At 41.1% G+C, this 72,089-nt stretch overlaps 2 protein-coding genes across 4 annotated transcripts in view; one reads left to right on the top strand and one right to left on the bottom strand.

Moving 5' to 3' along the window:
- The first annotated feature begins 18,442 nt into the window (after positions 1-18,442).
- LOC137885393 (glycine receptor subunit beta-like) lies at positions 18,443-59,100 on the top strand. 2 transcript variants are annotated; one of them, XM_068727641.1, is made up of 11 exons: positions 18,443-18,560; positions 24,079-24,202; positions 35,009-35,115; positions 37,445-37,512; positions 37,771-37,997; positions 38,650-38,732; positions 41,588-41,725; positions 42,176-42,328; positions 56,084-56,232; positions 57,516-57,674; positions 58,329-59,100. In XM_068727641.1, the coding sequence occupies exons 1-11, from the start codon at positions 18,542-18,544 to the stop codon at positions 58,620-58,622; spliced, it is 1,521 nt and encodes a 506-aa protein (XP_068583742.1). In that variant the 5' UTR covers positions 18,443-18,541; the 3' UTR covers positions 58,623-59,100. The 2 variants fall into 2 exon arrangements, with proteins under 2 accessions (XP_068583742.1, XP_068583743.1); XM_068727642.1 differs by lacking the exons at positions 18,443-18,560; positions 24,079-24,202 and adding an exon at positions 27,699-27,746.
- Positions 59,101-63,198: 4,098 nt separating this feature from the next.
- The window catches only part of si:dkey-117m1.4 (uncharacterized), a 19,587-nt gene continuing 10,696 nt past the window's right edge, over positions 63,199-72,089 (bottom strand). The window contains exons 5-9 of one of the 2 annotated variants that reach the window (XM_068726970.1): positions 71,980-72,054; positions 69,474-70,591; positions 67,520-68,349; positions 67,093-67,332; positions 63,199-63,460 (exon numbers count right to left, since the gene is read on the bottom strand). In XM_068726970.1, the coding sequence (XP_068583071.1) occupies positions 63,207-63,460; positions 67,093-67,332; positions 67,520-68,349; positions 69,474-70,591; positions 71,980-72,054 (2,517 nt within the window). In that variant the 3' untranslated portion in view covers positions 63,199-63,206. Of the gene's footprint in view, positions 63,461-67,077; positions 67,333-67,519; positions 68,350-69,473; positions 70,592-71,979; positions 72,055-72,089 lie in introns of both variants that reach the window. The other variant, XM_068726968.1, reaches the window with a different exon arrangement.

A 72,089-nucleotide genomic window follows, 5' to 3' on the forward strand; every position in this document is an offset into this window, starting at 1 on the left:
CAGCTCTTATAACAACTGATAAAGGCTCTCTATACACAGTTATACATTGATACAGTGAAACATTTATAAAATATAGAGCATATAAAATTAAAAAACTGATTAACTATTCCAATATTTGAATAAAAAAATATTTTTTAAATTCAAAAACACTCTATATCACTTCTATGTATCACTCCTGATGTTCAATGAATCAAAAGACAGAAGATTGGACCTTTTTTGAGTGTTTTAAGCTCTTTCTAAGCCCTTTTTAGTTGTTTAGTTTATGGTCACATACTGCTTCAGATTCAGCCCTTCTCTCTCTGCTTAGGGCTGTATCTCAGCCCCCCTCTCTCCGATTTTCACAATTGAGACCTCCCTCGAAGCGTAGGAGCCAATAGAATTGCCTGGAATTGAAAGCTAGATGATTGACAGCACTATTAGCCAATGGGAATGATAAATGTCCCATCTGATGGCAGATCTGAAATCTAATTTGCTGAGCTTCCAACCCTCCCAAGAAGCCGAGGAGTGTCGGAGAGACACGAATCGAACGGATTCACACGGAGCACATGCAGCTGGACATACCAAGCAGTGGAAGTACGGAGATATTTAATTTTTTCGCTGAAATTCGACCAAAAGTGAGTACAATATTCGATGAAAGCTGTGTGACTTTTTGTGTTCGAAGCTGAATATCTCTGCGATGGTTTACCGGAGAGAGAAATGGAAGATATGTCCGTAATCTCCGTCAGGCGGACATGCTTTTTCATGCTGCATGTTTGTAGGTAGCACGTTGCTAACGGAGTGTAGCAGCTGTTTTCTCCGGTCTTTTCCAGTCATATCGAGTATGATTTATGATATTTTGTTATTTGTTTGCTTGGCTGATGGGAGATGTGTTTGTCTCATGTAGAAGTGATCGAGTTCATGTTGTTCCCAGGACGCTGAGGTTTCTGCAGAACTATAACATCATTATATTCGTTCTTCGTGGGTTCTCTGCCAGTTACTTTTAACACAAAACTCTCTTAAGTTTTTATGTACTCTGCGTCCAAATGGGGGACCCTCGGGTTTATAAGGTTTTAAAGGAAAGCTTTGTGTAATATGTTATTACATTAAGAACAATTTTGTTCACAAACGTTTCGCTTTCACAGTTATGATTGATTTTGCTGACACATACAGTCACGTGAATACAACTCAGTGTAACTGTGACTGTACTGCAGGCTGTATATACAGTGAACAAATAGGAAGGAAGTTTACTGATTTTTGTAATCTAAGTAGTTCATTAGTGGACTGTTTTTGTTGTAGCAAATTAAAAAAATTAGTTGAGCAGTTAAAATGTTTTTATATTTATTGGATTTATTTGATTTGTTTTAAAATACAGTATCACATGTTTTGAATTGTTGGATTCATATAGTTGTAAAATAAAAAAGTTATACGTAATATGGCCGCAATTTAGTTTGGTGGACCAATTGTTCAGGGTACAAAACAAATGGAAATCAAAAATATCCAGCAAGTTTGGTGATGGTTGAACAAACTGTCATTGACGTAAGGCCAAATTTACGCCTGACCTTTGTACAATTTTGGAACCAGTGGGGCCTCCTATTGAGCAATTTCAGAATAGTTTCGCACACGTGGATACACATTATGAAACATCCTGCTAATTGTGTGAAGATTGGAGAAACAAGTTCTGATTTATAGTCTAATTTGTTTTTGTGTTCAAGAAGCATACTGCTCAGTTCATTAAACTGAGGGGGAAGAATGATGGCCTCTACACTGCGGCCAAAAATTCTGCCAATGTAGCTTGGAAGTAAAGGCATTAGCCTCTTGGGACTTCACTATGTGCTTGGAACCAGTGGCGATTTTAGCCTGAAATTTCTGGTGGGGCAATTTTGTATGACGTCATGTCACCATCACAAAAATAGAGGTAGCTGATTATTATAAGCAGTAGGCCTATATAGACCAGTAAGATATGCTATGGGCTGCATTTTGACTGCCAGCAGGGAGCAGAAATCCTATTTCAAATACATTTCACATGCTTCAGCACTCAGCGCGACACAAAGATGTTGCCTATAATACAGCATTAAAGTAAAATGATTGCAACAAGTAAAAACATTAGACAGACACATAGCTCAAATAACTTGCATAATTTATTAAGCTTGTGGCACACGTGTGGCATCCAATATGAAGCGAAAGGCACAACTGAAACAAATAACAGCAACAAAACATGCTGCTAAATGAACAAAACTTTGTAAAAAGACGATGTCCTTGCAGATTGCATTGATACATCCAACAGCTCCAAAAAAAAAAAAGGTTTGACTCACCAATGCAGATCACTTAAATAGGAAGTTGGCGCGGCGGTTCTTTGCTTGCGCAAACCTCTCGATGACTTTGCTGTTAAAATAGACAGTGCTTGTTTTGATGTGCTAGCAGTTAGCCATGTCTTTCTGCCATACCATTCCGTCTTGAAAGTTTGAGTCGCTTTCTCACCAGGCTGCAGCAAGATCAAGTCATCTGGTCTGTGTGGCCCCAAACGTTTAATTTCTAATTTCTCTTCCAACGACAATGTACTAAATTGCACCCTCAACAAATAGTCTACATTATTCATTGTAGGCTGAATTAAAACACTTCCAAAATACTCAAAAACTAGCAATAGCTAACTAGCAGTAACGGTACTGGCATTGATCTGTCTGATTATGATCTGACTATGTTTTTTTTTTTCTTGGTCACGGGGTACAGTTTTTGCGGTTTACGCAATATTTGAGTCGAGTTGCTAGGCAGATTTCGTGGGGCACATCTGAAAGTGCCCCATCTCCCAATGTAAACTTTGGCCTGTGTGGTTCACGTTCATTGGTGTTTCCATGGCAACACTCTTAAGCTTGCGCCGCTGCCTCACAGAGCAGAGAGGGACAGCGGAGAGCAGCATTTCACAGAGCAAGCACACAGACTGACAACAGACACAAATCAAATTACTCCAAAACAGGACTGTAATGCTTGTGAGTCAAGTTTATTCACACACTCATTCACGCTACTTTGCATATTAAATAAAATAAAATATATTTTGCCACAAAGCACAGATGTATTGAGCTTTCTGCACAACAGCGCCATCTGCATCTGGTGGGGCAGTGCCCCATGTGCCCCTAATGTAGAAATACCACTGGTTGGAACAAAGGGAGTTGAGAGATGGGCCTACATGGTAGTCAACAGCCTGATTTGGGTTAAATTCACACCAAACCCTGTGAGACGGTAAGTCTCACCTTATTGTGAATTTTTTTCAAACTCATCACTGGGGTCTCATTGGACGAGGACCCTAGACACCACAGGGATTCCCTGTGCTACGGCCTGACATCACAGAATCTATAAAAAATAGTGTCACTTTCAGCTTGCGGCCGTCCCGACCGACTCAAGCTAGTAAAAGAGGTGCACACAACGTTACTTTTGAAGATAATCCTAGGTCATAGTCTTATCTTTGCTGGATGAACAATAGTTTAGTAACAATCATTTTTTTGAATCCTGAAGGATACATTTTATGTCCTGTTTTCTCCCCGTTAACGTCGACACTTTGCTGGTCGTAAGGACGAGAATTCCCTGAACTTCCGAGGACCCCGAGTTTAACCAAGAAACTCAAAGGACCACATGCAAAGTCATCTCAGAATAAGAGGCTTGTGTCTGGGCAGAGAGAGTTAGGTCATAGTGTGTTTCGTTTAAGTTTACTGTATTGTTATAACGTGTTCTTGTTTAAACATTATTGATAATTCACAATTTTCTCAATGTGATTAGGACAATTTTGGAGAAGAATGGGTCTGTATGGAAGGTTGACTATTGCAAGCAACAACAAAAAAAAGGGACAACTTGAAGAAGTATGTGCATGAGTGTTACTACAAGTTAATAAACCATTTCTATTGACATTTATTTTGATACTGTCTTGTTTGATTTCTTCTGCCTTAGGATTGCAAGTATCCAGGGTCAGGACCCTGAGTGCTACAACTTGGCCGTGGTTTGACCTCACAGATGAGGTGTAGGGACAGAGGCCTTATATAACCCCCCCCCTGTCTTAAGTGCCTCCATCCCTGAGGGCACATCAGGGCCAAGTATAGCAGTGAGTGACCAGGAGGGGGAGGAGGAGAAAGAGAATAAATGAGCTGCTGGAGCTAATGAAGGAGGACATGAGGTTGCAGCAGAGGAGAGCAGGGAGAGGGTGGACAGGCTCTTTCCTCTACTAAAGAAATTGATGTATATAGATATCTTTATATATATATATATATATATATATATATATATATATATATATATATATATATATATATATATATATATATTAGTGCTGGGCAAGTTAACGCGTTATTAACGCATTGATTAATGCTGACAATTATTTTATCGCGCTTTAACGCAGTTTTAAAAAAAATGCAATACACACTGTTGATGCCAGCAAATCACCCAAACAAACAAACAGTGGAGGGAGGCTTCGGCAGACTACGTTGAATGCAGCGTGTGGGATATATATAGATAAACAAAAGCAAGACAAGCTAACAAATGCCACAGCGAAGTGGATAGCAACAAACTGCAGGCCGATTAGTATTGTGGAAGATGTCGGTTTGAGGAACGTTCTTAGGATCGTAACGAATGGCGGCACGTATGAGCCCCTCAAGACGCACTATCACAAGAAGAATACACCAGTTGTATGAAAAGGAGAGGACTACAAAAGCGACGGTGTTACACCGTGCACCAACTGTTGCTCTCACTGGAGACTATTGAACATTGCTGGGTAACCATAATTACCTCGGACTTACAGTGCATTATATTGATGAACAGTGGTGAACAAACCAAATTTGCACTTTTGTTCATATATCAGTACTTTTAAAATAAAAGTGCGCAGTACAGTACTTTTTAATTAATTATTGAACTTTGCGCATAACAATGTGATTAATCGCAAAAAATCATGCGATTAATTGTGATTACAAATTTCAATCGTTGCCCAGCACTAATATATATATATATTGTCACAACTTCAGCCAGGCTTTAGTTTTTCATGTGTCTGTCTCCTGTTTTGCCACACTAACTCTCATGTCATTTCAGAATCTGCCACTCCCTTCCGCTCTGCACTAATTGCTGATTTCATTTTCACCTGGCCTGCCCCACCTCCATACTCACCTGCTCCTCATCAGCAATCAGCCCCTCAGTGTATATGTACCGGTCCATTTCCCTCAGTTCTCTGCCAGATTGTCTAGTGTGTTTCCCTTGCTATCCAGCAACCTGTCATTCTGATTCTGATCCTGATTATTAGTGTATTGACCTGCCTTTTTGGACTTTGGACCTTCCCTTTTGCCTGCTCCCACTGGATTTGTTTGCCACGCGGGTTACTACCTGGTTTGACATCTGCTGGTTATTAAACCCGGTTTCTACACCTGAACTGTTTTCTGTGTTGTGCTATTGGGTTCTTGTCTGTCGTTTTGTGATACCTGACAGTACAATCTGGCCAAAAATGAACCCAGCCGATATTGAGAAAATAAGGCAGGAAATGGCAGCACAAGCTGTTGCCCTACACCATCATGAGAAGCAATTCACCGCTATGGCGACGGCTCTCCAGGAGACTTCTGCACGCCACAACCAACATTTGGAGGCTCTGAGCAATCAGCTTCAGCAGCTCATACAGCCCAGACAAATGCCAGCGGTTTCACCACCCACCAGTCCTTCTGTTCCCACTGTTCCGGGTCCAGAACCCCGCTTAAGTGCTCTGGAGCGCTTTTCTGGAGCTCCAGGTACCTGCCGCTCTTTTCTGACTTTGTGCAAATTGACTTTTGAACTTCAGCCTCTCACATATCCCACTGAGAGGTCAAGAGTGGCTTTCATGATCACCCAGCTTACTGGGCGGGCTCGGGACTGGGGCACCGCTGAGTGGGAGAAGCAGTCGGCTTTCTGTTCTTCTGTGACTGCCTTCTCTGAGGGTCTTCGGAAGGTGTTCGATCATGCTACCCCTGGTCGAGAGGCTGCTCGTGGACTGTTAAACCTGGTTCAAGGGAACCGGAGAGTGACTGATTATTCCATTGAGTTCCGGACACTTGCTGCGGAGAGTGACTGGAACGCTTCCTCCCTGACTGATGCTTTCTACAACGGCCTTTCTGATGGCATCAAGGATGAGCTGGCGGCTCGGGATCCTCCGACTGATTTGGACACGCTCGTCGCCACGGCCGTCCGCATCGACGGGCGTCTCCAAGAAAGGAGACGAGAGAGAGCGCTGATCAGTACTCCCCGGAGCCTTCCACGTCCTCCATCGTCGCCTCCCACTTCAATGTTTTCTCCTCCCACCGGTGCCTCTGGAGACCCGGTTGAACCCATGCAACTTGGCCGGACCAGGCTGTCAGCGGCTGAACGACAGCGGCGCCAAAGGGAGAACTGCTGCATGTACTGTGGGCAGGGAGGTCATTATGTGTCTTCCTGTCCAGTAAAAGACAGGGCTCACCAGGAATCCAGAGGGCGCTGGTGAGCCATATCATGAACTCTGAAATGCCCTCTCGTCCACTACTTCACGCCCAGCTCAACTGTAACGGACAATCACACGCTGTCTCTGTCCTCATTGACTCCGGGGCCGATGCCAACCTTCTGGATCGTGGTCTTGCCATGCAACTGGGTATTAACCAGGAACCCTTGGTCGAGCCTATCAAGGCTACTGCTCTGGATGGGCGCCTCCTCTGCACAGTAACCCACCGCACTGTTCCTCTTCATCTGGGCATATCGGGTAACCACACTGAATCACTTACCTTTCACCTGATAAATACTCCTCAGCACCCAATCATCCTGGGGTTTCCTTGGCTAATAAAACATAATCCACATATTGACTGGGGGACTGGTTCCATTCTACAATGGAGTGAACATTGTCATGCGGTCTGTCTGAAATCTACTTTGCTACCTGCCTTCAACACCTCTTCCTCTAATGAGCTCCCAGATCTCTCAGGTGTCCCATCCGAGTACTATGACTTAAGGGAGGTGTTCAACAAAGTACGGGCCACATCGCTTCCCCCACACCGCCCGTACGATTGTGCCATTGACCTCCTCCCTGGCTCATCACCGCCAAGGGGGAGACTCTTTTCTCTGTCAGCCCCTGAAACCAAGGCCATGGACGACTACATTAACAACTCACTGGCAGCAGGCATCATCCGTCCCTCTTCATCCCCTGCTGGAGCTGGATTTTTGTTTGTGGATAAGAAGGACAAATCCCTCCGACCCTGCATCGATTACCGCGGTCTGAATGATGTCACCATTAAAAACCGGTACACCCTCCCACTCATCTCTTCTGCATTTGAACTGTTACAAGGGTCTTCTGTGTTTACCAAGCTTGATCTCAGGAATGCCTATCACCTTGTTCGCATCCGGGAGGGGGATGAGTGGAACACCCCTAGAGGCCACTATGAGTACCTGGTTATGCCTTTCGGACTCACTAATGCTCCTGCAATATTCCAAGCCTTAGTGAACGATGTGCTCCGGGATTTTCTCAATGTGTTTGTGTTTGTATATCTTGACGATATCCTCATCCTCTCAAAGACTGAACGGGAACATGTGCAGCATGTCCGCAGCGTTCTCCAGAGACTCCTAGAGAACCAGCTGTTCGTGAAAGTGGAGAAGTCTGAGTTCCATGCTACTGAGGTGTCGTTCCTGGGATACATCATTTCAGTCGGACGTATTCATATGGATCCCACCAAGGTTAAAGCAGTGGCGGATTGGCCGGTTCCCACCACTCGGAAGAAGCTTCAACAGTTCCTTGGGTTTGCCAATTTCTATCATAGGTTTATCCGCAACTATAGTTCTGTGGCAGCTCCCCTGACAGCCCTCACCTCCCAGAAGATAGCCTTCCAATGGTCCCCTGCTGCAGAAAGGAGGTTCAAGGAGTTAAAATCACGGTTCTCTTCTGCTCCCATTCTCATCTTTCCAGATCCTGAACACCAGTTTGTTGTGGAAGTGGATGCGTCAGACTCCGGGGTGGGGGCAGTCCTGTCTCAGCGGTCAGCTGAGGACCAAAAGTTACACCCATGTGCCTTTTTCTCCCGCAAGTTGTCCCCAGCAGAAAGGAATTACGACGTCGGAAACCGGGAGGTACTGGCTGTCAAACTGGCTCTCGAGGAGTGGAGGCACTGGTTGGAGGGGGCAAAGCATCCGTTTGTGGTGTGGACAGACCACAAAAACCTGGAGTACATCCGGTCAGCCAAACGGTTGAACTCCCGTCAGGCCGGATGGGCATTATTCTTTAATCGTTTTGATTTTACCCTGTCTTATTGCCCAGGTACAAGGAACGTCAAACCAGATGCCCTGTCCCGTCAGTTCCAGTCAGACAACTGTCCCACACAGCCTGAGAGTATCCTCCCCACTAAGGTGGTCATCGGCGCAGTTACCTGGGACATTGTGGACAAGGTAAAACAGTCCCAGGCCGACCACCCGGCTCCCAGTGCCTGCCCTGATGATCGTCTGTATGTGCCTGTGAGTCTCCGCTCTCAGGTCCTCCAGTGGGGACATTCTTCTCGCCTTGCCTGTCACCCGGGGGTTAGGCGCACCCTAGCTCTGCTAAAGCAACGTTTCTGGTGGGCTTCCATTGAAGAGGACACCAAGGAGTTTATCGCCGCTTGCCAGATTTGTGCTCAGCACAAGACTGCTCGCCATGCCCCTTCTGGTCTTCTTCAGCCACTGCCTATTCCTCATCGTCCATGGTCCCATGTCTCACTTGACTTTGTCACCGGACTGCCTCCCTCAGAGGGTAACACCACCAGTCTGACTATTGTGGACAGATTTTCTAAGTCTGCTCAGTTTGTTCCGTTGCCTAAATTACCATCTGCCAAAGAAACAGCTGAACTTATGTTACATCATGTTTTCCGTCTGCACGGCCTCCCCTGTGATATTGTCTCAGACCGGGGGCCACAGTTCACTTCTCATTTCTGGACAGAGTTTTGCCAGCTGTTGGGGGCCACGGTCAGCCTATCCTCTGGTTTCCATCCTCAATCCAACGGACAGACGGAACGGATGAACCAGGAAATGGAGACTGCCTTGCGTTGCATTGCATCCCAGACACCGACCTCCTGGTCCAAACAGCTTCTGTGGGTGGAGTATGCTCACAATACGCTTCCAAGCTCGGCAACAGGGCTTTCTCCTTTCCAGTGTTCTCGGGGATATCAACCTCCAGTGTTCCCGGAGCAGGAGCGAGAGGCCAGGGTCCCATCTGTCCAGGCGTTCATCCAGCGCTGTCGGCGCACCTGGTGGCGGGCCCGTTCTGCTCTCCTGCGTTCGACCGCCGTCGGATCCCTGCACCCTGCTACACTCCTGGTCAGAAGGTTTGGCTGTCCACACATGACCTCCCACTCCGGGTAGAGTCTAGGAAGTTGGCCCCAAGGTTTGTGGGCCCGTTCTCCATCACTAAGGTCATCAACCCTGCTGCAGTCCGTCTCCGCCTTCCTCGCTCCATGAGAATTCATCCCACCTTTCATGTCTCCAAGATCAAACCCGTAAAGGAGAGCCAGCTCCAGACCCCCGCCACCCCCCCTGCTCATTGACGGGGGTCCTGCTTACTCTGTCCATCGTCTCATCAAGTCACGACCGCGGGGAAGGGGTTTTCAATACCTTGTCGATTGGGAGGGTTATGGCCCTGAGGAGCACTCATGGGTTCCAGCTCGTAACATCTTGGACCCTGACCTCATCTCAGCTTTCCATAGGGACCATCCTGACCAGCCCGGTGGGACGTCAGGAGCCGTCCCTAGAAGGGGGGGTTCTGTCACAACTTCAGCCAGGCTTTAGTTTTTCATGTGTCTGTCTCTTGTTTTGCCACACTAACTCTCATGTCATTTCAGAATCTGCCACTCCCTCCCGCTCTGCACTAATTGCTGATTTCATTTTCACCTGGCCTGCCCCACCTCCATACTCACCTGCTCCTCATCAGCAATCAGCCCCTCAGTGTATATGTACCGGTCCATTTCCCTCAGTTCTCTGCCAGATTGTCTAGTGTGTTTCCCTTGCTATCCAGCAACCTGTCATTCTGATTCTGATCCTGATTATTCGTGTATTGACCTGCCTTTTTGGACTTTGGACCTTCCCTTTTGCCTGCTCCCACTGGATTTGTTTGCCACGCGGGTTACTACCTGGTTTGACATCTGCTGGTTATTAAACCCGGTTTCTACACCTGAACAGTTTTCTGTGTCGTGCTATTGGGTTCTTGTCTGTCGTTTTGTGATACCTGATATATAGATATAGATATAGATATAGATAGATATAGATATAGAGATATAGATATAGATATATATATAGATATATATAAATATATATAAAATCTCATTTTATTGAATAAAATATATTTATTGTTAAATACATAGGGTTTTTTATTTATGAAGAAAGGAAAATTAGTTATTTAACATGGCAACTGATTAAATGATTAACTGCTTAATGGAAATGTATGATGTATTATCTTTAAAAAAAAAAAAATTAGATAATGAACTATGGAAAATGAACTTATTGAACATACAATTAACCAATTAAATAAATCATACAACAATAAAATATACAGTAAATGTTCAAACAAATATATATGATACATAAAAGCAGATAGAGTGGGCTGTGGAGGTTCACTCTGGAGTCATGGACTGACCCAGGCTAGACTGCCTCCAGGTCTTCAGGGATTTATGGGAAGTGGATGAATCAATGCAGTGGACATTGGATTGAGTCATGCCGGTGGTGCCGACAGTAAAGCATATCTTCCGAAATAAAAGAATAAAATTAGCATCTCTGGCTCCATTTGTATCACGTTAGTTAGCTTTCTTTTCAATGCTCTTTTATGTCAGCTGGTTGCTAGGCGACGGGAGCGGCAATGGGTAGGGTCTTTTTTCGGAGACCACTGGGTTCGGCCTTTGCTGTCTTCAAAGCAGGGACGGACTCGGGGAAAAAAGTGGCCCGGGAGTAACTGTCAGACCGGCCCACTCAATACACGGCGCGTTCCCCACTCAATGCATCGCACATATCGACCAGTCAGTGACCTACTTGGAATAATACCCATTTTATAAGATTTGGATCCACCAATTTGCCTGGATAGACACATGGAATAAAATGATGCTGGCTATTGTAACACTCCAAGTTTGCCAGATGAATATGCTTAACTCTGGGCTAGTATCAGATGGTTATACGTATAACTACAGAGCCTTAAGGAATGAATGTCAGCAGAGAAAGACCACACAATAAAGAAACTGGAATCAGAGGGTAGAATTAGTTTGAACTATATTGTAGAAATGAACAGAACAGAACATACGATGGGGTGTGAACATCAGTGGTATCAGTCAGTGACGTGCGGTGAGGTTCGTAGCTGGTGAGGCTCTGACTCGAGTCAGATTTACAAATATATGAACCCAATAGAGTAGCTTAAATCACCATTCAATTGGCAGCTTGCACATTGACTACTGGTTGTTTTTCATATTTCATATCAGCATTCTTTACACACATATAGGTAAAGTACATATTTGCCACCCGCGAAAATCGTGAGATCCCGCGATAATCTGTGTTTGTAATAATTCAGCTGAATGGATAGAGCTCCTTCCCCACGGATGGTTCGGAGGTCTAACAACAATGAATAGACAAAACAGAGTATATATACACATTATCTCCTCTCCCTTCACCCCCCCACTTGGCAGATGTCGTCGTCCTCCTCTATCTGCCGATGCACCCCCCAAGGCCATGTCCTCAGCCTTTTGGCGGGAAGAGGGTTAGGTGGTGAGATCAGGATGACACTATTGCAAGTCAGAAATACTAAAATACCTTTAGTGGTGACATCAGGATAACACTACAGAAAGAAAGAAATGCTAAAATACCTTTGACATGAGATCATTTAAATTAGTCTGGTTGGCCTCGTCTGCATTTCTGCAGGTTTTGAGCAATACAAGTTAACTAAGAGAACGGTATGATAAATTTCTCCAACAAAGAGCAACGGCAGAACAAGCATAAACCCGACCTGTGGGCTCTCGCACATCCCCTTCATTAAGGCAGAGGTAGTGTTTGCTTTTTCACTGCGGTTTAATGTCAGATCAGCAAGACTAAATACTATGTTCTACACATACATGAAATACAGTACCTATTCTATGTAAAGAAAGGACATATAATAAAAGTGTCAACAGATATTACAGTGGTGACAAACAATGACAAAGCAAAAGACATGCGCTCAACCCAGTTAGTAAGGGATTCACAATCTGAGATGAGGCACAGCTCGTAAAACAATAAGCTCCACCTTTAAAGGATTTACGTTTTGGTACCGGTGCCATGCTGCCGGCTCGCGCTAAAACGGCTTTGTCGGCGAACGAGTAACGCAAGTGTTGAGTAGGCTAGAGTGATTGACATTTAATAACACCTAAAATAAAGTTAGACTGACGGAAGAGATTAGATGAGTAAACAAGATGGAAACCATGAGTGTGAATACAGATCACGAGGAGTAGTATAAATATCAGTCAGTGATTATTACTTTAGGTATTAGAGTAAATTAAACGTGTTCTGTGAAGCATAGATTATAGTCGGGGCCGGCAATGTCAGAGGGAGGGCCGGTTGGTGATGGAGTTGGGCCGGTATTGGACCAGCCCAACCCCGTCGGCCTGGTATGGCCAGCCCACCCCTGCTTCAAAGGATGCGGCTGACGTAGCCCGCAAAGGCTGCGCCCTGGGAAGGACTTTGGATTGGGACACAGCTTTAGTTAGTCATTTCAGAGACTTGTAGTGTTGAAAGAAAATTGCATTGGATACAATAGAAGCCATGGACTACATAAGCTTAGGCTATGAAGTTTGAGACATTTGTTCCATGCCAGTGCATGGTAAAACAAAATATAAACTACATTTGAATTTGATATGTTAATTTGTAATAATAATGACACAAATAATGATAACGTGCAAATTTTGGTTTATTGTGGAAAAAAGAGAGAAAAAGAGAAGACAACACTCTTCTGTATTACCTATTTTCACGTCCGTGGAATTTTATTGTCTTTATTTATTTGTTTCTTACAGATTTGTTTTTGTGTGCATTTCATGAGGAAGAAGCATCCCCAAACAGTTGTTCTTTTTTTATGTCCTCCAACAATTGCTCCTTGGGAACAGGCTCTACTGAGGGGCAGTATACAATGTCCTTGTACTGGCTGTGTCTAGTCTCTGCTGTACTAACTGCCCTCATTTCTTACACGTGTCGTGCAGTACTTTGCGGGTCAGTTTGTGAAGGCCTGGAGCAGAAGCAGTGACCTGTGAGGTTACTGGAGCCTGCATCAGCTGAGGGCCCGAGGGTGAAGCAGCGAAGACCTGCCACTGCATCACAAGCTGCATGCCATTTGTATTGCTTTACAATCTGAATAATGCTGTCATATAAAAACATACAAATTATTTAGAATACAGAACATGAAAGAGACACCAACCTGGAATGAACCTGTTCAGGTGGCAGTGAAAGGAGTCCAGGGATGTGAAACCTTCTGACACAGTGGTACCTGGTCAGGACAACGCCCCTCTTGGTGATGGTTGTACCTACCTCCGTATACGACAGCACACCTGGAATGTCCTGGATGCACCTGATGTGGCGCTTCTGCACACACGAAATGTGATCCATGTGCACCTGGTCCACCCCCATGAGGTCTCTCACGTTTGCCCCGCCCCCCATTTCTGCAGCAGCCATTCGATGAGGTTGATGGCCTCCTTACCGCATGGCTAGTGGCTCAGCTCCTTCTTACTGATTCACGTGTCCACCAGACGATCAGTAAGGACCAGCGCACCCTCCTACCTGAGCTGCTCCCTCTCTTTGCCTGCTGCTGCAGCCTACACAAAGATGCACGCAGAGAGGCAGCCCGTAAAGGTTGGGTAGACAGGAGTAGCATTGGTGCAGCCTATGGCCAACCTCATGAAATTCCAGATGTCCAGTCATACGTGACTGGCCGCTCTGCAAACCTGGTCTGCAGCTTGCTCAACCCCTCAGTCATGCAGCAGCTTGAGTCAATGTAAGGCAGCACCAGGGTTGGAACAGATGCTCCATCACACCAAAGGCCATTGTGTCGGCCCCTCCAGAACTGTCAGTACACTGGTAAGGATCTGGCAGACCTTGTTGCCGATGGAGGTCATCCAGAGCACTGTCCCCCTTCTCAGGCCAGCCAGCTTCTTTGTGATCTGTGACAACCATGATCTTTAAAATTACACTTGTAGCAGTAAGGGTATGTAGATTTATTACACAGCACTCATTATATTAACTGCATATGTAATGTAATACGTTGTATGTGTACAGCAGAGTATATATATATATATATATATATATGTATAATGTACATGGAAATCTGTTACACAATCGTATTATTTATTACCTTTTGGGTTGAGTCCATCTTTAAGATGGACCCAAATGTGGAGGTGATAGGGTCCACAAGGGAGAGGAGCCAGCAATGGTGGGCATGTCGATGGGCTACGGGGGCTCCTGGCAGACCACTGGCGCGATCCACAAAGTCAGCACACTCCCCAAGGTAGTGTGCCAACTGGTTCAACCTTTCCTCCTCTGGCAGCCAAATGACACGGATGTCACAAGCATACCTGAAATGCAAATTTAATTTGATTTGTTTGTTTGTTTATTTAAAAAAGGGACAGTGTATTATAAATGCACTACACCAGATATAGCACTATTCTAATTCACACCTGTATGTAGTTATGAATACATTTGAGACATTTTTTAAATCATTGGGGTCCTGCTAGCCACTAAATTAAGCTCCAGAGAGAGACTGTGACCCACCAAAGCATGATTTAGTGACCTGAAAGGAGAACGCAAGTTCATTTTAAGATGCAACACATAAACAAAATAAGTCATACAAAACATTAATTACTAAGAAAATATTCACCATTGACAAACTCAGAGGTGGTTGCAGGACAGATTCACACACAGTGTACTACGTCTGATTGACATTATCTGCACAATCACATACATGCAATTTGCATACATGCATACTAATGACACTTATGAGTAATGGGTACATGTATTGTCTATTGCCTCTTCCAGAAGGCCAAATCCCAGAGCTGGCAAATGCCCTCAGCCTTGCCATTTACTCTTTGTCTCCCATGGCCTTGTGGCTCTTAGGTTTTGTGCTCTTCTAAAAATAACATGGAAATAATAACAATAGCTAAATCTATATATGCATAAACGTGTAGTACATCCTGATGAGTACAGTTACACAGTAACTGTTAGTTAAGCAATCTTAGCTGATAACGTTAGTTATTTATGCATTTAATAATATGAATACACATATATAAAATAATTATATAATATATAGATGTGATATATATTTATTATATATCTTTGCACTATTGTTTAGTTAATTTAATATTTATTATTTTTATGTATACATTGTGCATTTCTATATTTAATATTTTTCACTCTGTTATTTTTATTGCTTTACCTGTATCTATAAATGCTATTGTAGCGAAAAAAAATTCCCCTTGCAGGATTAATAAAGTAACTATCTATCTAATCACTCTACATGGTGTGGTGCTTTCAAAATGCTCAATGGGACAAATTTAAGGAATGCTGCAGGGAGCTAGCTAGCAACATTAAAATAGATGGGAATGTGGTACTCGTGATGTTACAAGTATGATAACTGAAGCTACATCTGAAAGTATACCTAAAACGGAGATAACTGAGAATAAAAGAATTGTGCCATGGCTATTAAAAAAAGAAACCTCAGAAATAGCTTGAGTGTGGACCATTGAATAAAATATAAAAGCCATAGCCATAAAGAGAGAGAGAGAGAGAGAGAGAGAGAGAGAGAGAGAGAGAGATGTAGGTCATGTTTTGAAAATGATTAAAAACATAAGTGGAAGTAGAATAACCATTAAAATTTCAGTTCTAGTGGATGAAGATCATTTTGCAAAAACAGATATGGAAAAAGAAAACTTTCTAGGAAGAGTATTTGCAAGTGTCCACAGTGGAGATCACCATACTGACATACATAAACAAAAGAAAGAAGTCTTAAAAGTCACTAAATATGTGTATGATAAAAAGGTAGAAATCAGCTCAGCTCTGCATATGGAATTCACTTTCAGGGCAAAGAAGAGGGCACAAAAGGGAAGCAAATATTATAGCAAAAATGAACGTAGGGAGCTCTAGAAATAGTGTTGAAACTTTTCAATAAGATATGTTTGGAAGGAAGACTACCTGAAATGTGGAAGATGGCACTAATCTTACCATTTGCTAAACCAGCAAAAGATTCAGCTAATGGTAAAAATATAGACCAATAGCTTTAACCTCCCACTTATGTAAATTGTTTAAAAATTATTCTTTTATAGGTTATCATATGTTTCAGAAAAAAGAAAGTTGTTGCAAATATCAGAGTAGCTTTAGAAAAGGATGATCCACAGCAGATGTTCTCATTAAAGTAAGTAATGAAATAGAAAAGACTCTTAACTTGACGTAAGTGATGGCATTAGTTTTCTTTAACATTGAGAAAGTGTATGATTCCATGTGGAGAGAAGGACTTTTAATAAAAAATAAACAAGCTAGGCATAGGTGGAAGGTTCTATAACTGGACAATGTGCTTTTCATCAAATAGATCATTTATATTTAAAGTAGGATTAGAAAAACATAGTTTTGACATAAACGGGATACTTTAAGGTAGCACCATCAGTCCAATATTTTTCCAATATTGAAGTTTCCCTACGAAACGGATGAGCGACACAAAGTCGATGCAAAGTTTGAGTTGCATCTCAATCATGTTTTCCTTTAATAAATCTAAAGAAAGCTTCTATTTGATGGTGTGGTCCATGCTAGTTAATAGACTGACGTTTCGACGTGCGTCTTCAAGAAAGTCAAACAAATCACACAGATCAACATTCTCTTAAATAACATTCTCTTTAATAACTGATTCAACACAGGCTGGAAAAAAGAGGAGACAACAAGCCGCATGTTGGTAGGATTGTTTGGTGACCGTGGCTAAGTGGAGCGCAGGGCTGTCTTTCAATCAGAGGATCAGAGGTTCGATCCCCGGCTCCTGCTCCACTAGTCTCATGTCAATGTGTCCTTGAGCAAGACAACACCCCAAAAATTGCTCCCGTAGCTGTGCCTACGGTATATAGATAAATACTGAATTGTAAGTTGCTTTGGATAAAAGCGTCTGCTAAATGACTGTAATGTAATGATTCACAATTATACAGTGTTGGGACTTCCCCATTTGGCTGAAATATAGGAGAGGCCTACCTGGCATTTCAAAAGCCTAAAGTGGTTTAACATCACTGTGTGAGATGTCGGTCAAACCAAACACTGGTACCTCATTGGATGACGCCACAGGAAGTCTCTGTGACACGGCCATGACGTCACCAAGGCCGTGTCACCTCAACTCTGGGCCATCCCGTCCGACTCATTTTGGATGAAAGAAGGGGACAAAACAATGTTGGTTTTAAAAAAAAAAAATCTAGGTTATGGTCTAAACTTGGTTGGACAAATGATAGACATTTTTGGATCCCGAGGGAGAAAACGAATAACTTGCCCTGTGCTCCGCCACTTTAACCTGCAGAATGATATGAAGGAAGCCTCTATTGTGTTTTATTCCCTGTTAGATAATCACGGCCTCGCTGCCATTGTGGCGTATTTCATGACATGATTACTTATCTGAAAATGTCCGCCTTCTCACTCCCCCCTTTTTTTCCTCTTTCCTCTGCCATTGTTAAGTCTCGCGTGGAGTAATAACTCACGAGACTATGCCGCCATCTTGCTCCTGCTCTTTCTCCTTTGTCCCCCCCCCTTCATCAACACACCCACACACTCCTCACCACATGATTGTTTGTTGCTTTTAGGTAGTATGCTTGTAGTTGTATAATAGACGTTTGTTGATTTATTTTATTGGTTTTAATCAGCATTGTTAAGTAAATAAACTGTTATATTTTAAGGAGTGGTTTCTGTGATTATTTTGTGCATATGTGTTGTAATAATAGAGCCTGTGCTCATATTCAAACCTTTATGATTCACTCTGAATGTGGAATAGTACTTTGACTATTGACATTGTGAGTGAACACACATTTTGAGACTTTTATCTACAGTGTGGTTATTGATACCAGGGTGGTGCCCCATTATTGGTAATATATGTTAATAAGCCTATTCATATTCATACTTTTCATATTACTGATTTAGTTTTCATACTTGCTAATAACAAACACGCTCCTGCCAGATCCCAACAACATCATATAGTAATAAATAGAGACAAGGAGAAGCAAATATATAAATAGCTCATTTCTGACATTACATCAGTAACCACGTCCCTATAAATGTATCAACAATATAGGTAAGAATAATACAGTTCTTGGTAGCTATGGTGATGGTTTACATACTATTAATGAAGAACTTTCAGTAATTCTGTTAATAAGAGAGAAGAGTCAATAGTACTGTGCTGCTTTCCCCTTGGCAGGCCCAGAGGAAGGAGAAAAGGATGATAAATCAGTGCACATAAAGGAACACACACACAGGACAGCACAGCAGAGAGAGAGGGGGAGAGAGGGGGAGAGAGAGAGGACATACAGTCAGGCTACAGCGTCTCAGTGACTAACCACGGACTCCCTGTACTGCAGTAGAAATAATGATTCGGCACTCTAGAGGTAAGAATCAAAGAAATATGCAATGTCACTTTCCGTCTCTTACTGGTCTATGCATCGTGCGGTGGAGTGTGTGTGTGTGTGTGTGTGTGTGTGTGTGTGTGTGTGCAGGAAAGAGAGAGAGAAAGCAATACAGATCTTGTTACCTCAGACTGAAGGACAATTCCTAGGGTTTTGCTGTCCTGTGCTTCAGTGCATGTGAGTGTAAGAGCCTATTTTGTGCCTATGTGTGTGGAGTGCATTACATTTAAATGACTTGTCACAGTTTTCCTGCTATGAGAAAGAGTCTGAATGTCTGTGTGTGACAATTCTGCTTTATTAAGCTGTGTCATTGAATCTTGACAGTGAATTCTAATGCCGCAGTCCAGCCCCCCCTCCTCCTCCAACCCACACACTCTCTGGTCCCCTCTCTGTCCCTCTCTCTATCCCGCTAGCTTCTCTCACTATGATTCTGCAAGTCGGGGTAATAGGCTGTACAAACATATTGCCCTAACCAGAGCAAACGTTGCGTTTAGTACAGACTTTTGCACAGTAAATGAAGTAACAAAAGGTGTAAGAGGTCCTGTGTTCATATTGAGCATATTGAACGAGACAGTGATTTATGTTTAGCCACCATCTAGAGGGTAAATGCGCAACATAAAAGTTATAAAGACCATTCCCTCTTTGGTTCCCATTCCAAAATCTTAATACTGAATTGCAGTGTTGGAAAAATTATGTATTATTTCAACTCAACTAACTTACACTAATAATAAACTAAAACAATATTACTCAGGTTAAACCAAGGCCAAAACAACAACAAAAATAATCTGTCTGCTGGCTAACACTAAATGACATGTCAGGAGACCGAGGACAGTACAACGCTGCTGTCAAACTGCCGTAAACGCAAGCATTTTAAAATGTCCGAAGGTGATGGATGGACCAGTAAGCAGCAGACACACCGCAGGCTGAACCGCTGAACCCATGACTCCAGCCAGTCAGAAAGAGGCAACACAATTCACAGCAGATCATCAAAAAAAAAGACTCCCAAAAACACAACCACACAAAACACAATCACATTTCAAAATCCCGCTGGGGCCGTAATAGGTGGGGGTTGGGTGAATCTTATGTAAATCAGCTGTATTGGCCAAGTATGTTCACACATACGTATGTACACATATACTTACATCCATAAATATTGAATAGATACACTGTACACAGACTGGATGGATGTACAGTATTTGTAAAGATGATGCCTAAGATTATGTGTAAATATTTCTTTATACTTTATATTCAGTGTGTAGGATTTATTCAAGTGACAAATGAGTGGTACAAAATAAAACAAAAACAAATTGTGCATTAAAAACTCTCCAAAGAAATAATATATATATATATATATATATATATATATATATATATATACAGTATATATATATATATATATATATATATATATACAGTATATATATATATATATATATATATATATATATATATATATATATATACAGTATATATATATATATATATATATATATATATATATATATATATATATACAGTATATATATATATATATATATATATATATATATATATATATATACATGATCTATAATGGCAGCAGTGAATATTTTATTGTAAGAAGTTAGTTTGAATAATGGCATAATGGCTGAAGTGCCCTTAAAATTTGATTGAGCATTGTAATGGTCCCTTAGTCTTGAGTCTCAAATATGCATCTAAAAGGGCCAGGGTTTAACAAGCCATCCAAGTGGTCATGTCCACGCAAGGCAATGTCGCACTTTCTACAAAGTTTTATACACCTTATAATTCTGCCAAGAACATACCTGTTTACTGCAGTCTGTCGGTTGTATTGTTCAATGCCACGTCCGTACGCACTGTCAAGATGAGAGGATACGTTCCTTTTTCCCAGTAAGCATAACTTGATGGCATTATCTACATGTGATGCACAACTCTGGTGTTTTTCCAGCTGTTCTGAAAGATGTTTCAAGTCTTTAAATCCATTTGCTGTCCAGACAGTTAACTAACTTTTCCTTTTGAACCACTCTTTTTTATATATATATATATATATTTATTAGTGCTGGGCAACGATTACAATTTTGAATCACGATTAATTGCATGATTTTTATACGATTAAACGCATTGTTATGCGCACTTGTATTTTAAAAGTACTGCTATATGAACAAAAGTGCAATAACATTTGGTTTGCAAACACTTTAAACAAATAAGGTGCTTTTTTAACAGCAGTATTCCTTTTACACAGTACCAGTTATAATACAGTTATAATGATTCTGATATTAGATATTCAGCCGGTGTTCACAACTCTATTTTCATGTGTGTAATAGATGCAATTTGAAATATACACCTTGAAAACTGCAAACCTATCTATGTCATGTTTTTTTATGTTTGTTAAATTCTCAGTAGTGATAACTAAATGATATGCTTGTTATACATATTCCAAACAAAAAACTTTAAAAAATCTAATATGTGTGGTATTTGTTATAAATGTACGTTGGTACATAGCGGGTGATAAGAAGCTGTACATGAAGGGACTTAGGACCCAGGGGATGTAGGTGAAGCATGGAATGTGGAGGGAGTCTGTACCTGCATGTGGAGTTATGCTAATAAAGAGGTGCAGTTAAGAGCAGTTTGTTCTCACGTGCTTATATGTTTATTTAAAAACACAACAATATGTATTTTGATATTGTCACGTTTGATCATGTAACAAGATGATCGTAATAAAAAAACTGTGTTAACACTCGATAAAATAATTCTCGGCATTAATTAATTGATGCGTTAACGCGATATTAACACGTTATCTTGCCCAACACTAATATATATATATATATTTTCCTTCTTGAGATATGATGAAGTCATCCAGTCGATGTTGTCCCAAACATTTTATTTTTCAATTTTTGCGCCAGGAGTAAAGTGCTAAATCATTAAATATCCACACGAGTCATCACTACTGTTGTAACATTAACGTAAGTACAGTATCAGTCCCTCTTTAGCTAGCTAGCAAGACGTGTACAACCTTGCACCATTAAAATCAACCAATGGGATGCCCCTAGAGGCCCTGGCTACCAGGCCCCACTCACGATCCAAAAGTTCACGTTGAATGAGCGCAGACATGCGCATACAGTTTTTCGGTCCAGAGCTACAGGTGCAGTAGGGCTAGTTCTTCCAGACACAAAGGCATAAAGACAAAGTTACACACACTACAAAGCAATATGTTTCTAGAGAAGAGATTTCATTCAGAATATGATTAAAAATTGCAAGAATTTTATATAGTAGTCAAAGATGAGTTTGCCATTATTGTGTCTGAAATAGAGAAAAGCCTATAACTATAACTATTTCTGTACAACAGCACATTCTGGTGGGGTCGTGCTCCACGGGCTCCAAATGTAAAAATGCAGACAATTTGATGTGTCTAGAGAGCGCAACACCAAGGCTGCCATCCACTGCGCCATCTTGCATGCGTTGAAAGGAGCTTATTTCATGATTTTTTTCTCTCGACTCTCCCGTTACTTTAAAAAAATGTTTTAACAATTATAAATATTATTATTGATTACATTTTTACTGTTACACAAATGTTCAGACATCAACAGAAACAAACAGTTATGAAGTGTCTAGGCATATGGCTGTACCAGCTAAAGCGTAGTTTGTACTCGTCATAGTGAAGCTGGCACGAAGCGTGTGTGCCAGAAAATTACATAATCACTACTGACGCGTGGTGCGGAAGTGGTTGTAGCACTTGATTGGGCACCTCTGAATTTTTTTAACTTTGCGAGTTTTGTAACTAATCTTACTGATTTGCTCTTACAGTGTGCTGAATTAACATAATCATATGACATGGTGAAATAACCTTTGGGTCCAATAATTGAGGACTGCTTTAATGTAATATCCTATTCATTTTGAAAAAGTAACAACTAATGGGGAAACTCCCGCCGACCAATGGTGTTACCTCATGGGTCCCTTACTCATTGACAGACTTTTGTGAAGCCAAGAAAAGCCACAAAAAAACCCTAATGAGATTAATAATATGGTAACACCACCATATCATAACACTCATATTTTTGACAACATTCAAACTACAATGGCTAAGCTGCAATATGTAATTAATAATTGCAACCCCTGTCCATGATTAGAACACATAATGAATAGCAACATTGTTATACATGTGACATGAGCAAATAAATTAAAACATTTACATTGCATTACAATTATTTTACATGTGCTAAATTGGGGGAGAACAATCCGATGCATACTAACAACACAAACACCACCACAATTACTTAGACTCAGAAGCAGGAATTCCTGCCTCACAACACACAAATTAACTACACAAAACATTACAATCCTGCTGCATCGGTTAAAATTTCCGTGAGCTGGAATGAGCTAGAAACATAAAACTTGGCCCAATAACTGGAATGATTTGCAAGTGCTTCTTAAGGAATGTTACTCCAATTGGCCACAAAGTAGCACTGTAATTACCAACCCACAAATATGTTATTTGAAAGACCACACCTTCACATTGTAAGTCAGATTGTTATGAATTTTGTCTCAAATATCCAGCTTAATGTGCTCTACTAAAACTCAGATTTTATAAATCCGTAAATTTTGCACCATTTTTGAATTTTTTGAAATCTTTTCCATGAATGGTTAGGAGTATTTCAAAACTGTTTGCATTAAATACATGAAAAGACTCACTAAATTAAAAATGTCCGACTTCTGGTTGGGCGGAGCTGATGAAAGCCAATGGGAAATACGTCAGAAATCATGAGAGCAATGCGTGTACCTAATTTCTTAAATGTCTGAATTGAATATCTTGAACTATGTCCCAACTAAGGCTTTCCACACATTAGGGGGTGGAGCCCGCTAAACACACATGAACCCAAACACTGTATATTCTCACAATCTTTTTTTGTAAGAAATAATTACTAGTTTGAACATGGGTGCAAAGATTCATGAGTTTTTGTAAATCCTTAAGTCCTCAAACATGGGTCACAAAAATGAAAAGTAATTTAACATGGCTTGCGGGCGAAAACATATCGATGTAACATGTTGATGAGTGCAATGATCCCAACAAATTCTGTGAATTTCCCTCTTGGAGGAATCACAAAGAATTCCATACCCATAAAACATCGGATTTGTTGGAGGATTAGAATCAGAATCAGAACCATTTATTGCCAAGGAAGTTTGCACCTACAAGGAATTGGTCATGGTGGAAGGTGCATAACATTAAATAATAGCAAACAAACAATAACATCAAACAATCAAGACAGTGCAAGAAATAGAAATAGAAACATATTCAAATTTACAATAGAATATAAAGTAAAGTGCACAATAAACAGATAACAGGACTGTAAACAAGTGAAATGTAAGAGAAATGTTAAAAGTTTCGAGTGTGTTTACATAAAGAAACAGGGATGAGCAGGGGATTGTCTGGTAGGAAAATTGTCCTGGGGATGATAGAGTCAGTGAGGGTCCTGGGCTTTGTTTATCTTTGTTTACTCTGTTTTAGGTACCATGGCTGCTGGATTCAGGCCGATGATCTTGCTACTGTTGCTGTTGTGTTGTTGGAAACTGACCATAGGCAAAGAAGGAAAATCCAAGGGAAAGAAAGGCAAACAAGTCGTCTGTCCTTCGTAAGTAAATATACTGTATTCTCCAAATTCATCCTTTCTCAATATGCTGCCATTACTAGCAACATTATCCTCACACCAGGTCACATTATCCAGATATATATATTTTTTTTAAAGTGCAAGTACATTACATATGCTTTGTTATTCTTTGTGCACTTAATAATTCTACCAATACTGAGAGAAATGTTTTTAACAATTTGTATTGTTATTTTGTTTTATGATAATATGCATAATGTTCATGTTTTTGCTGTAGACACATAATGTTTGTGTTGCATCCGTTTTTAGAACACTCTGCACTCTTGTTACATTTTTACTTGACTTATTCTAATAATTAGATATGGTTCAAAAATGGAACGTGAACAGTTGCAACAACAACAGACATGTCAATACCATTCTGGCATTGCCATGTCTGGCGTCACCAAATGAATATTGCCAAGTATTGCAGTATAACAGATAGATAGTTCTTGATTCGGGATTTAGTAATAGGAATGGTACCAAAAAAAATGTGAATGAATGTTGGAGTCGGGTGACTGGTGGGAGAGTCTGAGGGCCTCTGGTGGATGGATGGTGAATGGAAGTGGGAATGTGGCTGGAAGGAGGAATAACAAGGCACAGGTTGTGACAAATTTGTAAAGCACTTTTAGAAACATGGGTTACAAAGTGCTTCACAAATCCATAAAAACAACATAAACATGTAGTGATACTGGGTTCTGACCATTTTTTTGCTCAACAGAAGGAAGCAGCATAATTGCCAACTAATCCTTAAACTGCAGGCAGCAGCAAGTGGGTTCATGGTCACCTCAGTTGGTTTTATTCAGTCTTAAGAAGGACTGAGACCAATCACACGTGTGTTTCATCATGACAATGTATGCAGCATGTCTGTAAATGCACAACCAGTCATATGTCTTGGCATGATAGAGACATGTTTCAACAGCTCCATACAACATATCCAGCAAGTGTGTTGATGTTGGGACAAACTGTCATTGATTTATGGCTGAATTTGCGCTTGTCCCATGCAAGTTGTAGGAAGCGTCGATAACCCATCCCAATGAAACAGAAACTCTCTGCTGAGTGGAATGATGCCTCCCTCTAGTGTGTAGGACAAATGGATAATGGGTTATGAAGGTGGGCTGGGATACAGTTAGGGGGTAGGGATAACCAACACTGATGAAACAGGATCGCTCGCCTGAGCGGGATGATTTCTCCCACAAGTGTCTACGACAAACAGCCACAGCAAAGTCGTTCTACGAAAACTCAAGATTTTAATAACTTTTCATTTTTTTTTTTCGTTTAAAATGTAGTGATCAAATTAATTCTGTAGGAGAAGTTTGTTAAGGTACACCGCATGTGAAAGGCAAAAAATGACCTAAAATATATAATCAAAATGGACGACTTCCTGTTGGGTTCATGGTACCTCCAAGAGGCTCTTTTGTACGTCTCCACATGTTACATATGCCTACCAAATTTCACACAGCTACGTGAAAGTGAAAGATGGAGGGCTTTTAGTGGGCGATATTGGGCCATTTTGTCACACTCAAGCACGAGTCCCGTAAAATATATTATTTTCACCAGTGCCAAGAAGTTTGGTGAGTTTTGGAGCACCTTTAGGCCTTAAAAAAGGCACTTAATTGGGAACATTAGATTAAGAAAAATAATAGTTTCAATAGGGCCTTCGTGTGCTCTGGCCCTCGCAGCTTTGGGCACGTCAAGGGTTCTGGCAGGATGCAGATTGACACGGCCGTGCACTTCTGTGACCATCAGACACTGCATGCATGAGTTAGACATTATTTCCTGCGTTGACCAGCAGCATCACCAGGTCATTTTGCCGGGGCTTAAGCCTTGAATGTTTATAGTACAGTCAAGTTACAGAGACCGCCATGCCACTGCAATGCTGTTCCATGAAACCTCAAAAGCATTGCAATTTAGTATTTTTAAGGTCTTTAGATTGTCCTGACCAAATTATAAGTCAATCTGATTAATTTTGAGTGCCTGTAAATGGCATAAAATACACATGAAATACACACAAAATTCGAAATGGCCACGGAACCGGAGTTCCCTAATATCTCAAAACCTATACTAATGAGAATATGAATATGAGAGTGATCTGGTTAACCTGCCAAAAGTAGTAAGCCAAAGTGTGGCGAATGGAACTTCCTCTTACCAGTAGATGACACAATGTCTATGATGTAAATTAGTCATGTTGATTTCTTAAGGCCATTGCTATCATCAAATGTGAAATTTGATCTGATCATGTGGAGTCAAGTTATAACTGTTTCTTTTTTCATGTCAAAACATTGAAATTTGTCGCGCTCCTGCGGTAACCCAGTTTACCAAAAAGGTAAGAGTTTCGTTTAACACAGCTTGATGAAGGTCACCTATTATAGAATATTTTTTCGTGGCTCTTAAACACAAGTATGGGTCCCCAGTTTGTCTACTGGCCCCCAAAGTGTCTCAAGCAAAGAACGCTACTTGTTGCCTGTATGAACCAACAGAAAAGTATAGTGTAACTTAGCTTCATCATCTGAGGATGTGAAACCCTAGTGGATTCATTTCAGTCTTTAGTTTTTTTAGGTATTTTTACTGAAATGTCCTCACAACAACAGGAAAACTCAATCTCAACGAGGGTCCAAACTGAAGCTCTGGATGGATCTACACTGTCTCTGTGACCCAATTTCAAACTTGGAAGCTGTAAGTTTTGCCATTTTTATGTTGTTTTAGTTACTGTTTATTTAGCAGACTCTTCACCTGTTGATGTTAGCATGCTGCGCTGCTAATGCGGCTAGCTTCGATTGTAGGTCCACAGGCTGAAGTAATGAAGTAGTAGTAGTAATACAGAGAGAGACTGTGTGGACATTAAGTCTCATATGAAGCCAGTTAAAGAAACAGTAGTAGGTTGGATGTGGGTAACTGTTCTTTCCCATGTTGCCTTTTTGTGAAACTGCACAATAGTGTAATAAAACTGGCTGTAGCGACCAGCTGGACAGTGTGTGTAAAGCTACTAGGATCGTAATGATTCACAGACACAATGTATTTTTAGTGACACACTGTAGCAGCACCGTACCAGTTCTAGTGAAATAGTCAGCAGCCCTCGGTTTCTGTGGTCATGGTCTCACTTATTCGCAGTCGATCGTTATTTGCACCTTATACTGACTAAAAGGTTTTGGTGTACAAATATCAGTTACACTCCTAGTCAAATGCTCTGTGTACTTAATTTCTTCCTCTATACTTGATAAAACAAATGTATGCTTTTTTACACTGTTTCTAGCTGTTGATATAACTACACATGTAAGATGATGATGTTGTAGTAAACTTTAACTTTCCTCTTGTCACACTTACTGTCATACACCTTGATGTCATTACATTGCAGTATGTCTATGTAATGTTAGCTGAATCTGCTATGTTTTACAGGCGATCCGAGCGACCTGATGCTCGGTCCTCAAGCTCCTGTCCGATGAGGTGCTCCTGAACCCAGCAGACTCTCCTCACAGTATGAGAAACCATCAGAGAAGACACGCTAGGATGACCATTGACCTGAGAGCTCCATCTGGTATTATTATGTTATTAGACAAATATAACCTGTTCTTTAATGTAATTGCTCTATTTAAACGTGATATGAAAAACGTATTTTACTTAATGCATGCAGAAGGGTAAAAAAACCTGGTCCATTTAACACCCTGACTATGAAAATGTAATGCTTTACTATAGGTAATAAATACTGACTGTGAGCAACACAACACATTTATCTGTTTCAGTCAAACTTTATTTGAGTAGACAGATGACAATATGAATTATACCATATGCTCTACAGCATGGGTAACTAATAGGCAGACCACGGTGCGGGTCCAGATCCAGATGTCATTGTATCCGGACCTGGACATAAAACCGATAATTGAAAAGTATTACATTTCGAAGGAGTGCTTCTATTTTAACCGTCGCAGATTTTTTAGCCTTTATGACACTCGTTCAACACTCCAGGAAACACACAGATTAATTGCATGTGTTGTAAATCCTCTCACGTGATGCTACTCAGCCAATCAAATATGTGTACTGACGATACCAGAGCCTTTATCCAAAAATGGACAGACTCTTGTATTTTCATTCTTCTCATGGGCAGTTCAAAACCACTGTATGTCATATGTTCAGAAACTGGTGATTATTAAAAGTGTCATAGTGAATACGAGACAATGCATTACATTACATTATTACATTACAGTCATTTAGCAGACGCTTTTATCCAAAGCGACTTACAATAAGTGCATTCAACATTGCACAAATCTTTTGTGCAAACGTACCCACTCAAATCACATCAGATTAAATTAAAACTGCAGGGAAAGGACAATTCAGTTAAATTAATTTTTCTAAAAGTGAAGTACTTTATTTTAAATTGAAATGTACTTTATTTTTTAAAAGATGCACAAATCTTCAAAAGCTTTCTTAATGTATTTCATTTTTAAATCCAGCACTTTATTTACTATTTACAGTATATTATTTATAATCATTCAGTTCAATTAGAAAACCGACAATAAATATTGTTGAGATGTTATCAAATTGAACTTTCTTTGTTTGAACTTTTACTTGTTGACTACATACAGACATTGATACAACTACTAGGTTACTTCAATATATGGCACTAAATCAAGTAAGTAAATCAACTTATTATTGTGATGGTTCTCTAACTGGATCTTGTTGAATTTTATTTGAATACCCCTGCTCTACACTAATTTCAAAGTGTTTCAAACATAATTTGCAGCTTTGAAACATTTCACAGCATCAATAAGGCAATAACTGTCTGACCGTATAACCGTCTCACTTTTATATAAGATCGGTAATTCCACCGTCAATTCTTTTGACATATTGCCTCATTTCGATAAGTGTAACTGGTCTGACATAGTGTGTAGTCATGATAACATGGGGACAGCCCCTACACTAATCAATATACCATTAATATCCCAGTGACCACACACATGTGGGGCCCAAATGGGTTGCACCTGGGCTGATATGTGCTGCCCATCTGGGCTACCCAACTGGGGCCTAGCCAATTTTGTCCTCGGTTTACAATGGAGGCCCCACAAGGGTTACCATATTTGTCTGCTTGGGTTACAGTATTTTACAGTAAACCCTTAAATACAATTGAACCTACTCCGGATATGTGCACAGTTTTAAGTACAAAAGTAATGACTTTTAAGACCTTTTTGATACCCTTAAAATGACAAATTAATACCATTGCTGCGGGCCTGCAGAATAAGAAAATCAACAAACCAGATTTTACCATGTGTTGATATAGGGACAAACTCACTAGACCAAGTTTAATGCCTCCCCTCCTACAATTCTACACGTTTTATTTTTAGACCTTGAATGTCACTATATTTAAGACTTTTTAATGATCCATGGGGACCCTCCTACTAACCTACTAAATGGGTGTTTAAAAGTTAACTAAAATGTAGCTGAAACAAGCCCAATAGTATTGTTCTCAGGCTTTATTTTCCATGAAAAATATCTTTTTTCCTCCTAAAATCACAAATTGTCGTTTTATGTCCTTCTGTATGTACAGATAAAACAAATAAAAGAAATTGTGTTCATAGTGTGTTATGAATATGAACCATAGCAGTAAATTTGTGGGCCATAATACCAAAACAGTGAGCTGAGAAATGTTATAATACTCTGTAGAGCTGAGGGGAACTGTAGTCATGTGATCCATTGTTGATATAACAGACACAGGGCCACTGGAGCTGAGTGGTAGAGCTGTGTCCTTGAACAAGACACTTAACCCCAAATTGGTTAGCTCCGGTAAGCCGTGCCTGCGGTGTATAAATGAGTATGATAGATCCTGATGGGCAAGTGGCACCTTGCATGGTAGCCCCTGCCATCAGTGTATTAATGGGTGTGAATGAGTGAATCAAATGTAGTGTTAAAGTGTTTGAGTGGTCGGAAGACTAGAAAAGCACTATACAAGTACAAGTCCATTCACCATCCATTTACTATTTACAATAAAAATATGAATTATAGCAACTTTAAAACATGTGACTGATTGATTTTCTCATTTCACTCATGAACTATTTATTGGGAAGTTAGACTGTTATTAAATATTAAATACAAAATTGACTGCCTCACATCAACGTGAAACATTCACAGTGATACTGCACTAAGGAGGCGGTTACACTGAAAATAACTAAGCGGCCACAATAAGTATAACACAGCGCCCAGATGGTTATACATTTTTGACTCTCTCATTGCGAAGCACTAAATGCTTAGACATGTATTTGTTTAACATGGACCTGTTATAAAAACTGTGTTATTATATATTTTTTAAATATACATTTTAGCCAAATCTCAGGTATGTTTTGTTTTTTCAACCGTTAATTTCTGATAGCGTAGAAACTTGATAGATTTTGTCACTGAAAACCATGTCCTCCAGTGTGAAACCATAACCTGATTTTAAATGGAGCCAACACTTTTGAAAACGTGCAACTTTTACTTTGAAGATGAGCTGTCTCTGTTTCTGGCACTCGATTTCCTTTACTACATTTTCATTATTAAAGGTGGATAATGGAACAAACTGATGTTTTGGTGCGCAGAGTTTCACGTAGCAGAATACATGTGCATTAACACAAGTAGACCAATGAGATATTAGGTAATACCCCTAAACTGACAGTGTTCATTATACAACATGAACAATGGAAAATGAATAATACTTTGTGCACAGTCCCAGCGCACCCCGTTTTTCCAGAGCCACCAGGGCTGCTCGATTGTAGTGTTCTTTACGGGCTCTGTTTATATATTAGTCGTTTTGCACCAGCAGTCAATTCACCAGGGGGCAACTGAACAGTCACACGGTGAACTCGGCATATTCTCTCTGTGTTAGCGTGAGTTTCCACGGGTTCTCCGGCTTTCTCCCACAGTTCAAAGACCTGCAGCTTTGGTTAATTGATGCTTCTTAATTGCCCATAGGTATGAATGTAAGTGTGAATGGTTGTCAGCCCTGTGCGACCTGTCCAGGGTGTGTAGCCTGCCTTCGCCCAATGTCAGCTGGCACCCACTCCAGCTCCTGAATAAGATTAGCGGTTACAGATAATGGATAGATGGATATTTAAAAGTTCCCTCAGCGGTTGGCTTTGTCGATCATTTTGTCCTGTAGCACAATATCATTTCATTTTCATTTAGAAAAGCCTATGCAACACCTTTGACATGGGCCTCGTTGGTGTAGATGCAATTTGAGTTGAAGAATCACAAGATCAATGGAATAAACTGTGCGTTCCAGAATATTTTAATAAACTGGTCCAAGTGGCATACATAGAACCATTCTGAGATCTCCAATAGGCACTGGTGGTGTTTCTGGCTGGGGCGATTAATGTGACAACTGTTGCAGATCCCCTCCCAATACCACTACAATATGAAGGAACTGGAGAAAGACTAAGGGCTGACAATTGTCAGCACACTTTTTTTTGTGTGTGTTTTGTCTCTGATCATGTCAGCTCTTGTAAGTTGCTAGAAGGGGGATGTGTCAGAGATGTCCGGACCAACAGAGATAGAGGAGGATGTTGGAGGTGTCCAGACAGGAGAAGATTAAGAAGGGGTGCGAATGAACTACACAAAACAACACAATTTATTAGAGAGCCGGGTCATCTTTCAATTGGGGTATCGGTGGTTCAATCCCCGGCTCCTCCCGTCTATGTCGATGTGCACACGTTGACCAAATCGCTTCCGAAGGCCGTGCCATCTGTTTGAATTATTTAGTGCTAGTGGGCAGGTGGCACCTTGCATGGTAGCCCCTGGTACCATGCAAGGTGCCACAGGAGTGTCTTGTTCAGGTAGTACCTTCTTTGTATTATTCCCAACATTTATTATGTCCAACAATGTCTCATCACTTTCAGGCCTGGCATACAGAAAAATAATCAATCAGCAGTTAGGACCCTTCACTCTCATTTTAAACGGTTGATAGAATGAAAAATTCAGCTATTTGAGGTTTAATTCATAATTAATCTCTGTATTTGTGTCTGTATCTCTCTGTGTGTTATTCCCAGTTATGGCAACAATGACTGACATTTTCAGACAGAAACACAGGTAATTGTGATTACCTGATAAAAGCCATATCAGTTTCTGCTTGTTTCTGATTGGTGCATTGCTCTTAAGCTCTTTTTGGGACCTTTCTCTGTACTTTTTAAATTTCTAACAGATTTAAACCTATAGATAGTTTCAGATGTATAACTTCTTCTGTCTCTCTCTCTCTCACACACACACACACACACACACACACACACACACACACACACACACACACTGACAGGCACGCTTTCATTCAACTTTATAATATTAAGCTTCTCTCTATCAAATTTGCCTATTGGTATGATCGATCAGAAACCTATATTAAGCTTGTTTCTCTCTTAACCTTGTATTAAACTTTTAAAAATATTGTGCTTTTAATCGTCATTTCTTAAAAATGTTCAGCCCTTTTAAATAATCCATCTTATCTTCCAGCTTTTCCAGGAATGACTTTAAGGTCTTAGCTTCTTTAGGCAATGCATCAACCAGGTAACAGCAGCTCACAGTGGTGGCTGAATTTTCAAAAGCCTGAAATGGTAATAGGAGTTTATGGGGAGCGCTGGATTTAAAAAATAAAAGACACCAGTTGGTTTACCAGGAGGCCCAGACGTAGCTGGTTTTTCCAAATATAAGCCCCCAGTAAAAAGACATTTCTTCTGGGACCCTGCACAAGGATTCATTTTCAAAATAATAGCCCAAATGATAAAATTAGTTTACCGTGGCCTGGACAAGGCTGGATTCCAAAATATGGCTGTAACCTTGTGCACAGCACACTGACTATAATCCTGCAGGCTTCATATTCATCTAATTATTCTTCTTCCGTATGAATTTTCGTCACACTACTCTCGGAGTAGGAACAGCCATACCATAGCGTCAATTTTAAATGATTACAACAAACAAGCTATTGTAACTCGACTGTAGTTGGTCAAGTCTGCCCCAAACTTGACATGCTTCATAACAGTCCAGGCCTGAGGACATCTACATGCCATCGTTGACTCATGAGTCATATCACCATCTACTGGCAACAGGAAATCAGAGTTATGTGACAAACTGTATCCAATTTACATTGAATTTTGATTGTGTGATCTCCACTTGATACAGAGCAACACAATTTATGTTAAGCGCATGTATAACTTCAGCAATACCGATCAATAATCAATAAACAGCTATTTTAGACTACAATAACAAGCAGCTAGGACCGCTACAACTGCAATAAACAAGCATAAAGACGAACAAGCAAGCATGTGTATGGCATGTGTGGGCGCATGTGTGCGGGTGTGTGTGAAAAGGAGCAAGATGAAGCGGAATGGCGGAGGTGACCACGTTAGTGGCTGCGTCATGTGAAAGTCCCTGATGGCGGACGGGAGAACGAAAGTTAACAAAGAGATAAGAATCAACGTGGTTTCCACGTCTGTGATAATGGCATGGAGTCATCGTGAGTCTATGAGGTGTATGTGTGGATGGCTATAGGAGTGTGTGTGTCGGTGTAGGCGTGGGTGAGTAAAAAGTGAGAGAAAAAAGCCTTCAAAGCAAAGAGCATTCTAACTGGGGCTGAAAGACACAATAGCAGTTCTTTATGCGCAATCTTGGGTTCGTTGGCCATGGCCCTGGTCCTTGAACTGGTCCTTGAACTGATAAAATGCACTGAAGCTAACACAAGCAGGGGCCTACAGCATGGGACAACTCAATCAATGTCAAAGTGATAAACACTTCAGCAAGTCCAATAATTGAGGTAGTCTCAACAGAGCATTAAACAGGACTCAGCAGTTCGTCAAATTCACAACACACAGAAAAGCTTACAGTACAATAAGGCTTATGGTAAACACACCATCATTAACCTATCCCAGCCCAGACAGGAACTCTCCTGAGTTTCTGTGGACCTCGTCCAACAGGAAGCCAGGATCTGAATTCAAACTAAATCTCACACTCAGGTGAGACCTGCAAAATCTGACTGAAGAGTTTTGGCTTTGTCCAATTGGTTAGACTTCTGGCTTTCCATGTCGGCCTCTGTGTTTAGGCTTTCAATTCCACATGAAGGCCTTTCTTTCTCACCTACGTGGTGAGGTCCCAACATAATTAAAAAAACACTGAAGGCTATGCCCTGGCTTCAAATATATGAATACAAATTCAACCATTACATGAGGCAGCGCTGGGTAAAAGGACTCTAACAGTAATATTGGAGGAAACATGGCATCATGTATGGTAAACCCAGTGTTCTACTAACTCTCTGTTTTTGAGAGATTTCTGTTGAAAAAATCTGACTCATTTTCTTATCAAATGTCCAAATTTAGTGAGTCGCAGCACTCCTTCTGTAGGGAGTGTGGGATGGTTTAGGCTGCTAGTAAAAACAATTACAAAATGCTGGGTCCAGAGTTCTTCCATCGCCCTTCTTGTCAACGTATTCAACTCTATCTGCTTATTGGAAAAAAATTGCTTTGACTCTTAGACTTTATACTGACAAATTATGTAATTTATTTAAAAAGCGTCTTGATGAGGTCTAGTGGTAATGTCCTTATTTGGAAGCCACTGTGGCATATTTGATTTTGGCTTCTTTCTGTTTCCAGGTTTGCTATTTTTCAGTTAGTGCTTTGCTAAGTTGTTGGGCACCTTATGATAATATTTTGTCAAATGCACTTCACCCTGTTATACTCATTAATTTTCCTTGTTTGCAGTAATTCCACATGTATCCAGCATTTTTGTGAAAAAAAGCTTCCTATACTTCCAGTGTTTAAAATTTGGATGTTAATTATTTTCATTCCAATTTTACAGCCAGTTGTCCCCAGAAGACTTGGCCCAGGTCCCTCCTAACTCCACCTCCAACATCTTGAACCGTCTGATGGTCAGTTATGACCCAAGAATAAGGCCTAACTTTCAAGGTAATGCCACAAACTATACAGGTAAGTAGTGACAAACATTTTGTTTTTGGAAAGATGGTGGCCACACAGGACTAAATAGTATGTCTGTGTGTTCATCCAGATTCATAATATATGTTTCATTAAAGGATGGGTACTGAGTTATTTCAAATCTGGGTACATGACTGTTAGAAAAATTCACTCGAGGCCAATGTAAAAATCATTAATCATTTATTCTTGCAAGAAGGAGACAGAGATATTTATACTGCAGATAACACACAAGTGCACTGACAGAGTAATTTGCATATGTTCTGGACACTTTACAGATAACACACTTTTGGACAATTAATTCTGTTAAAGGGTCACATTATCCTAATCGGAAAACATCATGGTTGCAAATCAGCTTACGTATGCAATGACGTCTTCTACAGATTTATGTCGCAAATAGCCTAAGACAACCAGCTGAAATACTCATTTAAGAAAGATAGCTGTGATACCTAATCAAAAACACAGCTGAGACAGTCTAGTGTGAACAGAGGTTCACGAGGGCACAGACTTTATGGAGCCTTGTATTTTAAAAAAGAACAGATCATTCTAAAACTTATTTTTCTCCAACAATGACTATTGTTTTAAGACTCAAACCACTTCAAGTTTACCTCTCTATCATCTGTTGCTGTCTGCCTGTCTTTCTCTCGCTAAAGAGTTCTTACCAACACATTCTCATCACACTGACGATTGGTTGGGACGTTTAGTATTACTTTTTACCGCACCAGGTAGCCTAGCGTGTCAAACTTGGTTGCAGTAAACACGCAGTTAATGTGAATTCAAAGAAAAACACTTGCTTAGGTAGAGGCAAGAAATCACTTAGTAAGGTTTAGGAAAAAACTCATGGTTGGGCTTAAAAGAAGTGGCAATGCAATACTGATGCCTCTATATGACCTACATAAGTAAACAAGACCATCATAGAGTAGAAGCTATTCATGGATGGCACATTTCTATGTTGTTATTCTTAATACTTATTACTTATTAATTTGTGCCAAGGGGTCGTATGCCAACAAAATCACCCAGGCTCACCAGAACATCCTTCAGCCCAGCAGGAGCTCCAGCAGTGATGAGCCCAATGCGGATAGACCCAAATCCGTATCCGCTGTGGTTGGAGCTCTCTCCGGAGGTGGAGAGCAATACCAGTATCGGGTAGTGGGTCTAAATCCGTGCTCCTACTCTTACTCGTACGAGTAAAACTACTTTTCAACAATGTGAAGTTGACTTCTTGCCAGTTGAGCCTAATAAGGAACCCAGCTGCAACCATAACCCGTTGCACAAGCAGGTTAAATCCATCGTTTAATGCCACCTGCGTGTCTGCCTGGCATTCTCTGTCAGGGTTTTTGCCAGTGAATTGAACACCCGGCGTAACGTTAGTGATTGTCCGCTCAAATGAGAGTGGGTGTTGATGAGTATTAAGTTAGCAGTAATTTTATAGCAAGTTGTGAATGTAGCATTGCAGTGTGTGTTCAGTTTACATGTCGGTGAGTAAATTCTACAACCTCAAGAACCATGAGGAGACCCAGAATAAGTGTTTTAAGTTTTGTTCAGCTTTTCTTATTTTTAATATTTCTTTTAACGGTTTTATTGATAGCACATTTATTGACATCCCCACTGCAAATCATGCTGTGTTTGTATCAGAAAAACAATTTGTTTAAATGCTAAAATGTCAGCAACGGCATCTTGTTCTACATTTAATTTGTTAGAACTGTAATGGTGTAATTTAGTACCCCTATCAATACATCAACAATATCAATTGGCAAGTGCCCAAATGTAAGTATTTTTACTTTAATTATAAATATATATAGTAATTTATGTAGTTACCACATATGGTTGCAACATAACAATACCATATAAACATTCATCATCTAGATATTTTATATGTATGTATAAACAATTGCTTTATATTTCATATGAACTTATATCTTCATATATGCAGATGATGTATGTATGTGATAACAATATTTCACCTTATATGTAACATATATGGCAACATCACTCTTGATATAGGGGCATATATGTCATATCTTACATTCCCGTTTGGGCTAATAGATCCTTGTGACTCCTTGTAGCAGAAAAGCTAGAGGAAAGCGTGTGTTTCCAAACCGCTGTAGCTTCACACTGGAAGATGGGGCACTTTCAAGTGCTACCACTGTTTGTACTTTCAGTGTATCCATGTGGAATTTCCTCCTGGAGAAGGTATTTCCTCAAATGTATACATTAAGTCATTAGCATCTGATCAGGACAGATATATGTCTGTTTTACATGGAATAGAACGGTCTGGTTTCATATTACTTCTTGTGTGTTTCAGGTATCCCAGTTGAGTCCCGGGTGAACATCTTCATAAACAGCTTTGGGTCCATCCAGGAGACCACTATGGTGACACATACACCACAGACACACTTAGTGGTTTTTTAAAAAACAATTTGGTTTAAACTTATAAATAATGTTTTCTTAATTTGGGTAAACCAAACGTTTTACAGTGGTTAAAACATGGTAATAATATTACTAGTATTAATAACATTGTAGTAATAGCAGTAGATGTACAAGTAGTATTGTGAGTGGCAACAGAATAATTAGCAGGAGCAGCAGGGAACATGGTGACATTTATCAATGCAACATCTTGTCTCGCTACAGGACTACAGAGTCAACATATTTCTCCGTCAGAGATGGAATGACCCTCGCCTACGACTTCCTACTGACTTTAAGAGTGACTCCCTTACTATTGATCCCAACATGTTCCAGTGTTTGTGGAAACCAGACCTTTTCTTTGCCAATGAGAAAAACGCAAACTTCCACGATGTCACGCAGGACAACATTCTGCTCTTCATCTTCCGGAACGGAGATATCTTAATCAGTATGAGGTACGCACACATATTTTTTTTAGATTTTGTTATCAATCCCCAGGACCCGTGACTTACTTTGTAACGTTTTTGCTTGAAGCAGATTTGATATATAATAGTTATAATAATCAATATCAAAATATGTAACAGTTGTTAAAAACTCAAATATGAATCAATCATAAACCAATTAATTTGTATAAGAAGGGAGTCTTATTGTTGATAAATTGGTTTGAGTGTCAAGATCGGCCCCAAGTTGTTGTATCTTCTCTGCTGTGAGTCTATCCAGGCACGTGTCCAACCACCTAGTGACCTGGAAGAAGTTTATGAGTTCAAACTAAAATTCAAGGTTAAAGATTTTTTCGTCATCATTGTTATTATCGCATTTCAGTTTCTATCATCTTTCCATCGTAATCTGAAACATCCTTCATGCTTTAAATAGCTTCACTCCCAGCCACAGAGTCGCTGCTTTTGCATTTAACCGCTGGTGTCTTTCATAATTACCACATGTCAATGTTGGTGTGTTGGTTGGTGGGTCCACAACTTTGGTCCAGAATAAAATATCAATATCTAAAACAACTATGGAAAGGATTGCCATGGAATTTGACTCCTATTCTCTTAACTTTTCACCTCATGCTATCATCAGGTCAAAATGTGTGTGTGTTTCTGTGTGCAGGCTGTCGGTGACTCTGTCTTGTCCCTTGGATCTTACACTCTTCCCAATGGACACACAGCTGTGTAAGATGCAGCTGGAGAGTTGTGAGTACACACACACACCCACACACACACACACACACACACACACACACACACACACACACACACAATTTGACATTCACAGGTAGTAAAACAGCTATTAAAGTAAATTGTAACCATTCTAAAAGTCAGGATAAGGGCCATTGATTACTTTGACACCTGGCTGATGTAAACCAAGTTAGATTTCCTGTCTTACAGAAAAACTGGCCACCTTTCACAGTCATCCTACAATAAATCACCAGCACGTCAGTGTCTCTCTGCAAATGGGATTGTGTTTCATGAACAGTGAATTTATCTGAAAAACATGACAGTATGCAGGTGTTACAGTAGTTTCCCATTTCTTTCTGCCACTTTGCTGCTGCAGGGCACTTTATACCTTGCATGAATGCCAAAAGATCAGAGCTAGCATTAAAAGCAGTCACTTCTCCAGTACAATGACATTAAATACAAAAAGTATCTTGGGGTCATGCTCTTAATGCAACAGGAAGTTGGCCATTTTTAATTTTGTGTGAATTTCTTGAGTATTTTTGTCCATTTCCACGTGCTATACTCTAATGAACTTCTCCAAGGGAATTCTTCAGATTGACTGCAAAATGTGTTAGTACTATCTAAAGACCTTTTTGATGAAAGGTTATTAAAAGTGAGAGGTTTCATGGAACGTGGTTACCGCAGCCATTTAACACAATTTTCCATTAAAAAACAAGTTGTTGTAACTCAATTGTACTTGAGTACAATGGTAAATTTGTTTTGAAAAACAAAAAACCTTAACCCAACAGGATTTCAGCTATTTTGAATTAACTGCACAATTATGGTGATTTTGCCATTTAGAGGCCCTGCACTTTAACATCCACTACAAGAGATTTATTGCGATCAACTTCAAATTTGTTCAGTAGAATCTAAAACCATTTGCCATGAAAAGTTATTAAAAGTTTCAGTTTTTATGGAAAGGCAAGAAATGACGTGGCGGCGAAAAAAGTGCCTTTCGCCAAAACACAGGAAGTTGTTAGGCGGACGTTGTCCAAATTTGCTCCAAAGTTTTCATGCTTCATAACAGTCCTAGCGCCATCTACTGGCAACAGGAATTTATACGTGTGCTTTTATAATGTAATGACCTCCTCCTTGCAGATTAATCAGATCCATCTGAACTTTGGTCAGAGAACCTTAAGACTCCTGATGGTGAAAATTGTGACTTCTTGTTAAATTTCGTAGCCTTGGCGGTGGCGTGAATTTCAATGCTTCAGCATGAAAAAAGAACTGTAACTTTACTCCACATGGTCATATAGCACCCCGTACAATATTTCAACAAAGCAGCCCTTGTGGTATGCGTCACCTAGATGTACAAAATTTGATAGGTACATGGAGACTTAAAATCTCTCTTGGGGAGAACATGCTCTCAACCCATTTTTAAGTTTACCATTTTGAATTTGGTGTTATTTCTTTGTTGGTGTTGTATTTTTGGTCATTTCCAGGTGCTGTACTTTACTGAACTCATCCTAGAGACTTAACTCCATGAACTTCAAATTCGGCCAGTCCAATCTAAAGACCTTTGCTTTGAAAAGTTGTTCAAAGTTTGAGCTTTCATGGAATGGTGTTGCCATGTAGTTTTTTAATTGAATTTAAATGTAACTCAAATTCACTTGCTCAAATCTTCCTCAACTTGACATGCTTCATAACAGTCCAGACCTGATGACATCTATATGCCAAACATGACTGATAGTCTTAGCACCACGTTCTGGTAACATGAAGTCAGCATTATGTGACCAACATCATTCGATTCACAATAAATTTACAATGTTTGGTCTACACTTGATACAGAACAACATAATGCATGTTTAGCATATGTTCTATAGCTCGACATGGTGGAAACAGGAAGTGGTGGAAAAAAGCTTCACATCATTCCCAGCACCATACACTCCACACAGGAAAAAAAACATCTAACTCATGCGTGCAGTGTCCGATGGTCAGGGAAGTGCACAACCGTTTCAAACGTGTTTCCCGTTAATACAAATTTTGAGCGTTATTACAAGATTTTACTGTTGAATGCAATATTACATGGAAGTGTTCTCTGAAAATACAACGTGCCTTGGCCTCTGACAGCATGGCGCTTTCAGTAGGGAAGATTCTATGAGGTCTCAGTTAGGTGTGCTTTCCTGTTTACTTTTGGCATTCAATAGTTTTATTAAAAATCACAATTTGTACAAGCTTCAAATGGCTTTTTTCCAAAGGCTTTAATACAGTCAATAACAGTTATTAAATGTAAAATATCGATAGGGTTGGAGTGGGTGAAGACAGAGAATCTGTTGTACGGTCTGTCACCAATATGTAGCAACAGGAAAACAAAGTTTAAAAAACTGAGAAAAGGGCAAAACATCCATCCATTATCTGTAACCCCTTATCTTATAGGGTCGTGGGGGCTGAAGCTAATCCCAGCTGACATTAAGGCGAAGACAGGGTACATCCTGGACAGGACGGCAGGCTATCAAGAGTGCTGTTACATAGAGACAGACAACCATTCACGCTCACATTCACATTCACGGGCATCAATTAACCCAACCTGCATGTCTTTGGACTGTGGAAGCTTGAGAACCCAAGCAAGCTGACATGGGGGAGAACATGCAAACTCCAAACAAAATGGCTGGTCAGACTGCATTTCCTCTCGCTGTGAGGCATGAGTGCTAACTATCACACCACCATGCCAAAGGGCAAAACAAAGAGAGTTTAAAAATAAATTAAAAAAATTATTTAAAAAATCTTAGCATATACTGTTCAGAAAATGTGTGTTTTAAAACTAATGTGTTGTGTGGCAAAAGTGTTGATGCTGAATATAAAGAGTATTCATTTTCATTTTTATGTTTTAGTTGGCTATACCACCAGTGATCTGGTGTTCATGTGGCAGTCTGACCCAGTTCAGATGGATGAAATTGCTCTCCCTCAGTTCGACATTAAACAAGAGGACATAAAATATGGAAACTGCACAAAATACTATCAAGGAACAGGTTAGTATTTATTAATCATATCATTATAACCATTAACATAAGCCTGCATTTCGCCACTACAAGCAAACGGTTAACCATATACTGCTTTAACTGTTACATTCATATTTTATAATTTATTTATATTACATTTTATTTTTTATTTAACATTTCAGAATTTTGCTATATTACTGGAAGGTAATACGTTAAGACTTAAGCATTAAATGCAGTATTTAAAAACATTGCATGCAAAACTATTCATAGTGCTGCATTTAAAAAAAGATATATATGCAAATGACACAGTCAAAATGTGTTTTATAGTCTCTATCTTGATTGGCTCAGTATGTAGTAAAGGGGAGTTAAGGGAACATATGAGGTTAGTCTTCTACAAGCTCCATCGTCTAGTAGTTTAGCTTTTGACTAATCCACCAAAGAGATTGTTGTATGCATTACTCCTTCTCTGTCTGTTTCCAGGATACTACACCTGCGTTGAAGTGATCTTTACATTGCGTCGGCAGGTTGGTTTCTACTTGATGGGAGTTTATGCGCCAACTCTGTTGATTGTCGTTTTGTCCTGGTTATCATTCTGGATCAATCCTGATGCCTCAGCTGCGAGGGTGCCATTGGGTGAGTACCACAAATATACATTTGACATGCTGTTTTTGCATCAATTTGCTTTCAAGTATGCAATATTCAAATATTTACAGAAGTTATGCACAGTCACAGGTAGGTTTTTTTTTAAAGCTTTGGCTTTTTAAAGATCGTAACAGTGAATACAGACCTGGCTTTACAGGAACAGTGTTGTTCCTTTATTTCCTTGTCTTCATTCTTGATGGCCAGGTGATGTGGTAGTTCACTTTACACTGTAATCTGTAGGTTTTAGCTTCTAGGTCAATCTTTTTAACCAGTTTTTTGCTGCTGAACCTGTTCGACATCTTGGATTTGTCCTACAAATGCATATTGAGCCACTTTTGTCGATCTTGTTTTTTTGTAGATAATAATTATTCAGGGGTGCAGTTAGTGACCGTGTGGGCTCCGTGGTAATTCTGACAGCTTGGGCCCTCATAAAAAATAATTTTGTGTCTGTGTTGCCTGTCAAAAGGATTGTCATCTTGTCTTTGTGGACAAAGTAAACAAAGGTAATTAAAGCTGCAAGCAGCATTGATCGGGCCCTCGCAACTTCACGCACGTCGAGGGTACTTGCAGGACTCTGGTTGACGCGGCCATGCATTTCTGTGACCATCATACATTGCGTGCACGAGTTAAACAGTATTTCCTGGTACTGGCAGGACTCTGGTTGACGCGGCCATGCATTTCTGTGACAATCATAAACTGCGTGCACGAGTTAAACTATATTTCCTGCCTCAACCAGCAGCGTAGCAAGATCATGTTGCCAGGTCTTAAGCCTCATATGTTTTGAGTGTACCTCCGATACAATCATAAATGTAAGCCTGTTAAGATCATTAAGAAACTGAATATGTGTGAATGTGTTTCAGTGTTTATAAAATAACAGACCGTCAGTTTACTGAGATGGGGTTCAACTCCCTGCAGTGTCCTGCTGATTGTATTTGAACTTACATGAAAGTTAACAGAACAGTATTGTCATTTGCTTTTACTTTAACACTTTAATTTAACACTGTTTTCATTTTAAGCTCTTCTGTAACTTTAGATTGTAGTGTGAAGCATTCATTGTAACATTTAACGTGATTTTCATGTAGAAGCTCTGGACAGATCATTTATACTAATGCCCACTGACATGGTTTGAGAACCACTGTTGTCTAACTTTTGCTCTCCAAGCATCTTAGTTTGCACATATTTAGATCAGAGAAGTCTTTTTCTCATGGTGTGCCCACGAACCCTTTAAATAAATTCAGTGTTTGGGCTGCTGTAATTAAAGAATCCTGCTTACTTCTGTAGTTGCCAGTAGGTGGTGCTATGACTATGAGTTAATATTGGCATGCAAAAGTCCTAAAATCATGACAGTAATCAAGCATGTCAAGTTTGGGGCAGTTTTGTCAAAGTACAGTTGAGTTACAACAGCTTGGTGGATGATGGCGAACCATGTAAAATGGCCGCTACACCAAGTCCATGTTGTTTGATGAAACCTCAAGCTTTTAGTAACTTTTAATCGCTACGGTCTTTAGATTGTTCTGACCAAATTCTAAGTTGATCGGATTAATTCCCTAGGAGGAGTTCGTAGTACAGCACATGGAAATGGAAAAAAACAGGAGAAATTCATACAAAATTCAAAATGGCTGACTTCCGGTTGAGTTTAGAGCATGAACCCCTAAGACTTTTTGTTAAGTCTACATGTGATACATCTGCTTACCAAATTTTATACAGCTAGGTGAAACGTACTGCGAGGGCTGCATCGTCAAAAAATTGTAGGGGGCGCTATCGAGCCAACTTGCCGCTCTGAAGCATTAAAATCACATCACATAACTACATTCAGGATTTTAAATGTGTTTGACAAGTTTGGTTACGTTTTGAGCATTTTTAGCTCCTCAAAAACACTTTTGTTTTTCGTGGCGAAGAATGCGTTGCCACGGCAACGGCCTTTCACGAAACAACAACCTTTGAGTAACTTTTCATCACAAAGATCTTTAGATTGTACTGACCAAATTTGAAGTTGATTTGATTAATTCCCTAGGAGGAGTTCGTTAAAGTAGAGCGCCTGGAAATTGAAAAAACGACATTAGAAATTCATACAAAATTCAAAATGGCTGACTTCCGGTTGGATTTAGGGCATGGCCCCAAGATACTTTTATTTAAGTCCACATGTGATACATATTCCTACCAAATTTCATACATCTAGGTCTAACGTACTGCGAGGGCTGCTTTGTCAAAATTTTGTAGGGGGCGCTATTGAGCCGACTCTCCACTCTAGAGCAATAGAACCATAACTAAACTTTTGGCTTTAAATCTGTGTGCCAAGTTTGCTTATGTTTCAAGCATTTTTAGCCCCTCAAAAGCATCTTCGTTTTTCACGGCAAAGACTGGGTCGCCACGGCAACGGCGTTTGACGAAACATCAAAAGCTTCATGAACTGGCATTATGAACTTCTTATATTTGTGTGGAACTAATTTGATGTTCATCAGATTTATCTACTAAGAGAAACATGCCAAAGTATAGAGACTTTTACTTCCTGTTACCAGTAGGTGGCGCTATGACTATTATACAAAAATGTTCTGTAGATGTCTTCAGGACCACAGACTCATCAAACATGGGAAATCTGGTAAAGATCTGATGATGCGGAGTCAAGTTACATCAGTTTATTCGTTCATGGCGAAGGATCGAAATTCGCAGAGCCGCCACGTCGCCACGCTTCGACAACTTCCTACAATTTTCACAATGAAGCATTATCAAGGTCTTAAGGCTTTTGTGACAAAATTTGAGAGGGATCCGATTAATCTGTGAGCAGTAGGGTGTCAAAGTACACAACCTATGACTTCCTGTTGCCACTAGGTGGCGCTATTACTATGATTCTAAATTGTCATATACATGTGTTCAGGGTCAGGATGTTATGACATATGAGAAATTTGGAGCAGATTAGGCAATGTACAGCCGAGTTACAACAACTTCCTGTTTCATGGCGAATGGTGTTTTTTTGCCGCCACGCCACGGACACATATTTCGATAACGTTTTGATTTTTGAGTATCGTTTCACTGCCAAGGTCTCAAGAGCATACTGACCAAATCTGAAGGCAATCGGGTTTAATCTCTAGGAGGAGTTCGTTAAAGTACGGCGCCTTGAAACGGTCCAAAAACGTCATAAAATTCAAAATGGCCGACTTCCTGTTTGGTTTAGGATATACCTCCTTTTGACTTTTTTGTACGTCCCATCACGTTCCACATACCTACCAAATTTCATACAGCTAGGTGAAACCCAAAGTTGGGGCTACTCTGTAGGGGGCGCTATCGAGCCAAAATGTCATTCCGCAGCTGGACACCCCAATAATACTGGAATTTTCACCACGATTGAATTTTGTGCCAAATTTCAAAAGATTCCCAGTATCCCAAGCACCTCCTTTTTGCGATGAAACTGGTACGATAATAATAATAATAATAATAATAATAATAATAATAATAATAATTAAAGCTGCAAGCAGCATTGATCGGGCCCTCGCAACGTCACACACGTCGAGGGTACTGGCAGGACTCTGGTTGATGCGGCAATGCATTTCTGTGACCATCATACACTGCATGCACAAGTTAGATGATATTTCCTGCGTCGACCAGCAGCATAGCAAGATCATGTTGCCAGGTCTTAAGCCTCAAATGTTTTGAGTGTACCTCCGATACAATCATAAATGTAAGCCTGTTAAGATCATTAAGAAAATGAACGTGTGAATGTGCTTCAGTATTTGTAACATAACAGACTGTCAGGTTACTGGGATGGAGTTCAACTCCCTGCAGTGTCCTACTGATTGTATTTGGACTTACATGAAAGTTAACAGAACAGCAGTGTCATTTGTTTTTACTTGAACACTTTAATTTGACACTGTTTTCATTTTAAGCTCTTCTGTAACTTTAGATTGTAGTGTGAAGCATTCATTGTAACATTTAACCTGATTCTCATGTAGAAGCTCTAGACAGATCATTTATACTAATGCCCACTGACATGGTTTGAAAAACACTGTTGATTAACTTTTGTTCTCCAAGCATCTTAGTTTGCACATATTTAGATCAGAGAAGTCTTTTTCTCATGGTGTGCCCACAAACCCTGTTTGGGCCGCTGTTATGATAGAATTCTGTTTACGTCCGTGGTTGCCAGTAGGTGGCGCTATGACTATGAGTTAATATTGGCATGCAGAAGTCCTAAAATCACGACAGCAATCAAGCATGTCAAGTTTGGGGCAGTTTTGACAAAGTAAGGTTGAGTTACAAAAGCTTGATGGATGATGGCGAATCATGTAAAATTGCCGAGACACCAAGTCCATGTTATCCGATGAAACATCAAGCTTTTAGTAACTTTGAATCGTTAAGGTCTTTAGGTTGTTCTGACCAAATTCTAAGCTGATCGGATCATTTCACTAGGAGGAGTTCGTAGTACAGCACCTGGAAAAGGAAATAAAACCACAAGAAATTCATACAAAATTCAAATTGGCTGACTTCCGGTTGGGTTTAGAGCATGGACCCTAAGACTTTTTTTTAAGTCTACATGTGATACACCTGCTTACTTAATTTCATACATCTAGGTGAAACGTACTGCGAGGGCTGCATCGTCGAAATATTGTAGGGGGCGCTATCAAGCCGAGTTGCCACTCTGAAGCATTAAAATCACATCATATAACTACATTCAGGATTTTAAATGTGTGTGACAAGTTTGATTTTGTTTTGAGTATGTTTAGCCCCTCAAAAACACCTTTGTTTTTCATGGCGAGGAATGCATCGCCACGGCAACGGCATTTCACGAAACAACAAGCTTTGAGTAACTTTTAATCACAAAGGTCTTTAGATTGTTCTGACCAAATTCTAAGTTGATCTGATTAGTTCCCTGGGAGGAGTTCGTTAAAGTAGAGCACCTGGAAATTGAAAAAACGACACTAGAAATTCATACTAAATTCAAAATGGCTGACTTCCGGTTGGGTTTAGGGCATGGCCCCAAGAGACTTTTATTTAAGTCCACATGTGATACATGTGCCTACCAAATTTTGTTAATCTATGTGAAACGTACTGCGGGGGCTGCTTCGTCGAAATTTTGTAGGGGGCGCTATTGAGCCGATTTAACACTCTGATTGAATAAAATCATATTATAGAACTACATTTTGGCCTTGTGATCTGTGTGTCAAGTTTGCTTGTGTTTCGAGCTTTTTTAACCTCTCCAAATGACCATCGTTTTTCACGGCGAAGACTGCGTTACCACGGCAACGGCGTTCGACGAAACATCAAAAGCTTAGAGAACTGGCATTATGAACTTCTTACATTTGTGTGGAACAAATTTGATGTTGATCTGATTTTCCAACTAAGAGAAACAAGCCAAAGTATAAAGACTTTAACTTACTGTTGCCAGTAGGTGGCGCTATGACTATGATTCAAAATTGGCTTGCAGATGTCTTCAGGCCTGGAGTTTAATCAAACATGTGAAATCTGGTAAAGATCTGATGATGCAGAGTCGAGTTACATCAGTTTATTCGTTCATGGCGAAGGATCAAAATTCGCAGAGCCACCACGTCGCCACGCTTCGACAACTTCCTACAATTTTCACAATGAAGCATTATCAAGGCCTTAAGGCTTTTGTGACAAAATTTGAGAAGGATCCGATTAATCTGTGAGCAGTAGGGTGTCAAAGTACACAACCTATGACTTCCTGTTGCCACTAGGTGGCGCTATTACTATGATTCAAAATTGTCATATACATGTGTTCAGGGTCAGGATGTTATGACATATGAGAAATTTGGAGCAGATTAGGCAATGTACAGCCGAGTTACAACAACTTCCTGTTTCATGGCGAATGGTGTTTTTTTGCCGCCACGCCACGGACACATATTTCGATAACTTTTTGATTTTTGAGTATCGTTTCACTGCCAAGGTCTCAAGAGCATACTGACCAAATCTGAAGGCAATCGGGTTTAATCTCTAGGAGGAGTTTGTTAAAGTACGGCGCCTTGAAATGGTCCAAAAACGTCATAAAATTCAAAATGGCCGACTTCCTGTTTGGTTTAGGATATACCTCCTTTTGACTTTTTTGTACGTCCCATCACGTTCCACATACCTACCAAATTTCATACAGCTAGGTGAAACCCAAAGTTGTGGCTACTCTGTAGGGAGCGCTATCGAGCCAAAATGTCATGCAAATATTGGACACCCCAATAATACTGGAATTTTCACCACGATTGAATTTTGTGCCAAATTTCAAAAGATTCCCAGTATCCCAAGCACCTCCTTTTTGCGATGAAACTGGTACGATAATAATAATAATTAAAGCTGCAAGCAGCATTGATCGGGCCCTCGCAACTACGCGCACGTCGAGGATACTGGCAGGACTCTGGTTGACGCGGTCATGCAGTTCTGTGACCATCATACACTGTGTGTAGAAGTTAGATGATATTTCTGCGTCGACCAGCAGCGTAGCAAGATCATGTTGCCAGGCATTATGCCTCAAATGTTTTGAGTTTACTCCGATGCAATCATAAATGTAAGCCTGTTAAGATCATTAAGAAAATGAATGTGCGTGAATGCGCTTCAGTGTTTGTAACATAACAGACTTGTCAGTTTACTGGGTGCAGTGTCCTGCTGATTGTATTTGGACTCACATGAAAGTTAACAGAACAGTAGTGTCATTTGCTTTTACTTGAACACTTTAATTTAACACTGTTTTCATTTTAAGCTCTTCTGTAACTTTAGATTGTAGTGTGAAGCATTCATTGCAACATTTATTCTGATTCTCGAGTAGAAGCTCTGGACTGATCATTTATACTAATGCCCACTGACATGGTTTGAGAACCACTGTTGTCTAACTTTTGCTCTCCAAGCATCTTAGTTTGCACATATTTAGATCAGAGAAGTCTTTTTCTCATGGTGTGTCCACAAAACCTTTTATTAAGTTCAGTGTTCGGCCGCTGTAATTATAGAATCCTGCTTACGTCCGTGGTTGCCAGTAGGTGGCGCTATGACTATGAGTTAATATTGGCATGCAGATGTCCTAAAATCATGACAGTAATCAAGCATGTCAACTTTGGGACAGTTTTGACAAAGAACAGTTGAGTTACAACAGCTTGATGGATGATGGCGAACCATGTAAAATGGCCGCTACACCAAGTCCATGTTTGATGAATTCTAAACTTTTAATCACAAAGGTCTTTAAATTGTTCTGACCAAATTCTAAGCTGATCTGATTAATTACCTAGGAGGAGTTCGTAGTACAGCACCTGGAAATGGGAAAAATACACGAGAAATTCATACAAAATTAGAAATGGCTGACTTCTGGTTGGGTTTAGAGCATGGACCCCTCGACTTTTTTTTAAATCCACATGTGATACATCTGCTTACCAAATGTTATACATCTAGGTGAAACGTACTGCAAGGGCTGCATCATCAAAATATTGTAGGGGGCGCTATCGAGCCGAGTTGCCACTCTGAAGCATTAAAATCACATCAGATAACTACATTCAGGATTTTAAATGTGTGTGACAAGTTTGATTTTGTTTTGAGTATTTTTAGTCCCTCAAAAACACCTTTGTTTTTCATGGCGAGGAATGCGTCGCCACGGCAACGGCATTTCACGAAACAACAAGCTTTGAGTAACTTTTAATCACAAAGGTCTTTAGATTGTTCTGACCAAATTCTAAGTTGATCTGATTAATTCCCTGGGAGGAGTTCGTTAAAGTAGAGCGCCTGGAAATTGAAAAAACGACACTAGAAATTCAGACTAAATTCAAAATGGCTGTCTTCCGGTTGGGTTTAGGGCATGGCCCCAAGAGACTTTTATTTAAGTCCACATGTGATACATGTGCCTACCAAATTTTGTTAATCTATGTGAAACGTACTGCGAGGGCTGCTTAGTCGAAATTTTGTAGGGGGCGCTATTGAGCCGATTTAACACTCTGATTGAATAAAATCATATTATATAAATACATTTTGGCCTTGTGATCTGTGTGTCAAGTTTGCTTGTGTTTCGAGCTTTTTTAACCTCTCCAAATGACCATCGTTTTTCACGGCGAAGACTGCGTTACCACGGCAACGGCGTTCGACGAAACATCAAAAGCTTAGAGAACTGGCATTATGAACTTCTTACATTTGTGTGGAACAAATTTGATGTTGATCTGATTTTCCAACTTAGAGAAAAAAGCCAAAGTATAAAGACTTTAACTTACTGTTGCCAGTAGGTGGCGCTATGACTATGATTGAAAATTGGCTTGCAGATGTCTTCAGGCCTGGAGTTTAATCAAACATGTGAAATCTGGTAAAGATCTGATGATGCGGAGTCGAGTTACATCAGTTTATTCGTTCATGGCGAAGGATCGAAATTCGCAGAGCCGCCATGTCGCCATGCTTTGACAACTTCCTACAATTTTCACAATGAAGCATTATCAAGGTCTTAAGGCTTTTGTGACAAAATTTGAGAGGGATCCGATTAATCTGTGAGCAGTAGGGTGTCAAAGTACACAACCTATGACTTCCTGTTGCCACTAGGAGGCACTATTACTATGATTCAAAATTGTCATATACATGTGTTCAGGGTCAGGATGTTATGACATATGAGAAATTTGGAGCAGATTAGGCAATGTACAGCCGAGTTACAACAACTTCCTGTTTCATGGTGAATGGTGTTTTTTTGCCGCCACGCCACGGACACATAGTTCGATAACTTTTTGATCTTTGAGTATCGTTTCACTGCCAAGGTCTCAAGAGCATACTGACCAAATCTGAAGGCAATCGGGTTTAATCTCTAGGAGGAGTTTGTTAAAGTACGGCGCCTTGAAACGGTCCAAAAACGTCATCAAATTCAAAATGGCCGACTTCCTGTTTGGTTTAGGATATACCTCCTTTGGACTTTTTTGTACGTCCCATCACGTTCCACATACCTACCAAATTTCATACAGCTAGGTGAAACCCAAAGTTGGGGCTACTCTGTAGGGGGCGCTATCGAGCCAAAATGTCATGCCGCAGCTGGACACCCCAATAATATTGGAATTTTCACCACGATTGAATTTTGTGCCAAATTTCAAAAGATTCCCAGTATCCCAAGCACCTCCTTTTTGCGATGAAACTGGTACGATAATAATAATAATAATAATAATAATAATAAAAAACATTAGAATAACAATAGGTCCTCCGCTCCGCCTACGTCGGTGCTCGGGCCCTAATAATAATTAAAGCTGCAAGCAGCATTGATCGGTCCCTCGCAACGTCACACAAGTCGAGGGTACTGGCAGGACTCTGGTTGATGCGGCAATGCATTTCTGTGACCATCATACACTGCATGCACAAGTTAGATGATATTTCCTGCGTCGACCAGCAGCATAGCAAGACCATGTTGCCAGGTCTTAAGCCTCAAATGTTTTGAGTGTACCTCCGATACAATCATAAATGTAAGCCTGTTAAGATCATTAAGAAAATGAACGTGTGAATGTGCTTCAGTATTTGTAACATAACAGACTGTCAGGTTACTGGGATGGAGTTCAACTCCCTGCAGTGTCCTACTGATTGTATTTGGACTTACATGAAAGTTAACAGAACAGCAGTGTCATTTGTTTTCACTTGAACACTTTAATTTGACACTGTTTTCATTTTAAGCTCTTCTGTAACTTTAGATTGTAGTGTGAAGCATTCATTGTAACATTTATCCTGATTCTCATGTAGAAGCTCTAGACAGATCATTTATACTAATGCCCACTGACATGGTTTGAAAAACACTGTTGATTAACTTTTGTTCTCCAAGCATCTTAGTTTGCACATATTTAGATCAGAGAAGTCTTTTTCTCATGGTGTGCCCACAAACCCTGTTTGGGCCGCTGTTATTATAGAATTCTGTTTACGTCCGTGGTTGCCAGTAGGTGGCGCTATGACTATGAGTTAATATTGGCATGCAGAAGTCCTAAAATCACGACAGCAATCAAGCATGTCAAGTTTGGGGCAGTTTTGACAAAGTAAGGTTGAGTTACAAAAGCTTGATGGATGATGGCGAATCATGTAAAATTGCCGCGACACCAAGTCCATGTTATCCGATGAAACATCAAGCTTTTAGTAACTTTTAATCGTTAAGGTCTTTAGGTTGTTCTGACCAAATTCTAAGCTGATCGGATTATTTCCCTAGGAGGAGTTCGTAGTGCAGCACCTGGAAAAGGAAATAAAACCACAAGAAATTCATACAAAATTCAAATTGGCTGACTTCCAGTTGGGTTTAGAGCATGGACCCTAAGACTTTTTTTTAAGTCTACATGTGATACACCTGCTTACTTAATTTCATACATCTAGGTGAAACGTACTGCGAGGGCTGCATCGTCGAAATATTGTAGGGGGCGCTATCGAGCCGAGTTGCCACTCTGAAGCATTAAAATCACATCAAATAACTACATTCAGGATTTTAAATGTGTGTGACAAGTTTGATTTTGTTTTGAGTATTTTTAGCCCCTCAAAAACACCTTTGTTTTTCATGGCGAGGAATGCATCGCCACGGCAACGGCATTTCACGAAACAACAAGCTTTGAGTAACTTTTAATCACAAAGGTCTTTAGATTGTTCTGACCAAATTCTAAGTTGATCTGATTAATTCCCTGGGAGGAGTTCGTGAAAGTAGAGCGCCTGGAAATTGAAAAAACGACACTAAAAATTCAGACTAAATTCAAAATGGCTGACTTCCGGTTGGGTTTAGGGCATGGCCCCAAGATACTTTTATTTAAGTCCACATGTGATACATGTGCCTACCAAATTTTGTTCATCTATGTGAAACGTACTGCAAGGGCTGCTTCGTCAAAATTTTGTAGGGGGCGCTATTGAGCCGATTTAACACTCTGATTGAATAAAATCATATTATAGAACTACATTTTGGCCTTGTGATCTGTGTGTCAAGTTTGCTTGTGTTTTGAGCTTTTTTAACCTCTCCAAATGACCATCATTTTTCACGGCGAAGACTGCGTTACCACGGCAACGGCGTTCAACGAAACATCAAAAGCTTAGAGAACTGGCATTATGAACTTCTTACATTTGTGTGGAACAAATTTGATGTTGATCTGATTTTCCAACTAAGAGAAACAAGCCAAAGTATAAAGACTTTAACTTACTGTTGCCAGTAGGTGGCGCTATGACTATGATTCAAAATTGGCTTGCAGATGTCTTCAGGCCTGGAGTTTAATCAAACATGTGAAATCTGGTAAAGATCTGATGATGCAGAGTCGAGTTACATCAGTTTATTCGTTCATGGCGAAGGATCAAAGTTCGCCGAGCCGCCACGTCGCCGCCCTTCGACAACTTCTTACAATCTTCACAATGAAGCATTATCAACATCTTAAGGCTTTTCTGACAAAACTTTAGAGGGATCGGAATAATCTGTGAGGAGCAGGATGTCAAAGTACAAAACATACAACTTCCAGTTGCCACTAGGTGGCGCTATTACTATGATTATAAATTGTCATATACATGTGTTCAGGGTCAGGATGGAAGGAAATTTGGAGCAGATTAGGCAATGTACAGCCGAGTTACAACAACTTCCTGTTTCATGGTGAATGGTGTTTTTTTGCCGCCACGCCACGGACACATAGTTCGATAACTTTTTGATCTTTGAGTATCGTTTCACTGCCAAGGTCTCAAGAGCATACTGACCAAATCTGAAGGCAATCGGGTTTAATCTCTAGGAGGAGTTTGTTAAAGTACGGCGCCTTGAAACGGTCCAAAAACGTCATCAAATTCAAAATGGCCGACTTCCTGTTTGGTTTAGGATATACCTCCTTTGGACTTTTTTGTACGTCCCATCACGTTCCACATACCTACCAAATTTCATACAGCTAGGTGAAACCCAAAGTTGGGGCTACTCTGTAGGGGGCGCTATCGAGCCAAAATGTCATGCCGCAGCTGGACACCCCAATAATACTGGAATTTTCACCACGACTGAATTTTGTGCCAAATTTCAAAAGATTCCCAGTATCCCAAGCACCTCCTTTTTGCGATGAAACTGGTACGATAATAATAATAATAAAAAACATTAGAATAACAATAGGTCCTCCGCTCCGACTACGTCGGTGCTCGGGCCCTAATAATAATAATAATAATAATAATAATAATAATAATAAAAAACATTAGAATAACAATAGGTCCTCCGCTTCGACTACGTCGGTGCTCGGGCCCTAATAATAATAAAAAACATTAGAATAACAATAGGTCCTCCGCTCCGACTACGTCGGTGCTCGGGCCCTAATGATAGGGAAAGACAAGAGGAATCCAGGCTGAGGTGGTACAGAGATTGTCCAAGCTCCTTTTACTGGTTGCCAAAGGCAGAACTTAATCTCTTCTTCTGTCAGGGCTGGGGGACTTAACGTTTTTGTGGAGATGTGCCAAGTCCAATTTCCCTTCTGTAATACAGCTAGTGTGCCACTCTATTTCTGGGGCCAACATAAGCCCTTTTCAGACATAGAATAACAGCAGTGAGTTACACGCCGCATCACGGATGGATTTTACTTATTATGCTGTCAATCACGGGTGCAAGTAACGCTGCCCACACTTCTCTCAGTGAATTTTCTAATACGTTTTTGCTTCAGTTTCATCATTGTTATTCCAGAACAAATGAACTGCTGCCCGTTTTATAAAGTACAATGGTGGACAAGCATTTAATGACAGAATGTCATTGTTCACATACTGCGTTTTGCTGGATGCATTTATTCATCTGTTGGTTAAGTGAAAATTTGAGGGAAAAAAAAAGAAATCGAGGGAATGTTGATGCATAGAAATAAGGAAGAAAAGTAATTTTTCGGACACAGCAATCAAGGTGCTTGTGGGTGAGGTGGACCCTGAACACTTGTCCCCTCCTAATTCGTCTCTTCATGTAGGCCTCACAGGGCCAGTGCATTCATCCTGCAGCATTACGAACATTATGTAATATTAAGGCTCATCGGTGTACCGCGACCAGACTGATTGCCTCCAAAATGATCGCGCCAATCTGTGGTAACTTTCTAAATGTTCTATAGGTGACACAGTTGATCATGATCAGGACTGTGTGCAAGAGCAGTCATTGGCAGGGAAGTGGCGTATGCCTCTTTCAGGCCCTATTTTGACTGTACACAACAGTTATAAACAAAACCCCTGTTTGTTTGTTTTTACCTCTTCTATCCCTGCCGAGGGGAAAAATAGTTTTTACTGAATAATATATGAGTAGAGTCCCCTCCTAAAATTTTCTCTTTCACATTGTTGCCTCGCTTATTAAACTGTTATTGTGCATAAGACATGAAGATTGAGACTTATTAGAGATTTATTGCGGTTATCTTAAAGGGCGTATCAAGAATTTATTCTCTGTGCAGCATCTGGTGCTGCAATCTTTTGGTTAATCTTACAGCATTCAGTTCAGACTTGTGGTGTGCTGAAATGCTACCGGGAGTCCCAGACATAAATATTTGATACTGGTCTTCACAGCAGATTATAGTATTAAATTTATAACAACAGAAAATATTGCAAATATTGAATTTATTATTGATTTTCCCGAATTCTGCCCTCATCAGGAATTCATATTGGGCCATCAATCCATCGATTCATCAAACCACCCTTCCTTTATCATGCTACCCTACGATCTAGTTGATGGTAAATTACGTTGACATCACACTCATCATTGCTACAAACCAACCACCTTTTGGTCTCCCATCTAGGTAGAGTTACTTTGACACAAATGTCACTTATCTGGAAATAATCTTCCCACGTGGTGGCATTAATGTGTTAACATCTGTGTGTTTCTAGGTATTCTATCAGTACTCTCTCTGTCCAGTGAGAGTATGCTCTTGGCGTCAGAGCTACCAAAGGTTTCTTACGTAAAAGCCATCGATATCTGGCTCATTACCTGTCTACTTTTTGGGTTTTCATCACTGGTGGAATACGCGGTGGTGCAGGTCAGTTCTTACACACAAACACACAACTGTACATGTACAGTACATCTCCATACCCATCACTGGGTTAAAGGGTCTGGGATTATGTAAGAAGAATCGAGCAACAGTAGCGGTACACCAGCAACAGGGAAAAGTCATCTATGACTCAGCATTAGGAGGTCTAGACTGGTTGGTGAAATTAGATCAGTTTCAAACAAATACTTTGTGGATGAGAATTTAAAATATCAATGACAAAAACTAGTGCAGTACAAATAGTGTTTTAAGGTTTGAGTGGTGACAACAGGTTTTGCACAAAGACAGATGTAACTTATTGCATCCTACGTGGCACGAATGATTATGAATTTATCGTAGACAGCATTACACAAAGTTTATTAAGATTCTCCTAACTCAACAACTCACAAAACAGCATTTTAAGGGAGTCTGGGCATTTCCTCTGGTTTCAGGTTACTGTATTATTCAGTAAATTTGACGTGTTGATCATTAATAACATAGTGTCTTTTTCACACAGTGTAATGACCAAATCAGTTAAAATTAGGATGATTTTGTGTTATTGTGGTTATATAAATGTAATTTATGGTGCAGTTAGATTGCTGCTAGACCGCCCCGTTAATACAGGTGCGTTGCCCCCCTTGTACAGCAAGCAGGAGAGCAAACAATTTTGCCCTCCATTGGACTCTATAGGTAATACTCTCCTCCTATCACGAGCGCGCATTCCCCTACTGAAAGGTCCCCCGCGCAAGCCGCCAACGCTCCACTGTTGCCTCCAGTCATCCTTGTCCTTGTCCCGTACATTGGACACAATGTTAAAAGGTAAATAGTCTTGTATTTGTACAGTGCCTTTCCAGTCTTCCGACCACTCAAAGTGCTTTTACACTTAAGGACATATCGACATGGATTGGAGGAATCTAGAGGGATCAAACCGCTGATCTTCCGATTGAAAGACGAAAGAGGATATAGCATAGGAGAGGCAGAGGCCCCTCAGCGCCGCCCTCTTCACAGCCGAGGTGAACAGGGCAGTGCAGAACTAGCCCATGCCACGTGATGGCAAGCTTTTTCGCCCCCTCCTTCATTCCTTTTGATACCATTAACAAAGTTGATGTTGGAAATGTTTTTGCAGAAAATTTGATCAAAACAAAGAACCTTACATCACATCACCTTACAGGACACACACTCAGAGTGGAGGAAAAGCTTTTGGACATCAAGTGACTGGAAATTTCAAATGTTATCGGTATCTGTGTAGTATCTCTTACTCCGTGTGTTTCCCTCTCTCTTTCTCTTTTCTCTAGGTGATGCTGAACAGTCCCAGACGGATTGAGGAGGAGAAAGCCAGAATGGCACAGAAAGAGAAAGAGTTGCAAGAAAAAGAAGGAAAGATGGCTTCAAATAAAAATAACAACACAGTGAATGGGACTGGTGGAACACCCATACATGTCAACACTCTGCAGGTAAACACAACTCGGCCATATGGACCAGCTGTTCATTTCAATTCAATTCAATAGCTTAAAATCACAAATTTGCCTCAGAGGGCTTTACAATCTGTGCACATACCACATCCTCTGTCCCCTCACATTTAAGGAGAAACCTTAAGGAGAGCAACAGAGGAGGCCAGCAGCGTGCATGAATAGATTTCTGTCGCTTACATTATTTGTGGTTGTGACGTCACATGTGTAGGATGATATTATTATCAAAGTGAATTAAATGTAATGTAAAAAAACAAACTAATTTGGAATAATATGAAACTTGTAACAAGAGTAAACGAGTAAGAATGACATTGAACCAGTGCCCAAGCTAGAAATGTTAATGACTGTCTTCTTCTTTCTAAGCCTATTTTGAGTTTAAAAAAACAATGGCTTAATTTTTCCCCTAATTAAATGCTAAACAGACTGTCTGCTGAGACTTTGCGTGTCGTTAGGAATGCAGTATCACACCCATAAACAAAGACATCACATAAGCAGGCACATTTCCAATCATTAATCTATAGTAAAATTGATAATGGTTCCAGCCTGCTGGGGGGGGGGGGGGGGCGAGACTCAAACCATTTGACGACTCTTTCTTTAAAGTGAAACTATCAAATGACTTTACGCTCTGTCTTTGACCAGGTGGTAGAAACTCGCTGTAAGAAAGTTTGCACCTCTAAGTCGGACCTTCGCTCCAATGACTTCAGCATCGTGGGATCCTTACCACGAGACTTTGAACTTTCAAACTTTGACTGTTATGGTAAACCGGTCGAGGTGTCGGGGGCCCTCAAGTCCCAGAACAAAGCCAACAAGAAACCAGCGCCACCCAAACCTGTCATACCCGCTGCCGCCAAACGCGTTGACCTCTATGCAAGGGCCCTCTTCCCCTTCTCCTTCCTCTTCTTCAATGTTGTCTACTGGTCTGTCTATCTGTGAGAGGGAGAATAATAGTACTGTGTAAAGGAAGTGGTTTGTATCCTGTAGTTCCTCACCATACTGATATTGAAACTACATTGAACTTGCAAATGACACGGCAAATATTAAATTGAACATATACTATTTCAGAGCCATGTTTGCAGAGCTTCGGAGACCGCTGTGGTCCCTGGGAGTAACTGTATTCACCAACACTACTAAACCTTGGGGATGTTCCCTTGAATCCCCTTTAAACCCAGGAATTAAATGGGCACTGCATGTGTGTATCTGTGTGATACAGCACAGTGTATAAACTAAACCCTGCTGTGGTGACACCAAGCAGGTTTTGCTACACTGTGCATTAGAAATTCATGCTTTTTACTGGAAACACTTTATGTGAAAGGTATAGAGCTCCAAAATGGCCAATACGACATTAGAAAATAAATGTAAGAATATACAAAGACAAAATGAATAAGTATATTGTAAAAAAGAGTAAAGCAATTCAATAAATCATTACAAACATACAACGTCTACGTTATTTAATCACAACAGTTTAATTTTTATTTTCATGGATTATTTTTCATTTTTAAAGATTGTTAGTGCCACAATGAGATACATCCTTTAGGTTCCGTGCATGAAGTATAATTCTTCGGCAATTGTGCTAATTGTGCTAATGCAAATGAATGTTGACGAGTGTGAGATTCTTCTCCAATAGCTGATGCCGTCCTAACGCTGTAAACCTTTTGCCTGTGTCATTGTCACATTGAATGAAGACATGCAATGTAATTCAGAGCACCAAGGCTTGTTTCTTCACTCAACTTGTACAAGAAAAATTGAGCAAGGACGCCGACAGCCGGAAGGAGAGACAGCTTCCTGTCACAGTAAAAGTTGTGCTTTGTAAACACGTTAGAGATGAAACTAGGAGGAAGACGAGGCGGATCTAGCTCCAGGTATTTCAAAAGCAAACTCACCGCAGCAGCCAATTGTGTTGGAGGGCATATGAACGCTGCTAATGGCAACGCCAATATCTCTGAATCACCTTTGGGTTGATTCCACACGGGTCCATTCAGAGAGAGCCTGTCTTCAGCCTTGCATGTGAAAACACGGTCTATGTCATCTTCTGCATGAAGCGTGTTACTACACTAATTCTACAGGCATTGAGCTGGAATACAGTCCAGAGTTCTCCACATAGACCAATGGGTTATGGTTTTATTTGAATGGGAACATGTATACGGGTCTGATTGATAGATTTCTTACAAAACAAAGCTGAAAAAACTATAGGTATTAATACCTATAGTAAATGGTAAATTAACTTTAGCTTTTCTAGTCTTACGACCACTCCATTCACACCTATTCATACACTGATGGCAGGGGCTACCATGCAAGGTGCCATCTGCCCATCAGAACTGTCTAACCCATTCATACACCGCAATTTGGGGTTAAGTGTCTTGCGCAAGGACACATCGACATGGACGAGAGGAGCCGCGGATCAAACCCCTGATCCTCTGATTGAAGGCCTCGCTCTACCACTTAGCCACTGCCGCCCCATAGTGACATGTAAATTAAATGAGTTTCACAGTTGCCTGAGAACATTTCAGATGGCACAGATGGTATCCGAATGTACCCAAATGGTCAATTTGAAGCTTCCGCCTAAACAAGCCTCTATTAATTTTATTAACATTAGTCTGTGCACAGGTGATGTTCAAATGTTGTGATATGGTTTGCTAGAGGTTTTAGACTACAACTGAATCATTCCAGAGGGTTATTATCTCTAAAAGTATAGTTTTGTTATGCAAAATCTTTAATTTAATCTGTGTTCCATTTTCATTTAACATATAACATATGCTTACATATCGGCAGAAATATCAAAAATGTTACCTTTCTTATGATACCAAGATTTTTCTTGAAGATTTTTCTTGAATGGGCAGACATTTTGGAGCAGGGGCCTGAGCCAGAGGGAGGCCCAGGGGTTAACAGGCCTCTACGAAAGTCTAATAACGATCTGTCGGAAATTTTAAAAAATTCACATTAGCTTGCGGCAGAGTTCTGTTGTAATGTGTTGCTAAGTAACCTCTAAGAAAGCCTAATAAGGGTCTAACTGTGAGAAATACAGGTGCAAGTTCCATAGCCTGTGATGTAACTGTGGTCAGATAGTGACGTAACAATAAACGGTCCAACGTCTTAACTGCTTTCAGAGTAGAGCGTGGAGGAAGCATGCATGAGGCTACTAACAACAAACTCCTCCAGAGAACATCCAGGCTACCACAAACACGCAAAACGGCGACCCCATGTGACCCGATGTGGTTTGACATTAGTTTACGGAGACAGTATTCTTCTAATGAGCAACAAATGACCCTCTAAGAAAGTGAAACTAGGTTAAATTAAGGCCAAATAAATGTATTGTTCCTCAGAGGGCTCAGTTTGTCTGACTAAGAGGATGCGCCCGATCTAATATGGCTTCACATCCCTCCAAACACAGCCTGCGTTGTCTGACTGTTGTAGACTTGCTTGTTTAGTGTATAGTTTTATCATTTGGTAGAACGTGTCTTTATGCTGAGTCTTGCTTTGATTAGAGATGCTAGGGACTGGATCTAAAGACAAAGTTACTGGTTACACACTGTGATCAGTAGCCAACTGGTTAATCAGGATGGAGGCCAGGAGCGGATGGCCTTGTGCTGCTTTCTCAGGTATCTATAGGTGAGTCATAGCACCAGTACTCGGGTCATGTAGCCACTGTACCATGTAGCAGGTTTACACCCAGGGCAGGAAGAAGAAATGCTTTAACGGTTTGTGGTTGATGAAGCAACACCTCCATCTAGTGTCTTTGACAGTGAACTGCATGTGGGAGACAAAATACATTCTGGGTTTCTGGTCATTATTGCCAACAACTCCCCAATAACATCAATCCTAAACAATTAAGTAATGCATTACAAAAACAACATTTTTACTTTTCGTGAAATAGTGAATTGAATGAAAAACCACAACACAATCGTGGAGCTTTACATTTTTATAAGACTTATAAAAAAAAAAAAAGAAAAAACATAACCAAGGCATGTCATACATTGTGTTTTTTCTTTGTTTCTCTGATGAGTATTTACAAACAGGCTTATTTACAGATAGCAATAGCTCAGAAATGAAAAAAAAGCTACATATAGTCTAGCACAAACAACCAGTTAGCCATAAGGATAATATATTTGTTATGTACAATGTAACTGGCAAGGCTAGAGCAAGAAAAAACATAACGGTTCTGCAAAAAGGTTTAAATAACTTCAAGTATCTGTCTTGAGGTTTCATGGAGGATTTCGTCCAATGGACGCAGGTTTTCGGCGATGCCAAAGAGAAACCAAAAATGTGTTAGAGCTGCATGTAGTGTGGCTGGGACAGGACTGGAGGAGCTCTAGCCATCAGGAAAGGACAACACAGACAAAGCAACAAACGTGACAACGCAACAATCACTTCTCTGATAAATGCCCACTTCATAAGAAACTTTTAAACACAACGATGGGAAGTCTCCTCTCCACATATAAAGTGATATCTTGCTCATTGGCCGCTTTTTTTTTTTTTTTTACTGCTTTGAATAACAAATGTGCAACAGGCAGAAAAACAACAGAAGGAAACAAGAACATGCTGTTCCTACGGGGGGGGGGGGGCAGTTCTCATGTTTCTGTGTTTGAACTAGACATCTTAGGTATCCAAAGGGAACTTCACTACATTCTGCGACCATTTCATTGTCTCTCTCATGAAACCCACACTCAGGAGTTTGTCGGAAAAAAAAAATAATAATCTCCATCGTAATCTTGTGTTCCACTTTAAATTAAAGTCCTCACCTAGTACCGTACATGTAGATATGATGGTCCGAATATAGCAAAACCATTGTCAGAATTGCACAGTCAGCAGTATGAAAAAGAAGAACTAGCTCGCTTGATAGATCTGGTTCTAGGTTAGAAGTAATTAGACCTACTCTAGTTATATAGCCACTAGTAAGAAAAGTGTGGCCCGAGCACGGGCCATTTGTCCTATTTAAGTCTCCAAGTGCATAAAACACTAACGCTACTTCACGACGTTCAACAACACTGTAGGGCTCCACCCCCCCTGTGTACAGTTTAGTGTATCCGTTTTGGATGGAGAGAAGAAAAAAAAAAAAGAAAAAGTCCATATACAACACAACAAAGGCTGTGGCCAGTGCCATGGTCTCTGAACGCCCCCTCCCCAAGCATGTCTCAAACGGCACCCGTCCTAGTGCGCTGCTTTCTGACAAGAATTGCACCGTGACCCTTGAACCAGGAGCACCATCAAGACTCCATAGTGTAATTTTTTAAGACCTTTAAAGTAGAGCAGCAAAAAAAAAGTTCATTCAGATTTCTGTTGTTGTACGGCTCAAAGCTAAACTGACATCAGGTGTCAAAATTCCAAGCCATGTTGAAAACAAACTACCAGAAGAGTGAAATTTAGGACCGTCATCTCAAAACTAGTGCATTTCCTGGGCAGCTGGGTACCATTTGAGAATCTGCTCTGATCACCTGCACCACACCAGACCTCCCCCTCCAGCATCTTCCCCCCCAACCTTCCCCCCAACCCTCCCTCCCTCGAACACTCCCTCCACCCTCTTCAGCAGACAATGAGCGGCAGGGGCTCACTTTCCCGCCGCTGGTTTTTCTTCAACAGCTGAATGCGATTGTGGCAGTAGAACTTGATGGCTCGCCAGTCGCGGTGGTTGCTGACCAGCAGGGGGCACTGCTGCAGGCAGCTCTCGCAGTCAGCCTTGGCGGGGACGCGGAGCTCGGTGATGTTCTGGGACAGGTGCTCCTCCACCGCCGCGCGCTCCGCCTCTGACCAGGGCCGCTTCAGCACGCCGCGCTTCCCTACAGACGGAAAAGAAGAGATGAGTGTGTTTTTAACAGCTCCTCTCGTTCGACATGAAGGTACAAAGGCTATAAAGTAGTTTATGAATATGAGATATGAGTTTACAGATAATTACAGTCCCTCCTCGTCATAGTGGAGGTTGATTTATGGTTTTCTGCAGGTTACAACTACAGTCTACGTGTTACACTCGTTGTCTTTTTGATTCTTAACAGTTCATTTTGTTTGTACACCCTCTGGTGTTTTGGAGAATAATGCAGCGCAGAGAGAATAACGCCTTGATCATGCTCGGAGGCTCGAGAATAAACAAAGCTTAAATGTGGGCAATTATTTCAAATTCAGTGGTTCTGACGTAAGCTGACTTGAAAAATACAAACTGTTGTTTGCTGCCTCCTTGTTCCTTGATGCATGATACGGTAACAGAAAAAAAACAACAAGAAACAATCTTACTGCGCTCATTTTCTCACTGGTTGCCTAACAACAGTGTTACAAGTTGAAACTAATTCTAATAAAGTTCCATTTAAAAAGGTAGAAAATGTTCCATACATGCTTCATGTTTTTTGGCCGACTGAAGTTCAGGTTAGTTTGCCCTCAAGTTAGAAAGTGAGCAAGCCACGACTGTGTGTGATATCATCAGAATGAGGGATGGAAATGTCTTCTACTGTTGACATTTAAATGACACAGTTACAACACATCACACTGATTGATGAAGATCTAGGCCGCTTCCAATCACATCTAGGTCATTTCCAATCAAACACAAGTCACGAGCATTCCTCACTTCACTGTGTGTGTATGTGTGTGTGTGTGTGTGTGTGTGTGTGTGTGTGTGAGTGTGTGTATGTATATCTCTTACTTTTTGTAATCTATCCGGTTTGAACGACTAGTCAATATTGGTTAATCTACAGAAAATGAACTGGTTGCAGCTTCTAAATTGGACATTGTTGCTGTCTCTTCTTTGTCCTCTATGACAGTAAGCTCAGTGTGTGTGCTTCTGTGCTGCTGTTTGGATAAAAAAGACATTTAAAGATGTCACATGGACTTTAGGACATTGTGATGGCCATTTATTCTCTAACAATTTATAGGCTAAACATAAATATTTAAATTTACTTTTTTCCACTGTTATTTATTTTTTAGTTTGTTTGTCGGTTGTGTTTTTATTGTTATATTATTATACTTGGGCTATGTATCTTCAATAGTAGACCTATAATACTCCAATAATATTCTATCCTATGGAGCTAAATCCGGGTCAAAAGTTTTGATCATTTGAAAAAAATTATTTGAACCTGAAAGTCCAAGTTATGGTCTTGAACATTGAAAAATACAGCAATGTATTCAAAATAAAAATAAGTGAATGAAAAGTTTTTTTGGGTTGAATATAATTTTGATTCAGTTCTGGAATTTTTTTTAATACATTTATTTTTTTCATTTTTCACTTTCATATATATTTTGATATTTGAGGTCTTGTATTTTTCAGTTTCAGATTTTATATTTTCATATTAAATTTTTTTTTTTCGGTTTCAAATCTTTTTTTCACTTTCAGATCGTTTTTTTCAGTTCAGACTTTTGACCCTGATCTAGTGTGGGGGCGTGGCTTTAACTGAGAGGGGCGTGTCATCATGAGTGACAGCATCACAAAGAAGGCTGAGGACCTTCCTCAACAACGTTGCCTTCAGGTAACGTGGGCACCACGACAATTATGATTGAACACTTTCTTTACACCATATTCACGTGAATGCAGAGGGTATAAACTGTGAGCGCCAGCTATCCTGAAGGAATCTTCGGAGGGAACCAGCTACTAGATGGTTCGATTGGTCTTTCGCCCCTATACCCAGGTCGGACGACCGATTTGCACGTCAAGACCGCTATGAGCTTCAACCAGAGTTTCCTCTGGCTTCGCCCTGCCCAGGCATAGTTCACCATCTTTCGGGTCCTATCGCACAAACTCACGCTCCACCTCCCCGACGGTGCGGGCGAGACGGGCCGGTGGTGCGACCCGACCCCACGGGGCCGGGATCCCACCTCACCCGGCACGCTGGCCCTCACTTTCATTGCGCCACGGGGTTTGCAGTTGCTTCACCCTGTGACTCACGCGTGCGCTAGACTCCTTGGTCCATGTTTCATGACGGGTCGGGTGGGTTGCCGACATCGCCGCAGACCCCTGCCGCCTTTTACTTGAGCCGATCCCCGCCCTGGCGACGCGGTTGGGGCGGACTGTCCTCAGTGCGACAGTCACATATGAGATGTGGTTTATAGATCTCCAGCAATATGTTTGTGAATGTGTGACGAATCTGGTGACAGAGGCAGACAACAGCTGCTGCGCATGGAAGGGAAACCAGTAGGTTTAAAAACCAGTAGGGACGTAACACCGGGACCCGTCTCTCCCCCCAGGGAGAGCGGGCACAGCGAGCACTTAGTCCACGGCCCCGGAAAGCGGCGAGGTCTGGGTGAGGAGCGCTGAAAAGCACCTTCACCCCGAGCCTTTCCAATCCGACCTAGTGCCGGGGTCGCGGCGCACCGCCACGGAGGATATGCACCTGGCGAGGGTATAGCGGTCCTGACGTGCAAATCGGTCGTCCGACCTGGGTATAGGGGCAAAAGACTAATCGAACCATCTAGTAGCTGGTTCCCTCCGAAGTTTCCTTCAGGATAGCTTGCGCTCACAGTTTATCCCCACTGCATTCACGTGAATATGGTGTATAGAAAGTGTTGAATCATAATTCTCGTGGTGCCCACGTTACCTGAAGGCAACGTTGTTGAGGAAGGTCCTCAGCCTTCTTTGTGATGCTGTCACTCATGATGACACGCCCCTTTCAGTTAAAGCCACGCCCCCACACTAGATCAGGGTCAAAAGTCTGAACTGAAAAAAACGATCTGAAAGTGAAAAAAAGATTTGAAACCGGAAAAAAAAGAAATTTGAATCTGAAAATATAAAATCTGAAACTGAAAACTACAAGACCTCAAATATCAAAATATATATGAAAGTGAAAAATGAAAAAAAATAAATGTAGTCAAAAAAATTCCAGAACTGAATCAAAATTATATTTGTTCTTATTATTTTCATTCACTTATTTTTATTTTGAAATGTGAAGGTTTTTTGAATCAAAGCTATGCAATCGTACATAATTTCTGACTATTACTGTTACAATAGATAATCCCCAAAAAGCTTAAAGACAAAACGTATGCTTCACACACATCACAGCCTTCGTCTGAACATTTAGTTCTTCTGTGAAATCATAATCTGTAGATCGGAAGGAAAAATTTAAATAACTTTAAAATAATGTTTCGATAATCATATTTGTTGACAAATAAACAAAACAACATGATTCACTGATTATTGTACGAAAAGGGCACAAACGTATCAATAAACTTCGTTACTCTTTTTAATTTTTCATGCCCCGTGTTGTGCATGGACTCGCACAGATGCTGCTATAAATCACCAATAAGAATCTCCAAGAGAACCTGACATGGAGAGAGCACGCCATGTGTGTGGCGCACTGGCCCACTTCAAGCACTGGTCAAGCACTTTTTTTTTTTTTTTAAATCTCACCTGCACAATTTTATCTATTCATCGTCCTCTGTTTTGTTCAATTGTGCAATCACACTTCTACTTGTAACAAACCTGATTTGGGCTGACCTGAACCTCTCCTGCGGTTTGCGGATTGAGGGGGAGGAGGCGGAGGGGGTGGCTGTGCGTTCTTGAGCTTCTTGGGTCGCCCCACCCGCCCGTTGTTCTTGCCCTTCCTGACATACAGCAGGGTGGGTGTGGGGTTCGGAGCCGGAGCCGGAGCAGGAGCGGGCGCCTCGGGCTTCTCCTTCACCTGCTCCCCGTCGGACTCTCCCTCTGAGTAGGAGTCGGCAGAGTTTCCCGACATAACTGGAAAGAGGAGGAGAACTTGATTAGTCTAACCCGCCACTACCCCCCATGTTCTCCAATCAAACACGGGAACATCCGCATAAACTGGAAGAAGGGTCATAATCCTTTTCCAGCCATGGGATGTCTAACCCCACAAAGGGAGGGACGATACAGCAGAGAGACACCAGTTCCACTCATTCATTCTCACCATCCAGTTCCAGGCAGATGTGGTTCAGGCTCATTCCTCTGAACAGCACTCCATCTCTCTCTCCGCAGAGCACCACTCGGCCCACTCTGCCCATCAAGCCTGGGTCTTGGCCAATACCGGCACAGTTCTGCGTCACATGGTACTCCCTCTCCAGGAAGTGCTCCAGCCTCTCCACCGCGCTGCCCCCGGGCTGCCCGGGCTCCTCCCCTTCTCCAAGAAGCAGCAGCTGGGTCAGTATGGCTACCTGCCGGCGAACCCTGGTCTGGGTCAGGGCGCGGGGATTGCGGGTGCCGCTTGAGCGGGCCAGGCTGCGGAGGAGGTCGGTGCCTCGCAGCGGCGTGGCAGGGGAGTGGTAGGGCCTGGCGAAGACGTACGGGTTCGCCGGATCCACTCCCACGTCCTGCCGTGTCTCCAGGAGGAGCTCCAGGCAGGGCTCGCAGTGAGGGGGCAGGATGAGGGGCTGCACTCGTCCACGTTTGCCCTGGACCCCGACTCTGGGGAGGTGGGGGAGCACCAGACGCTCGAACGGGGACAGGGAGGCCTCCAACGGAGTAAGAGCTGGGGGGGCACCGGGTGGGACAGGAACGGGGCACTGGGGGGTGATGCGAGCGCGATATTCGGAGATGGACAGCTTGGAGACCTCACACTCGCGTCGCCGGTTGTACAGGATGAGGAGTGCCAGGCTGGAGTGACAGAGGAGGCGCCAGGCCTCGGCTGACTGGAGCTGCCGAGACAGGGACAAGAAGGCCGAGTGCTGTAGCCGACGAAGGTACAGTACCAGGGAGGACAAGGACGAGAGGAGGGGCAGCATGTGGTGACGCCCCGAACCACTGAAAGAAGAGATGGAGAGCAATTAATTTATTCATTCTAATAATACTAGTTCTAGCTAACTTACAAAAAAGGTAGTTTCCTGCAATCGAACTGTACCAGCCATCATGTCACAGAGCCCGGCAGGTATTTGGGGTTAACATTGAGATTCATAGTTTGTTTGTTTTGGGGCTGCAACTAATGATTGTTTTAAATTCAATTAATCTGCCGATTCTTTTCTGGAATAATAAGAAACTATTTTAACACTTTTATTTAAAGTATCGGCCGCCAATCGTTATTGTCGGATATTTGTTCAAAATAGTTTGATCGTTGGCAGAGCAGAAGAAACAATCAGATGACTCATCGATTCTCATCACCAGCTCTTTAATTCGCTGTTAGAGCGACACGGCTGGACACACAACGCTCCGCGGCCGGCTCGCCATCTGCAGCAGTAGTTTCGCTGTATGTCTGATACATTTTTTACCGAGAGCGAATCTGGCAAGAAAACACACTGATGATGTATTAAAAAAAAAAGATAAGCCCAAAAGACATATTCCATGATATAAATAATCTGAATCTGATAAATGATGCCAACCGTTTAGATTTTAGTGCGCCGAGAGAAATAGAGAGACAAGCAGACACACCTGACATGATGTCTCAAAGCACAATTTGAATTGAATAAAAACCTACCACATATATTCTATAAATGAGTCTTCATTATTGTATGAATGTGTAGCCTCCCTTTGTGTCAATGGACTTTTTTGACCTCAGTGAAAATGTTGTTTTTGAAAGGTTTTTAAACAGATATGGATTGAAGCAGAATATTTCATTAGATAAAATCATGTTGTGAATTTTGGAAATGATCACATCTATCTTTTCTTGAACAAATGTTGACTTTTTTGACTTTACAACTCTTGAGTTATTGGAAATGTTTGGATCACAGGAGTCTGTAAACAAAATCCTACGTAGCCACCACTGGAGTCCAATACTACAAATATGCATGTTTTGTTTTGGCTTTGGGGTTTGGACTGTCGTTTGGACAAAACCTCTTAAAGACGAAATGATTAATCACCAATAATAATAACAGTCATTAGTTGCAGCCCTACTCTCAAACTTGCTCACAAAGCAGGCAAAGACCACAAGTTACCTCAGCAAGTCCTTTTCCTTATCCTCTGTCCCACTTTCATCTTCCACCTCCATCACTCCATTCTCCTCCTCTTCCTCATCATCCTCATCCTCCTCATCTTCCTCCATTTTTGGTGGCTCCATCTCTTTGGCCAACTTGTTGGTGAAGGGTTGAGGGCACACCACCTCAACATCCTCCTCCTCTTTGGGCCTTTTTACCTCCACAACCTCCACATCGTCTTCATTGTCCTCCTCCTCCTCCTCCTCCTGTCTTTCTGTCTTTAGCCTCCTCATCGCTCCCTTCCTGGACTGTGTCACGGCCACAGGGGGCGGGCTCCGCTTCAGGACAGACACCGGCACTGCGTTCTGTCCTCGCGGAGGAGTCAGCACTGGTGGAGTGGCGTTCCTTCCAGAGGAGGCAGGGGATTGGTTAGCTGCTGAGAGAGTGGGCGGGGGCATGGAGAGGTCCTGGACGCCGGGCTGTGTGAGATCTGAACCGTGGCTCTGTGCTGCAGCTTGCGGTGACTTGGAGTGCTGCAGCGTGTGTGTGTGAGCCACGGTAGGGTTTGAGTTCTGCGCGTGCAGACGGGGCATCTGTGTGTAGCGCTCCACCAGGGCCGAGCACACTTCTGGCTGGTGGGCGTGGTGCTTATCCAAGTGGCGACCCAAGGAGCGGAAGTGGCGTCCACAGTGCTCACAGGTTTGGCGCATGGAGTCTATGGACACTCCTCCTCTGGGGACATTTAAGCTGACATTGCCTTTGGTGTTGGAGCCCAGCGGAGCCGGAGCTTTGAACACAAGCTTAGCTGAAGAGGAGGAGGAAGAGCAGGGAGGGGAGGACTGCGCTGGAGGGTGGGATGAAGGGAGTGGACGGTTGTGATGAGGGATGCTGGTGGGGGACACTGGTGGCGGCCGCCCGGGCGGGGTCCGGTGGGGGGTCTTCTTCTTTGAATGAGCGCCGCGCCGTTTCTTGCGCCGGCGTAGTGCCCGCCCGCGGGGGCTGGCGTTATCTTCGTCGTCTCCGGCGTCTGAGTCACTGGCGTCAGAGTGGGAGATGGGGGAGGAGGAGGGGGAGAGGGACCAAGATGGGGTGACGTACTCCTGCTGCTGCTGGGCTGTCAGAGAGAGAGGCTCATCCTCCTGGAAATGAGAGACAGTGACAGGGTGAGAGATGTCCTCTGCTGTCTGGAGACATTTTTTGTGGTATTAATAGGATTTTCAATTCAAGTGATTTTTTTTGTTGTAACATCTAATAAATTACTTATATACTACTACACTTACTATACAATATATATATATATATATATATATATATATATATATATATATATTTATCGTAAACCCCATATCAATTACACATCATCATTATGTTTGACCCTGCAACTCAAATTAAATGCTATATTATAATTCTAAATTTAGTCATATAGCCTTACGATTTCACCATTTATTTAAATTGTCTGTTGATACTATTGTATAACGTCATAATATCAATATGAACACCTTAAACGGTCCTTACATGACATTAACAGCATTCGGAATTTGTCCCGATTCCTTGGCATTAGCAGGTCCCTTATTAATTCTGCTGCTGTCGCTGTTACAAATTATAGACTTTCCTTTATGTATCTGAAAGCAGGACTTATTACTATTATGATATAGGACATATGGGGCAGAAAGCCTTATATGGTATTATTGGGACGTTAATTAGGGTTATTGGGTGGCATTGGTTATGTCTATGCTGGTCATTTACATAGTTATCTGAAGCGTTTGCTGAATCTGACGTGGCACACTCATGCAAGTAAAAGAAAGTTAAGATGGGAATCTGAAAATGTTTTTCCATGAGGTCTGACGACACTAAGCACGAGCAGGTCACATTACTTGTGCCGTTTTACTTTACTAATACACATAATGAAACAATCATTCAGACAGGTGGCGTCCTGCAGGCACAGCTGTGCATCACAACCGCATCAATGTTTGAACAGTCAGTGTTTGTTTTTAATGATACTTTACTTAAGCACTTTAATACTACTGTTTTGGCAGTACAAACAAATATCACAGATTTTAGATTCTAGTGAAGATCACGATGTTTTTAAAGAAACCAAAAGATGAATTCGGAGGAAATTGTTTTCAAACTGAACTTAATGCATATTTTGGCCACTTGGGGGCAGCATAAACAACAACGACAACGCTACAGGATTATCTTATCTTAAATTGATATTGTGAACTAGTTGACAAACAGTTGCCTGTTTAAACATCCAGCAGCTAGCAACAAAATAATTTATTTGGAGTCGTATTTCTGGCCACCCGGTGATTGTCATATTCACTTGATTGTCATATTCACTCTCCTTCGGCTCTGATTTTGGTTTCTGCCAACTCTTCAACTAGCCTTGGACTCATTGCAACCAATGAGAGAACAGTTGTATGTGATGTCACCACTTCCTGCGCTGTTTGCTCTGTGCCGTACCTCGCAGTGAGAACATGTCTTATCATCTGAAGGCAGGTCGGGGAAAAGGTGGTGTTCTTTCTCTTACCTTTTTGACATTGTTGTTATTCTCTGTGTCGGAGTTACACTCGTGTTGCGCTGGGGACACGGTACCACGGAAACCCTGCAGTGACAAAAAGCAGTCGTTAAAAAATGGCC

The sequence above is a fragment of the Cebidichthys violaceus genome, unplaced genomic scaffold, assembly GCF_023349555.1.
Source record: "Cebidichthys violaceus isolate CVI_PGR_0920_01 unplaced genomic scaffold, fCebVio1.0.p SCAF_4, whole genome shotgun sequence".
In the NCBI taxonomy this organism is placed as follows: domain Eukaryota; kingdom Metazoa; phylum Chordata; class Actinopteri; order Perciformes; family Stichaeidae; genus Cebidichthys; species Cebidichthys violaceus.

Excerpts from the sequence above, each read along its gene's own strand:
- LOC137885393 (XM_068727641.1), top strand. Across the intron at positions 35,116-37,444 it reads AATAAGGCCTAACTTTCAAG|GTATCCCAGTTGAGTCCCGG; the intron begins GTAATGCCACAA and ends TGTGTGTTTCAG. Across the intron at positions 38,733-41,587 it reads TAAGATGCAGCTGGAGAGTT|TTGGCTATACCACCAGTGAT; the intron begins GTGAGTACACAC and ends TTTATGTTTTAG.